This window comes from Xiphophorus hellerii, chromosome 20, assembly GCF_003331165.1.
Source record: "Xiphophorus hellerii strain 12219 chromosome 20, Xiphophorus_hellerii-4.1, whole genome shotgun sequence".
NCBI lineage: Eukaryota > Metazoa > Chordata > Actinopteri > Cyprinodontiformes > Poeciliidae > Xiphophorus > Xiphophorus hellerii.
This window is the reverse complement of record NC_045691.1, coordinates 24,318,211-24,389,032: the sequence shown is the minus strand read 5'-3', so window position 1 is coordinate 24,389,032 and position 70,822 is coordinate 24,318,211. Positions and strand designations below refer to the sequence as shown.

Here is a 70,822-nt window from a genome sequence, read left to right as displayed (position 1 = left end):
CCACCTACGATTCTTTTTCTCTCGCAGTTCAAATTAAAGGCTGGAGGTGAGGAAGAGGAGGAGGGGAAGGGTTGGTGACGAGAAAAAAGAGAAGAAAGGTGTTAATTGCTTGCCAATCGATAATTCTATAATTACTTTGTGACAAATGGCTGGCTTGTGGTGCTGGGGTAGCTTCAGAGGAGGGTGGTCAGCAGGTGTGGATGCTAAAAGGGATTGGGAACGGAAATATTTGCTTTTGTGCCTTCAAGCCCACCTGCCCCCAGGGATTTGTGACGGGGAATTTATGTCAGGTTTTAAACGTGAGGCCGAATCTGCCTGGAGTTGTGCCTTGTCGTGGTTAAAAAAAAAAAAATAGAGGGCGCAAGCACACGTGCCATACGTCTCAAACGACATTTTTCCTCCTGTTGCGTAAGTAAATCCCCTTATTTTACAGTACACAACAAAGTCTAAAGAGAATATTCCTCCAGATGATCGCGTTTGAGCCATTAAACTGTCAGAGCAATTCATGAGAGAAGCGGCGCTGTCAAAGCAATCCTGAAGCAAGAGGTTTGAATTTGGCTTGAAGACTTTGAGTCTACTACTGCCTGTCACAGTTCACTATCTTCCAATCACAGTTTCATTATGCCAGCCGGGCGTGAAGAGATGGGAGTCTCTCCTTGCCGTAGGGGGAGCTTTAGGCAGACAGCAGGTGGGCTATCTGGAGACCTGCACAGGTCAGAGCGCCCTGACTCCTAGCGCCCCCTAGCTGCTGCAGACGGGCGGGGGAGGGTCAGATAGGCCAACGGGAGATTGATGGCCCACCTTTGTTCATGTCAAATCACCTGTCAGCGCGTCCCTGGCACTGAATCCATTTTGTTCCAAGCCACCATTAACCTTGCACCACTTGGATTCATTCCTTCTCTCCATGGACCAGACCCCTCGCAACCTTTGTCCACCACACCCGCCAAGCTAGTTGCTGGGCTCAACTTTTATCTCTGAACTTCCATCGGCGTGGCTTACTTTTAAACGGCGAGCAGCTGAACGGGTTGTGCCCAGTAGATCTTAACTGGGCCAGGTCCAAAACGTGAGTGTTTGCGGAGCGCTAAGCAGCACTGATTCATTCTGAGATCTTTCTCAGAGGCTTTTGTGCTCACCAATCTACATGCATTTGAATAAAAATGCATTGTACTGACTATGTGCCGTCGCAGGATTTCATATTGTACGTGTGATCCGTCTGTATATGAAGCATGGTTGTGAGCAGATGTTTGATCATTTCAGAGGCCTATAAAAGGGTGATTGGGCTGCCAGTGGCCGCTGTAATATTGATTGATGGCGGGCAGGTGGGGGCCACAGTTTCTGCCCTCAGACAGACTCTGTTTATTTATACAGTCTGCCGTCTGCCCACCTTACCCACAATGAGGCTACATTCACTGAATTTACAGTCGTCAGGAGAGAAGAGGTATGGTAATGATGCTGGGTAGCCCGGAGGAGCAAAAAAAAAAAAAAGAAACATTTTTACTTCATGCTCTCCACACTCTGATATAAGTTATAGCAGGCTGGATCTAATGTATGTTTTGCTGCTGTAAAATACACAGGTAGTCAGCTGTCTAGGATCTGCTGGGCATATATGATCTAAATCCTAAAAGGTTGTAATATTAGAATAGAATAGAAAAACATTAATTGCATTTGTTAGCTTAATTAAGCCCAAGCAGTGAAAGCGCTGCTGCAAAAGTCTGATTACCCTGACGTTTTCTGGTTAGCAGCTGGCACAAGCTAGCAGCTATGTTTAGCATTCACCTTTTGCGTAAAATATTGGTCAAAATATCTATATATACTTTGACCAAATGTATTAATTCTCTTTTGGATTAAGATGCAAAATATGTATATTTTTAATTTGATCAGTTCGCTTCTTCTAACTGGTGGTAATATAAAAGATTCAAGTCCTGACTTGAATCTGTGGCGGAGGCTGAAAATGTATAGTTTTATATTCAGTGTAAATATTATCTAAATTTAGCTGATCGTCAATAATAGTCTAATGTTTACATAATGAAGTCCTTGCTGTTTATTAATGCTACCAAAGAAGGGGAGATAAAGAAAAGTTCAGAACCTCGGTTAGTAAATTTTCCACTCATCCATGTTCTGGAGCTTCTCCTTATCTTCAACAGTCTTTTCGGGGTGACTGTGGTTAGAGTTCGTCCCATAATTGGTGGGACGAACCACCATATAAAAACAGCACAGCATGTTTTTATATGGTGGCAGGGAACTGGACTACCTAGAGACAAAACAATGAATTGAACAGCCCTGCCCAAGATTCAGATCTGGGACCTTCTTGCTAGGATAGTTTAATTCTGCATTAAAATGGTCTCATTAATGTTAGAAATAAGTTATGTTAATGAAATGGATGGCGATGCCAAGTCAAACCCATAAGACAAACCTGCCAAGTTAAATCCAAAAAAGGACTGGACAAGTCCAGAATTACCCAAGCTGTGCTTTTAGAGTGTATTGAACATAAACAGAGCATTTGTTAACTAGGCCAGAAACTGACAGACGGTGAAAAAAGTTTCTGATAAAATAGTATGCCAAATACTGCCAAGCTATGAGCATCCTTCTTAAACGTGACAGATGAACACGGACGGAGAGGTAGTCCTCTCTATGCTAAACAATGAAGCCTCCTTTCCAGTATTCAGAGCTTAGAAGGAGTCAGTGGTTGGACGCAGGCTGCCTCTCAGAGCATGTCTTCTGTTCCACAGCAGCTCAGGGATCAGCTCATGTCCCTGACAGGACACCGTGCCACAGAGTGTTGGCCTGTCCGCTGAGCATGGCCGCGAGCCTCAGATCAGTGGTGATGCCTGGCCTGCGGGTTGTTCTTTATGGCTGTTCTGCTGAGTAGCTGGCTCTCCGCTGTGCACACGGCAGCTCTCCAGATGGATGCTGGGACAGCGGAGGCCACAGGGCTGAAAATCCCATCAAGCAACAGTTCCAGGCCCGTGCACTGAGAAGATGAAGCACGCCAGCGCAGCAGGGGACACAGGCCAAACCTTCCTACACCTCCATCACGCTCCCACCTTATGTACCCCTCATTCCTCCCTCTCTTCATTCCTCTCTTCCTCCACCCCCTTCTCCCCCTTTCTTCTTACAAGGCAAAACTGCATGGCCAACCAGCCAGAATATGAAGTGTGGCCCTCGGGGTCTGTGGCCCTCGCTTGTTAAATAAAGGAACTGACTGGCTGATTGATAGACCCTCAGCAGTCCCTGCACCTAACATGTTTCCCAGTTATCCGAATCCTTTGTTGGCCAGGCCTACGTTAGCATTTGTTAAACGCAATGTTTGATGGATAGCACCAATTTTCCTCCTAAAACCCAGATGAGCCGCCCAAGCACCTTTTCCACTCCCCAGGTTTGTCCCCAGGTAAACCCCACGAGGACGAGAGGACAGGAATATTCTAAAACAGTATCCATCAAACAGCCTTGTGCGCGGCTGCAGCGGCGACGCCGTGTTTCAATTATGCATCTGCTCTCAGGTGGCTAAAATTTTGCTCAACCTCTTACCTTTTCCGGGCCACATAGGGAGCATCCTGCATGCTGCCTTCACAAAGTCTGCACTTGTACTTTCTGGGAATGAATTCTCTTCTGTTGCCGTTTCCTCAGATTTCATTACATTATAATATACTACAACACATTACTGTAAACTGTAGATCTTGGACATTTTTATTGCTGCTGTTTCCAACAACAGTAAAGCAGAATTACCACCCTATGTTTGTGTGCCTTCACCAGCCTCTCAAGATCACAGCAGTCTCACCTTCTGGTCCTTAGTTATGGCGCTGACTGATGGCCAGGATCGTATTATAATATTTATGAAATGGACCGTTGATTTTATAAATCAAAGAAATTGGAGTTTCTCTTATAGCCAGAAATGTATTAACAATGCTTTTCAAGAATATTGTTTCTCTTGCAAATTTCTTCTGTTTTTGCTCTTTTGTCACGTTAAAGGTTTCATCTCATCAGACAAATTGTATTTTTGGACAAGTATACCCATAGTAAATATAAAAAGCAGTTTTCAGATGCTGATTTTGTTTATCAAGAAAAAAATCTAATGGTTCAAAAGCAACATGAACTAATGTGCCTCTTTAACAGTCCCCTCTTTAATCATGAGTTTACTGTGATTGACCATGTTTCTTTTTTTTTTCCTCGAAAGCTTAATTGAGTTTTTCTTGCAACCCCCGACCCGATTATTTCCAGAGATAAAATCACCTAAATAGAGCTTATCTGGCCTATCAGGCAACATGTCCTAGGCTATAAGGTCTCAAAGAGCTAAGGAAATTTGAGAACCAAAGACAAACAGTCATCAAACATTAAAAGTTTGAAAAGGGCCATAAAGTCTAAGGTTAAGGCTTTGGGATGCCAGTGAACTACAGAGAAAGCCGTTATCCACAAACGGAAAAAAACATGAAACCGTCTCAGAGAACTGCAGCGGAGTGACACCCTAGAGCCACTAAGTATTTATAACAAGCTTTAGACAGTATATTTATACCTAGCAGTTGTTTGAGAGGCATGCCAGGAAACAGGCTTCTTTTTCACCCCACTTCAAACACAGATTTCTACGAAGACTACTACTGGAGCTTTCTGCTTTAGTCGGATGAGAACACAGCGAGGCTGTTTGACCACAAACACTCCAAGCATGTTTGCTTATTTCCATTGTTAAGTATGGTGGACGACGTGTAATGCTGCGAACCTGGTTCATAAGTTTCTTAAAAAATAAAATTTAAAAGAATAAATAAAAAGTTGGTCTAATGTGAATACTTAACTAGTAATGATTAATGTTATCGTTGGCCTCATCACCTAAAACTTATGGCCAAACTAAGACTGAAATATCTTCCATGACCATCTCAGTCCTTAGAGAAGATCTGTGATGAGTTTAATAATCTATAGATGATGACTGTAATTTTTCTTTCTCAAAGTGTTAGATAATGCCACAGCAATAAAAGAAGGATTTATTTTTAAGATCTTTTATATTCCAGAAGTTCAGGTAATTGTAGAGGAATCTGCAAACCCCAGTCTAAAAGTTAGAAAATTCTCCTCCGAGGACGCCGCCCTAATGGCAGGGCCGTGTGCTCGGCAATCCACAAAGGCTGCGCAGGAGTGTCAGCGTGATGCAGTGCACCGAACAGACAGGTGAAAAAGATAAACAGTTGTGAGACGAGTCTCTGGAGTGCTGGGTTCATTTGTTACCTACCGAGGACAGACGCACTCCTGTCAGACAAGCCATGGCAACGCCAGATGCGAGGTCATTCCAGTTACGGAGGGAAAATCTTGGGTTAAGGACAAAGATTCTTTCTTCTCACAAGATGGTGCAGAGAGGTTTTATTTCCCCTGTGGTGTTCCATGGTAAATGCCCTGTCTGCACTTAATTTGAAGAAGCTGGATTCACCCCCCTCCACCTCCCACCCTTAAAAGTAAAGTCCTACTAATAGATAAATAATTAGCTCATTTTTGATTGTGTTTTTGCTCAACTCCAGATCAATTTAGCTACACCTCAGACACAGACCCCAAAAGGCTTTTTCTTGGATTTCTTATTTACATTACAGCTATTCAGTGACCCTAAGCACATAAATACACCAGCCATTTTCTTCTTGTGACTCTGCAACGTTAAGTTTACCTTTTCGACAACCCGTTTCTCTGTGCGACATGCCTGCTTCATCATGCATGTCAGACTGAAGATGCTCTCAGACAGAAGTCTTTTATTGAGGATGTGGACAGGTACTTGAGACACAGTGGCTCCTAACCAGAACAACTGGCATCTCTGCTTTGCAGATGGACATGCAGGTGGGCTCACAGGTGGAGAGGGAAGAGGGGAAGGGCTCTGCCAGTTATGTGTCCTGTTTGGCGAAAGCATCTGTGTGTGTGCAAGTGTGTGTGGACAACATCTGGGCTGCGGTCCACTGACTTGTCAGCCAAGGAATTAAAGAGTGAAGCTACACTGCACCCTGCTGGACAACTGCAGCTCTGCAAGGTCTGGTCACATAAACAGTTCTTTTCTTTTTTACTTCATATCTTTGGTTAGTTTTGGAAATTCAAAAAGCTGGAGCGATAAATCTTTAAAGGTTTAATAATTCCCCCAAAATACGTCTACGTCTAAACAAAAATAACTTATTCATCATGTTTTGCATTGAATCTGTGAGATATTTAGAAAAGATTAGCGGACATCCCGATGTTTAATTAGTGAAGGCAAAAACCTTTGTCTCTCTCTCTCTCTCTCTCTGAGCAATGGTCGTGGTTCGCACAGAAACTTTGATCCTACATAAATTATTTGCTCTGCCTGTGAAAAGATGGACAGAAGCAAACAATGTGACTGCAGAAAGCACACCAACAAATAATATCGATCCCAGCAGCACACGGACAGCTAATCAATGAATGTATGTCCTCCCCACACAGGCTGCAAGTCAAGATCAATTCTGAAGACAGATGAGGCATCTGCAGATAAAGTGAACTAGTTCTAAACCATATCCCAGCGCTGCGAAACTGAATAAATTCCCCAAACATATGAAAGATTGACTGCAGCTTTGAGAAATGGAGATGCCAGACTGTTTGAACCGACTTTTGAACAACCAAGTTTAATGACGTAACTAAGAAATATTGTTTCCGCAGCCTCTGAGTTTATCCCCCACCGCTTTTTTTTTTTCTTCTTCTAAATTCTTGGTGTCTGGTCATGCACTTTTATATCATCATGAACCACCAGATGATTTATTGATCTCAACAAAGTCTCCAAATAACCTGCATTATTGTTTCATCACCTTGTCATTATTGCCCCATGATGAGTCTGGTATAAAAAAAGTTGGAGATGTCCCTCAAGGGCATCTCTCTCAATATGGGACCAACTGGCTCATTATTTTTCATGTCTTGCAGACACAGGAGAGGCTATAGGTGGTTATTGTCTCAGTGATTGCAAGGACAGCTGGCTGATTTAACCACTGATCGGTTTTTGTATTTACGTTCTTATGTGATGGTAATTTAAAGCAGCGTCACAATTTAGAACGTGCCTTGTGAGGTCCATCAGGGGTCAATGTTTGGACCTGGATGATGTCTTTTGTTAGTGACTATGTATGTACAAGCTGCGAAGTTTGCAGGTGGATCTCTGTAAATTACGTCATCATCATCAGAAGGTAAATTTATTTCTGTAATTCAAATCAAATAGTGGGTCTTTACAGGTAAGTGGATGTATTTCAAGCGTTCGTCTTTCGTGACTTTTTAAAATTATGGCTGGCAGCAAAGGAAAACTCAAAATACAGTTTGTTGTAAGGTACTACACAAATTTAAGATTATATATTAGAGAAGCGTGACCATGTTCTTCACAATTATGTTTGTAAAAGAACAAGTCGCTCTTGGGAGCTCAGTCAATTCCAGCATGGCACCATCATATGATGCAATAAATCTGCAGTAAATATTCGTCCTTTGTATTACAAAGCAAAGTTGTAGGCCATGTAAAATGACAACGCTGGGTCAAAAAACGCTGGATAATACTAAGACAATACATTTAACCATAAAGCATAAATCAGTTTCAGCATGTATGACTGTATATAACACGGAAATACATTCTTTTAAATAATATTCAAATTTGTTAAAATGCAACATGTATGAGGACATAATTTTCATTAAAACATTTAATCTAATTTTCCGATATGCAGAATTTAAGTTTTCTTCTGCCGTTATCCATAATCCTAAAAATCATCTGAACAAAAACCAAAATATATAACTTTAGTATTAAATCATTTACATACATTAACATTGTTTTCTCTAGTATTTCTTTACAATGCACCTGTGAAACAATGTACTTCTAGTAAAAGAAAAATAATTAGGGATTAAATGCAAACAAAAACGATGGTCTCATAATTCTTTTAATACATTGATACAAAATTGCATTAGAATGAATGCAGCCTTTTAGTCACATCCAAACATATATTTAAAAAAAATTAAACATCAAAGGCACACACTGAGCTCAAAGAATCAAAAGCAAAAATAGCCAGACCAGTCAGTCTAGCCATAAGACAGAAATGGTGTCAAAGATGAGCCTGGCACAGATGCTAAGTGAGAGCTGCTATAAATACGATGTTTTCTTGACAAGATGTCAAAGGACATAAACAAAGCACACTGAGGTCAGTGCCGAAGCAGCAAGCTGAAGGCTCAAGTCAGATTAGCACCACTTTATGGGTCAAAGGCACAAAGCATTAATATACAATATTTCAAAAAGGGTCAATTCACACATTAATAGAGAGAGGAGTGGGCCGGGCCTTGGTCTTAAATTTCAATGTCATATTTTATTTCAGCTTCAAAAAGGATCAAGAATTCACAAACATTTTTTAAAAGACTAACACAAAAAGAAAGTATACTAAAACTCCCGTCATTAGGGAGTCCTTGAATTGTGTCATTTTATATATGCCTGAATATGTGAAGCACAAATGAAGTTGGCACTTGTTCACAGTATTTGTCTCATTTTATTTTGGGGTGGGGGAAACACAGGAGGTATTCTTGGGTATCCATTGGAGATGTCAGACGAACGGATTCGTCTGAAGATCCGATCCTGAATCAGATGATTGATATCTGTTTCATCTTTAGTTACCAAAAGACCCTATTAAAAAAGCTTATATTGCAACAACTGATGTTCCACGATCTAAAAAGGAACGGGGTAAATGAGCAGCTTGTAGCAACAAAGTGAAAAACATACAGAAACATTACATTAAAGAAATATGACAAGAAAATATTGTACCATTTAGGCTGGGAATCCAGGTCAGCTAAGTTATTGACTTACAAAATTCTAATTATTTATCATTTAATTGATAAAAAGCTGAATAAACATTTAGGATTCCAGTTACAGCCATCCACAAATACATTACATTATAATGTTTCTAGCTGTTTGAAAGCATTAATAGGGGTTACACACCTTAAACACAACAAAGCCGTTACCTGAGTAAAAGCGTTAAATATTTAAAACATCTTCTACTTGTCTAAAACGTCTTGCAAGGCACCATGTTACACAGTGAGAGCAATGTAATGATTAAACCTGCAGCTTCTTGTCCTGATAACTGAAGCGTTAAACCTGGCTTCCTGATAAGAATCAACAAACGACGAGAAGAGCAGTCAGAGTCACGGGAGAACAGGATATCATCATGTAGCGTGCAATCTGCCTAATGGCACTGATAAAACAGCTTTATGGCAAACAATTCTTGGCTTATATATTCCCTCTTTACCAAATGTTCAATATAAGACTTGAAGCGGCGCTAAATATGATAAATATCTAAAATCTGGATTCTGATTGCTTATTCAATAAGCTTGAGATTATACAGCGATTTAAATGTGTGCTTAGTTCTGTTGCTGCTCTTGGTAAGGCAGAATGGCATAAAGTGGCCAGTGCTGGCTAAAGGTAACAGATTTCTGTTTTTAAAAAGTGGCAAATGCTAAAGAATATGGCAACAATAAGCAATTTTAAAAAAACAGAATTCAAATAAAGACCAAACTTTTTATATCTGCTGCAATTTCACAAGTTAAATTCCTGTTCGCAGCTGTTTTAGGGAAGGTGAACTTTCTTACATTTCACATCATGTCACCTGCTATACTTGTACAGTGGCAAACTATCCAAACCCCTTAAACGGTTTCACATTTTGTCACATTACAATCACAAACCACAATAAATTTATTGGGATCTTTGTGGCATAACACAAAGTAATTGTGAAAAGGTAGGCGAGAGATGCATGGCTTTCAAGATATTTTACAACTCTGAAACGTTTTTCTTGCAGCCCCCCTTTACTCTGATGTTCCTTAAGAAAATCCAGGGCCACCAATTGCCTTGAGAAACCACTGTGTCAATTTTTATGAATAAATCTAGGTGTTTTTTGAAGACAATTTGTTGAAGAGCATAAGGGAACAAACAGCAACATAAAGACCAAAGAACATATCAATAAACTTGCTGATAAGCTTACAGCAGATTTGGCTTACAAAACTGTCTGTAGCAGTGAGGATCTCACAGAGGGCTGTTCAATCTGTGATCTAAAAATAGAAAATGTCACAAAACTGCAAACCTGCCAAGACATGACTATCCTAAAGTCAAGCAAGTGGAGCATTAATCTGAAAAGTAGTCATGAAATTTTGAGCTGTAAATGAAGGAGCTGCATAGATCAAAAACTCAGTTCTGGAAGATTTTTATAAAAATTGTTATGCCCTCTACTAATCTGGACTTTACAGGGCAGCAACAGCAACAAAGTCATTGCTGAAGGAAAGAAACATGATGTAATTTTGGAAGTTTCTCAAGTCATTTAGGATACCCTAAACCAAAACAGACACAGGTACATTGGAATGGGTTAGACAATCCAGACCTAAATGGAAATGAGAATCTGTGCCAGGATGCTCTACTTCAAATCTGATTAAGTTGTGCTATTTTGCAAAGACCAATGGAGAAACATTTCAGTCTCTAGATGTGAAAAACAAGAAGAAAAAAACCAAATTACATTTCCAGCTGCAGAATTCTTTTTAAAACCATGCATCCTTTTACTTCACGTTAGGTTACATAACACTTTGTGGGAAATTAACACATAAAAAGTTCATGAAAATACGTTGACTTTTATGCTTGTAGAGTGACAAAATATGAAAGGTGTTTGAATCTCTTTGAAAGGCACAAAAGGAGGGAAATAGGAGCATAAGATGATCAAGTCTTTCATTTTCTTTCTTGCTAAACCCAAAGAAAGAAGGCAATTTCATCCAGGTCTACCGGATAATCTGTGAGGTGCAGCGGCTCCTTGATGTCGAATCTTTCCCCCTTGTAGCTTCTCCAGTGCCCAGCGGGTAGATATATGTCTCGTTCTTGCTTTCCTGGCTCTAAAACTGGAGCTACCATTAGGTCGTCCCCAATCAGGAACTGGGAATCAATTTTATAGGCCGTCTCATCCCCAGTGGCAATCCACCACAGTGGCCGTATGATCGGGTCCCCGGTGTCCAAAACCTCCCCTGCCAGCTCGAGGACCCGCGGTGCCACAAGACTTTTGTGAATGGCTGTGTATTTCCGAGCAATTTCTACCACTTCATTATCGTATTCCCATGGAGGTATAGAAAACTGCATAGAAGGCATGAAGGCAGACAGCTCCAGCCAGCGGATGTACAGCTCTCGATCAGGTAATGCCCGATCTCCACTTGTGTGGTTCAGGTAGGCGTTGCCCCCGATCATGTCTGGCAGGATGAACTGATACCCAAGGATGCTGATGGTGAGCACTGTGGGGATGAGAGATTTGAGGCCCAGCTCATAACCCCAGACAGAATCTCTATCAGTCGGTCTGAAGAAGCAGGATATGTTCTGGGATTGGTAACCACTGCGCAGCTCAGCTCGATCATTGTAGTGAACAGCCATCTCTGTGTAGCGCCTTGTGAAAAAACTGGGGTCGCGAATGTGATTCTTTGTGCTAAATTTCCAAGGTAAGTAGTTCGTCTCCCCTGCATCAAATTTAAAAGAGGACACCCCATACTTTGAGCGCAGTGAACGTAGCTGGGAGGCAAACCATTCCCGGGCCTCTGGGTTGGTGAAGTCCAAGATGCCGCCAATGCCATTCCACCAATGAACCAACGCAGGCAGCCGTCCTGTTGGCTCTCGGACAAACAACCCTCGCTCTACCAGAGGATGAAAGTTTTCAGAGTCATAGTTAACGAAAGGATGAATCCATAGAGACACCAGAAATCCATCCGATTTTAACTTTTGGAACATTTCAGATGCATTAGGGAACTTGACTGGGTCAAACTCGAAATCTCCATAACGTTTTGTGTAGCGGTCGTCGAGTTCCAGATGACTACAGTTAAAATTGTACTTGCGAATGTTGGCAGCGTACGTCAAAAGTTTTTCTTGATCAATGTCACGCTTATATAAAGCCCAAGTCGACCAAATAGGATGCTCAAACATGACTTTGGCAGGCACTTTGTATGGTTTGTTGAAGTATCTCCGAACCATGTACTTGTGTATGGATGTCACATCCAAACCTACGCAGACTCTGTAGCTCAGTTCAGCACAAGGAGCCTCACCGGGGTTTGGCTTGAAAGGAGTATCATGATACCTTGCTTGGAAGTACATGGTTTTTTCCGTGTCATTCCAGCCAAGGTGAAAAGGCACAGAGTTGTTGATCTTGATGGCAGTGGCGTTGGATGACAACCAGTAACTTTCTAAGATTCCTCCAAATTCTTCCCGGTTTGAGTAAATGTCGCTCGTGACAAAGGGCTTGGGAGCCTGTTGGCCTGAAATAGAAATAGGCCAGTGCTGAATTGCTGACACTGCTCCCCCATACCAGTGCGCGAACTTGTAAGTCATGGCATGCTCAACAGGAATGTTGGGGACCAGTTCTTCCCAGCGCACACGATAGCACTGCACAGTGTCCTTGGGCCGCACTGTCTTTATGAAAAACTTAAGCTTCCTGTCAGTGGTCCGAACACAACGAAGGATTTCCTCCTCTTTGGAGCAGGAGTCCAAGTCCAGAGTCCCGGATCTGTCAAGATTAAAAAGTCATTTGATTTTCATTCTTTTGTTGATAACAAAAACACTAATAATATTGCAAAAAATAGGAAGATCATTAAAGTTAACTTCTATCGGTAATTAATTTCAAATTGTGATACTTGTCTTTTAAGCACTGAAAACACAACATTCAGTTCAGCCAAATACTCTTGTCATATCTTGTACAGTACATGGAAATACATTTCTGGCTATTCTGTGTTAAAAAATGTTCATTGTTAATCTAATTTGTGAGTTTAGGATTTTTGTAGCTGTTTTAGGACAGTCATCAAAAACACTAATCCCCCGTCCTCATACAGGGTGTCAATGAATGTCTGCTGCACTACAGACAAGTTAACAACCTCTCCCCAGGTTGTGTAGGTAATAATCTGTGTATTAAACGGTCTTATGTTGGTCTTTTGTGATATTAGACTTTACCGAGGAACTGGATCAATTATTCTCTTTAGCTGTAAGCCATAACATCAAATTAAACAAAAGTAATTTCTTTATCACTTTGTGTGTCTCCAGAAAATATAAGTAATCTCTTTTTACTGTTGTTTCATCTCCCGTACATGTTTGGAAGAAATGAATCAATAAAATTTTGAGATTATGCTATGTCAGGAAAAGATAAGCGTCACAATCATTTCACAAGAAAAGGTAAAAATCATTTTTATTTTAACATTTTGGGCAAAGGAGTGGATCATTTCGAAGTTTTGCTTTTTGAATCTAATAAAACAGAGTTTCAGATAATATTCTAACTTACTGAGGTACATAAGCTGTACCTCAGTAAGTTAGAATATTATCTCATATAAATATATACACACAGATGCATTTTAAAAAATTACCAACCTGAAATCCATTCTGAAGACAATGGACCCTCCCTGGTTGCGGATAATGTAGCCGTCCTTATTGAGATCCAGCAGCTGAGTCTTCAGCAGCTCAGCTTTGCGCAGGGAGGCTATGTAATAACACCAGGCAGTCACTGCTGCGATGACCAGAAACAGGCCGATAACTCCAGCTCCAACCAAGGGTCGAGAATCCTTGGTGTGCTTCTGCTTGGGGATAACATCTGTAATCGTGCCCCCGGCGCCGCCGGGCACCACTTGGTACATGGCTTGTGTTTTTCAGAGGCCAAATCCCTGAGGTGATGTTGTGCAGATCATCAAAAATGTTGAGCAGGGAGCCTCCGGTTGGACTTTAGGCGTGTCGTCACGTCTGTTTGCAGTTTGTCGGGGAAACAAGATAACAGAGGGGTTTAAAAAAATTTTTTTTTTTTTAAAACTCAACCATCAGAAAATTCTAGGAAAAATGTGAAGCACAAAAAAAAGACAAAAAACATGCTCTACGTTTTTTTTTAATACCGACTCAAAGCCTGTAATACACTTCAAGCTCTGGCTTTTACATGCTCTGCATTGCTGAACAAAGTGATTTCACAGCTCTTGAAGGTATTAGGCTATCAGGTTGTAAACTTTACTGATGTATTTGAGATTTAAGAAAACAAATCTTTGTCAAATTGGCCCTAGAGAGACAAAGTGGATGCTGCTGAAAGTAATTCTAACACATGGGTTCAATTGACAACAACTCATTTGTATGGAATGAAGGGTAAAGAAGCAGAAAAGAGGGATTTTAGCCTTAAAGCCCTGCAAAGGCCAATGAGGCAAGAGAGAAATACTAAACGCTGTGTTGTATCACTCCTGATTAGGCAAACTGGACACAACCTGGATCACTGCAGTCAAATGTGACAACACAGGCTGACACTTAAGAGAATAAAGAAAAAGCTACGTTACCAGTTTTATGCAAATGTTACTGTTCCTCACAGCAACTCAAACAGCAACATCTATTGAGTAACTTGGTTTGACACGCAGTTAATCAGAACAGACTGAATATGAAAACACAGAGGAATGAAGGTGGTTAAGTTCTCTCTGACTGAATGTTCTGTACTGCCAGCAGAACATAAAAAAGTCTAGGGAATACGGTGAAACAGCAAAACTCAGTGAGATTTATTGGAATTTTATGACCCACACATAGTTTAATGTATAATTAAAGTGGGAGGGAAGCAATTTGTGTTTTTAAAAAGGCAAATTAAGGCGGTTTAGAAGCAGCAGCAAAGAGGCCCACGTAAACTCAAGATGTGCTGCAGACACTCAAACACACGGCGGTTACAGGAAGATGCTGAGGCGACACTTCTCTACAGCAAGGACGATGAAGGAGAAATGGATGGAGATAAATAAAGGTCACACACCTAGAGGAAAACTTGTTAGAAATTGCAAAAGATTTGAGATAGGGGTGGAGGCTCCTGATTCGAAAAATGCAAGATAAAACATACTTTCCTGATTTGAATCTGCAAATGGTATAACTTTCCTTCCACTTTACAATCATGCACACTACTTTGTGTCAGTCTATCACAGACAATCCAAACAAGCCTTTAGATGCGCCCCTTCTCAAACACACCTGAATCAAATGAATTACTTGCTGCCTGGTCTCTGCAGAACTTCATGAAGTGGTAAGGACAGGATCTGGAGACCCTGAGTTTTAATTCAGTCTGACAATAATACGTTTTTCCTTAGCTTCCAGAGAATTGCGGACTTTAGAGTTCAACACAAACGCAAAATGAAAACAAAAACATTCTCGAACCGAATCCTTTCTAGCTTTAAGTGGAAAAAATAAAAATAAAGGCTATGCTGGAACAAAACACATGACGACCTAGACAAGGTTAATTCGAAAACTTCTTGGAACTTTGATCAACCATCATTGGAAGTCATACATCTTTTAATATTTAAGAAATAGGCCCTTTATTGGCTAATTTAAATCAATTCTATGAAGCAGAACCCTTTTTTTAAAACAATAACCCCATTTATACATTAGCTAACCAAGCACCAATCAAAATGAGTAATTCAAAATCTTTTACTCAGATGATTTTACTGTACTGTAGAGAAGTGCTTTCCCATACAGTCCCTTTTAGTCTCATTTGTTTGTTTACAGTGACCTTATATCTGTCATTTCAGCTGATTCATTATCAGACATGGGGGGGAAACATAAAGAAGTGCTGATCTAGTCGGTGCAGCTGCTCCAGTCAGACTACTTCTTCCAGCGTTTGTGCCAGAGAGAGAGAGAGAGAGAGAGAGAGCGAGCTGAGGGCTCGGTGTTCTCAGCGTGTTCCTGCATGCTAATTATGGACGCAGTCAATAACACTGAACATGAACATGCAGAGCTGAATATTATAGACTTAATACACAGATTAAGCAAGCAAGAAATAAATAAAACAACGATCTTCACTTTTGATGTGGCTTTTTTCCCCCCTCCCCACATATAATTATGTTTACGGATAACAATAACGCATTGATTAAGAAAATGCCTCCTTTAAAGACACCAAAATATGAGTTATGGATTAACACCATAAACTATTTATTTAGCAGCCAATGTGGGGAGAACGACCCGTTGTTTTATTTATCGACTTAATGGGCGGTGTAAGAAAGTTAAGTAAAGAAAAACAACACAGGATCTGTGCAAAAATGCTCGTATCTCTCATAAGAGTTCAGATTTTCGTTACCGTTCGTTCAACAACAAAAAAAAGAAGAAGAAAAAAGTTGTTTTTTCCCTCCCTACCGATCTGCAGCGATCTCCTCAGCGGTTTGGAGTCTGCTTGCTACAATCCTCAGCAAAAAAAAAAAAAGTCCGAGAGAAGAACCCAAACGCGCTGGGTTGACCCCGCCTTCATCTACGCCCACACTGACAAGGGAAATGTAGTCCAGGTGGAGAACTAATCTTTATTTCATACTTAAATTTAGCAACCCACCATTGTTTAATTACCACACAGAATTCACAGTTTTCAACATACAAAGTGTAAAATAAACATTGAGCATGTTTAATGTTTTCTAATTGTTATTTTCAGATTTTAACAACACTTGCTGTTGTTAAAATTTTGTGTGACTCAGAAATATTTAAACTAAGAAAAACGTTGATACTTTGCTTACCTGTTGCATGCTGAATGAACAATGTTAGAAAATTGTTTTTTTTTTAAATGTCAATATCTATATTTTAAGATTCATTCAAGTTGAGTGGATTGAACAAATGTTTCCCATAAAAAAGCAGACTGACATTTATTTAAGACTTGGACTGCTTAAACATGCTTCACCTGCAGATAAACAAGTTATCTTAGCTTTCTATGTCTTTTTTCACCTCAGTTTTTTTAGGTGTTTAATACTCAATCACATATTATTACCAACTACTTCAATTATGAGCTCAACTGTCTCGATGTCTTTGTATGTGTAGAGAAATTTTATGCCAATAGTCCCATTAAAAAATGTATTTACTTAAAAAAGAAAAAGTGAACATTTCCAAAAATAATTTTCTCTGCTGAACATACATTGGAAGAAATTTTTCACATAGGCTATGTGAAAAAAGTATAAATGCAATATAATATTCAGATGCACTGGTAGCACAAGAGAGTGACTGCTCTTCATCCAACTTGATCATGACAAGCCAACCCTTTGAAAGACATTGCCGTTTATTTAAAAAAGTCTGCATGCTGCTCTGCAAGGAGTGGTGTGGTTAATTAGCAGAGCATAGGGAAGTAGCTGAACAGACTCTCGTTCTGAATCTCCCCGGCTTGGAAGACGGGAAACCTCCGGTGTTCCTAATAAAGGCTTTCAGAGACAAACTCTGGGTGTATGACGTAGTGAGCAGCCTGGCAGGGCCTCACTACATGAAAGCAGCTGTAGCAGTCGCTGTTGGCAAAGCACAGGATCAAAGTCAGACTTCAGGAACAATATTAAAGTCCTCCTCCTCCAAACCCCCCCCCCCCCCCCCCCAAAAAAACTAAATATGATACATGCAAGAGAATGTGCACCTAAAATCCTGAGTTCTGGTCGAGCAACATTTCCTGTAAGGCGTCCGTGCAAAGCAGAGAGGAGCTGCAGCTGCAGGAGGGTTGCTCGTTTGTGGTCTGGTCTGAAACTGAACTCCTGCTTGTGGTCTGCTGTAAGGCAGAGAGCTTACTGTCATTTTTAAAAAAAAAATACAACTGCAATATTGCTTTGCAAAAGTATTTATGCTACTTGATTTGCTACAAAATAACGTCATTGTTTATTGCATTTGGGTGTGTGTGTGTGTGTGTGTGTGTTGGGGTTTTTTATCGTCCAAAACAAAATAGTTGACACTTGCAAAGTGGAAGGGACATTCGACATGATTTTCTCTAAATTTTAGAGCAGAACAATATGAGCAGTGTGGTGTGTGTTTGTATTTACACTTTTACAAAAATCCAATGCAATAAATTGTCCACAGAAGTCACAGGATTGGTAAACAGACTCTAATTGTGTAATTTAATCACATAGTGTGAAGACCTGAGAGACCATTATAGCGAACAAACAGGCAGAGTTCTAATGATTTAGTTTAGATTTTTATTTGTAACAAAATTTATTTTCACTTCACGATTATACTCTACTTTGTGTTGGTAATCCCATCATAATACTCTGCTGTTTGTGGAAGCAATGTAATGAAAAAGTACAAATATGCAAGGAACTCTATGTCTTAAATGGTATCACTTCAGTTCAAAGGTTGTTTACTTGCCTGAGTTGTCGTGCTGAGAGTGGATTGACATTCCTCTGATAATCTGCTGTCCTGCAGAGCAGATCCATCAATGTCAGAATGTGTTTATAGTTACCTTTAAGCGAAACGGGGAGCTGATTAATAATTACTTATTAGGGCTCCTCAGAGTGGTGGGAACTTGACCGTCACTCGCAGCAGGAGTCTCTATCTGCTGGAGTTTGTGGGCCTTGATAGGAGGCATGTGATGTGGGCTGTCTGAATTTGTTTTGCCTAAAGGGTTTTCAGGAAAAGCTGAGACAGGATTGTGAGCTGAGAAATGGTTCACAGGGGGGAAAAGGGGCCGGCCGGTGTCCACAGGGGGCGAAGGGTGGAGTAGCGTGCGCGTTGGTCTGTAGCTTGACCGAACACTGCGGGGAAACAAGAAGTCCTGGGGAGGCAAGGAAATAAAAATGGGAAACAAAGAAATCTAAAGAAGGAAAACTGCGAACTAAAGTTAGCAAACTCTCATTTTAACACAAACTTTGTTTGGACACTGGTGTTCAGTTTTTATACACCTCGCAAAAATATTGATTGACAGTGGACTCGATGCATTTTGTCATATCACAACCACAAAACGTTTTTAAATTTTTGGGGGGATTTTGTTTTTTCTAAAAGGAGAGCATTAATCAAAGAAGCAACCAAAAGGCCACTTTAGCTCTGGAGGAGCCACAAAGGTCAAGAACTCAGCTAGCAGAATCTGTTGAAAGGACGGCTATTAGTTGTGCACGACACAAATCTGACCCTTACGGAAGGCAAGAAGAAAGACGTTACTAGCAAAAAATACACGAGGATTCCAGTGTAAACCTATTGGCCTCTAAATAAATTTTGTTTGTGGCATGAAAGTACGACTGCTGCTGCTGCCAATACAGATCTCAATCTCCACATCAAAATATGGTGGTGGCAGCATCATGTTGTGGGGATGATTTTCTTCAGAAAGGACATGGAAGCTGGTTAGACTTGACAAAGCACCTGAAAACAGGATCATCCAGGGAGGAAACCTGTTGGAGGTTGCAAAAGAGTTGATGCTGGTTCACCTTCCTGCAGGACAATGACGGTAAACAGACAGCCGGAGCAAATCCTTGTGTCCAAACAACCCAGACAGAGTCCAGACCTAAATCCAATTAAGGTTCATTAGGAATGTTTTTTTTTAAATGTTACTCACCGAAGAGAAAATGACCCGTCTTTAGATGTACATTTTGAAGTTTGTGGTTTTAATGCAACAAAACAGGAACAGTTTCAATAAATAATAATGTTTTTTATTTATACAAAGAAACCGTGTTTTGTTTCTTTATATTAACAAAATGCATGCAAATCAGTCAGCATTATGACTGATTTCATGTTTACAGCTCAATTTGGTGTGTCATAAAAGAAGAAAAACTTTTCCTAAATCACTGTTAGACATCTGTCATGTCCTTATTCTTAAACATTATTTAACATGTTACAATTTTAAAAAGAGAATAAGTGTTGGGGGAGCAAAAATCTTTGCATGATCTGTACTCCTACATTTCTTTTATTTTCAGTCACATAACATATTGTAAGTACATAATGTCCCAGAGTCGACTTCACCTTCTGTTTATTTCTTCAAAATAAACAGACGTCATATCACATCAAACGATGCCTATTAGCTTTTTATTCCTATCAGAGTCAACAAATCATTGTATGACCACAAAAAAAAAGCTCATGCATGCAAAAGCGGAGGGGTGTCCATCTTACCGGCCGTGGCTGAGGGTTGTTCCTGCGGTGGGCTGAGGTGGGTCGAAGTTCAGCTCTTTTTGCTCTGCCTGGAGATCTGAAATGCGCCTTGTACATTGTGAGGTAGAGCTGGGGACCCATCTTCAGAAACCGTCTCACTGTTTATCCACACCTTACCTCCAGTTTTCCTGAAAGTCATGCAGTATCCTGTAAGCTCCGCCCCTTACCTATATCGGTTCCCCAACACCTCCCCTGCTTCTATTTTTTTACTTCTGGGAAGATTACATAAGTGCTGTAGCAGTATGCATTTAATCTTTTTTCACTGCTGTATGTCACTTACTCTGAATCTAAGGTGCCACAACACCTGTTTATTTTTTTTTATTTTGCATCAATACACCATCTATCCTCTGCAGATTTAAAACAGATCAAACGACTGCTTTGGCCTGTTGCTGTTGTGAAGAATCTCGTCCGTTTTGGACAGGTTAAGATCATCCCTGCTGAAGCAGAACAACTCTCTGTGTGCCACCTGAGCACTCACTAATCTCCCTGAGCTTTAAGCCCCCTGCAGAGACTCGCATACCTGGGGTCAATGCCCTTGACCTGCTTCCATAGCTCTGAGGGCCCCAATCAACAACACAGCCCTCATTTCGTACACCGACAGCCGTTCCGCTGCTTTTAAGTTTCACAGGTCTGAACAGAACTGCAGAACTAAAAAGAAGGAAAAAAAAAACCCTGCAGAATTCATAGACTCTACCACAATCAATGACTGTCAGCACGTCACACAAGCATTAATAATTCGTGGAGCGCTGCGGGGGCCATTGTGTCTGTGGCAATCTTACTGAGTTATCTGTGACAGGAACTGGCTGAGCGTCCATTGCAGTGGCTGAACCTCGCCTGGGAGCTGCGTCGAAGCTCAGCCACACACACACGTCGTGTCGAGTGATCATAGTAATGTGAGAGAAAATGCATTTCATCGATTGGGCAACAGGTCCCAGTTATTCACACCGTCGGCAGGATTGACAACAGAACACTTTTATTTCTTGATTTGCGTCTTTTTTACGACTCTCCTTTCTAAGGAACGTACACATCTTTGAACATCTGACAGAGCACAAAGCAAATGCACACTTCCTGTCTTACTGTGGGAAACTTAGCGCTGGATTGCTTTAATGTTCTGTGAAGCAGACGTCTGTCATGAGCTTAGGAAGCCGTAAAGCCTGGATCCTGGAAGCTGTCACTGATGCTTGGTTTTCACTGCAGCTTTGAGTCTAGCGTACAGATGCCCGAAATTCTGCAAGAGAAAACAGGTGGAAAACGTTACGCATTGAGATTATTTTAATCCTCCTGAATGGCAAGGATTTTAAAACAAAAAATCCCCAACATCTTGCAAAAATATTGAAACCCCTTTTTACACTTTGTCACATTACAACACTGTGATAGACCAACAGAACCGCATAGTTGTGAACTGGATAAAAAAAAATCTGGAAAGGGAGTATTCAGCTCTCATTACTCTGACACCTTTAAAAAAAACATGAAACCAACCAGACGTCTCCTTGGATAATGCAAGGAACATGGTATATAACTACCATGTATGTACAGCTTCATCATGATGAATGATTTGAAGTATTTATGTAAACGTGCAGTAGTTGTATCGGCTGAGATTAACCTAATTTTAGGTTAATATTGAACAACTGCAAGCAATTTCGTTTTTCCACTCAGAATATAAACTGAAAATGCAAAAGATGTAGCTATAAATTCTAATCTGTAAAGTAGTCAATTACTGAAGATGTGATAAAATGTAGTTAGATAAAGAGATTTAATTCCTTCCGGTATGTAGTATGCATTTCTGGGGTGATTTCATAAAGGTGGACATACAGTAGACTAACACAGATCAGAGGGAGAGTCTGAGCAGGGGAACTGAGTGAATGGGACAAACTGGGAAGGGAACAAAACCAAACACACAAAAAATTAGGAATCCAAGGAGAAAGAGGCCAACACTGAAAATTTAAAACAAAATGCAAAAAAAAGAACAAAAGCAACTAAGAAAGTTAACGCAGAGGAATGAACTGATGTGGCAAGACCTAAAGTATTTAGATATCCTGCCCTTGCTGAAGAAACTCATGCCCACAGCATGATGCCGTCTTCTGGTGGGGGTCGGGTTTTCTGGTATTTATTGTTAGTTTTCAGCTCCACAGTGAAGAAACAGTATAAAGGAAAGGTTCTATTTTGGCTCTCATCTGCCCAGATTCCTTTTTTCACATGCTTGCTCTACAGAGTACTTTTGACAGGCCTCAAATATATACTAATGGACTCCTAGCCTGGCCATTGCCTTGCTGTGCAATTCCTCTCAAGAACGTTCTGGGTTTTCTCCATTTGACTTGGATTCTCTGGTCGTTTTTTTGACTGGGCCAATCAGTGAACAGAAGGAGAAGTTGTGAACAATGACGTCGATTTTCTGGGCTGTTTTAGGATTGTAGTCTTCCTGGAGATTTAGCAATAGCAGCGGAGGAAGTGAACAAAACTGTTCAGTCCGTGTTGACCGTGCTTCCAAATATTGTGCTAACATTAACATTCACCCCATCCTGCTCTGCAGCTCTCTCTTCACAGTGAAGGATGGTTGTTTACAGCGCAGGCGATTTCCGGTAAGCTTCTTAGGGGCAAACGTAAGCAATTGGGTAAAATTTAAAACCTCAACACAAACCGAGCTTCCAGGACACAATCGTTTCTCACTAGCCAAGAAGCCAGACTCTCTGTATGAAGCAAAGTGTAGCACAGAGGGACCGGTTTTCATCAGGCTATTGGAATCCAATTTCTTTTGTGTATGTATGTCACAGAACTGTTGAGATTGCTGCAGAAACGCTTTGTGAAATGTACATCAACTCACCTGGATTGAATAGTAAACAATCCCCAAATATGCAGTGATGCATCCTCCTAGGAACAGATCAAACGCTGCTGGCTTCACCCTGAAAAAGGTTTGCTTTAGTTTCCGAACCTTTAACCTTTTTCCACACACACACAAAAGTCACTTTGGCACAGATGTTTACCTGTACATGACAATTGGTTGGTTCATTTGATCAAAAAAGGTGATCTCAGGGTCCCTGCATGAAAAGGTAATGTTAATCATGAGGTTGCTGTGTTGCTTTTGAGTCTTTGAATGAAACGCAAAGACTACTGCATGTTTCACCTCTTGTCCTGTCGAAAGGTGTGTCTATGGACCTGCTGCAGGTAGTGCTTGAACTCGTACTCCAGTGAGTTGACCAGTAGGATCTGACCGGGTTCCTTGTGCAGCAGCTGGGCAGCCCGGGGCACAGAGGTCAAAAAGGACATCATACTGGACATGCGGCTGTCCTGAAAGTCCTGTATTGAAGACAAATATGTGGGTTCACAACGGAGGTATTGTGATAAAGACTAACGTCATTTAAGTCTAAAAAGATTTTTAAAAGCTAATACATTTATGTCAGGGTTAGTTTAGAGATGTTTTTCATCTTACTTTTTATAAAGCTGCTTCTTGATAAAACTTTTCTATTTGCACTTTATTGGCGACAAATAGTTGAAATCGACATGGCATTTTATTGATACTGCAGAAGTGCTTTTTGAAAATTCAAGCACGCTGTAATGTCTATGCATGAACACCAGAGGGCAGCACATAGAGCAAGAGAACAAGGAACTCACCAGCTGACCCTTAAAAACTTGAATATCCTTTGGTGAACCCTTAAAACAAAAATAGTCACAGATCAATGTGCTTTTACAACAAATTAAAATATAAATATGATTTTTTAATTTTATTTACATATACATAATCAAAATGGACTGTCTTTATTCACCTTGTCTGAGAGATTGTACATGTACCGGGCCAGAGCTTCAGCTATGATAATGCCGTTTCGCTTAAGTTTCCTAAAATCGACTTGGGACCTAGAAGATGATATGCAGAAGATAGAATTATATTTCAATGCTTATTTCTGTGTTAGTTTATCTTTAACGTATTATTTAACCAACTAAATAAGACAAATAAAATAATGTCAACCATACATTGTATCTAGCATAGACCCACGAAGTTCAGACTTGGGATCTTCCACGTGAGACAGAGTGAAGCCCTGGATCCTCCGTAGGCTGTAGCGCTCGTGCTCCCAGGCCACCGTTGACTCAACAAGATTGATCTTCTTGTGCACCAATCCCACCTTCACCCAGGGGAACCTGGAGGAAACCACCTAGGGGGTAAACAACACAACACCATTAATACCGACAAGACATGTTTACGCTTTCTCGTACCGTCACAATAAGAGCGGTTACCTCCTCCAGCTGCTCAATGAAGGAGTACAGAGGAGCGTCGGGCTTCGGTGGGCGAGAAACGTGCATGTATAGTTCATCACCTTTGGCCAGCGAGTCCAAGCACAGGACAAATGCCACGTTGTCGTGAAGCAGGCTGGACTCTGGAGGAGAATGGCTGGGCTTTGTTAAAACCTTAATGGTGATTTCTTTGGGTCAATTTCCGGCTCACAATCTGCACAATCACAGGCTGTAATCTCACCGGCGTGATCAAGATTCTCCTCAATCCATCTCTTCGTGCCGAGGAAGTTGTATTTTCCTCCTCCGGTCAAGGAAAACATTAAATTATATCTAAAATATAAATTAGAATCTTCTTAATGATTTTTGTTGAGTACTTCCACCGATAATATTAATTAAAAAACGTAACAGTTTCCTTCAAAAAGAATTCCTGAAGCTCACATTATGCCTCACGGGAAAGCTGAGAATAAATGACAATGGGTCGTATTGTGTTTCAACTGGACTCAAGAAAAACAGGCCAAAACCAGACATCCTCTTCCTACTTATAAATTATTTTGTTCCATCCATTATAATGTGAATTAAAAAAAAAATACAATAAAGTGACAAAATGTAGGTGTAAATACTTTGTTTTTAAGGTTGTGTACTTGTTTTTTCCATTGAGGAATTTAGCATCCTGGTTTGAGGCATTCAATTTGACCAATTGAGGCCATATTAAAACGCACATTCCTAATATTTTCTAGTTTGGCGTTATTTGCAGTCGCAGGTGCTTCGTCATGTCGTGACTGGTGAATAAACTCAAACTCACTGTGGTCTGGTACCGGAGGTGCCGTAAAGTTTCTGGAAAAGACGTGCCAGCTCCAGCAGAATGGTGACTCCGCTGCCATTAGAGTCTGCTCCATATGACAGCCACTGTTTTACACAAACACATCCAAGCTTAAGTGCCGGGTTGAACTGAAAGACCTGCGCTTTTAAGCGGGATGGAAGTTTCAAACCAAGGTTGAAACCATTTCACAGGTCAACGCTCTGAACCTGTAAACTTGTTAATGGCCAACCCACCGGAGCGAGTCCGTATGAGTCATAGTGGGCGGTGATGATGATGGTGGGAGCATCCTCTCCGGTTCCAGGGAGCACACCCTGCACAGATCAGACAGGAGCAGGACTTTAGGGAAAAGATACTTTTAAGGAAAGTGTAAAAAAATCCATGTGAAACTTCCAATAGCCAGTATGTTATTTCAAGTTGAGCTCCTACCTCCAGTGTGGTTATGGTGTTGTCAGTGATGGCCTTAATGGCGTTGTTGTTGCTCACTAAGATCTGGAAGGCTGTAGCAGTGACCATACTTCGAAGAACTGCGAACAGTAAAAACATTTTCAGTAAAAAGTTTCTGAAAATGAAAAAGAAACTCTTTCTCTCTGACTACAATCGATTTATTACAAATTTCCCATCCGTCCTGTGGCTTCCACACACTGGGCCCGACTTTAGAAAGGGTTTAGATGTAGTTGGACCAGCGCCCCATTTTTTGGAGGGTGAGTTTTTTCTCTCTTTCTTTTAATGAATGTGTGTTTAGCAAATATTGTACTTTGTATAAAAAAACTTTTAAAAACTACAAAGTTTTTGTTGATTTCTTTGGGAACAACATGGAGTTTTGGCTACAGAACATAATAATTCTACCATGCCTTAATACCATACTTTTTTACATAAGCTGTACATAATATTTAATTATTTATTTTCTTCTTCTTTTTTCATGGACTACTTTTTTTGTCTCAAAATAAAAGGTTTTCTTCTTTCTTTTACTGATTTGTGTCCTGTAATTTGTAAAGGAATTTCTCCTTGGTGGATTGGCTCCAATCAAGTGGCCCACATCCTTATAAATCCGTCCTTGTCCACACATATCTACCCGTCCATCACTGCAGCACACACCTTTATAATAAACATCACTGTCTGTTTTACCTCTGACAAACATGGATGAGGTCCGTGAAGCTGCAGCCTGCCTCACCTCCTCATACATGTAAAGCAACTGTTCATCCTCAGGAACAACGTAGACTGGAGTAAGAGTTTCTTTCTGCAAGGCCTCGTTCTCACTCACCATGAAGGACTGAGACGTAAAGCGAGTGTTTTAACCAATTAGGATCTCGTTTAATCTGCTTTTAGAGCACAAACAACCTTCCGGGTTTTACCTTTATTGTCTCGTGCGGAAGGCCGGAGATATTTTGAGGCAGTAGGATCAGCACAGCAGCAGCATTCTGTCTCAGGGCTTCAAAGTATTTCTCCACAGTGAAGTCCTGAACCTTCATGATGACACAACGGCGGGTCAGCGACGGTTCGTCGGCAGAGCGCGCCTCTGCCACAACTATGGCTCCGCGGCAACCTCAGACAACAAGATAAAGCAAGGCAAATTCAACACAGTGACGCGTGGTGCAGGCAGCATTATGCTGTGGGAATGGGGTTTTTTTTGTTTGCAAGATGCATGACGTCCTTAACTTGATCCTACCATATTTTTGTTGCGCCAGGTTGTACTGCTGCATCCTGTAGGCGGTGAACTCATAGGAGGACATGGCAGGGAGGGCAGAGCCATGCAGGCACTGAACACAGAGCAGCAGCCAAACAGCAGCACTGCTCAGCAACATCACGTCTGATGTGATCCCAGTCTGTAAGATGAGGTGGTTGATTAACACAAGTCTACCAGGAGGAAGCTAAAACCAAACGTGTGTTTGCTGGAGAACTTCAGCAGAACAGAGAAGATAAGACACCAATGAATTGATCACTCTCTGAAATATTCTACTGATTTGAAGAAAAGATGAGAAACTATATGGTCTTGTCTAAAGCTACCAAATGTAGCTACCACTATTAAGTAAACTTATGTATGTTCTACTTAAATATGGGAACATTGCTTACCTTTCTTCTTTCATGAGACACGGTCCTCAGACTTCTTTAAAGCCTAGCATTGTATCTTCCAATGTGACTGCAGACTCCTGTTAACTCTTGGGACTCAGAGCATGTAGGTAAGCCACCATTCACCATCTGCTCCCAGGGGATCAACTCCAGGCTAATCGCATGTGCGCCACCCCCAACCCCTCACACTCTCTACACCTCCATAATGCTAACTGCAGGTTTACATATAATCACCATCGGCATGAGTAAGTTTGGCACTTTTATCAAAATTATTTACTTTGCAGAAACAGGATCTAGAGTTTAATTTATTGTGAATTTTCTCTACTCCACTTATGGTCAGAATTATACGTACAGGTTCAAATATTTACATACACCCCCTATAATAATTGCTTCATAGGGTTTGGATTGTCTTTGAGTTAAGCTGCGAATTTCAATGGAGCTCGAAGGCATCAGTTTTCGAGTAGGGATCTTTTTTTCTTTTTTTTTATCGTGTCTTGTTTCTCAGTTCATAGTGAAATGAAACTTTCATGTGAAGCATAAAAAATGCCATTTCAGCATCTTCCAGTTTGTCACAGGCTTGAATCCTGGTGGTTCCTAATTTGCTTTGTTTCTGTTTTATGATTAGACAATAAACAGGACATTCGCACTGATGATAAGTGGAAGTAAACTTTTGGAAGCACTATCTGTCATCTCTCTGACAGAGCATCGGTTCACTTGGCTTCATCTCCTGAAGAGAAATTTCTCAAAACGCTCTGAAGAGGCATTAAAAAAAAACGACTGCGCGTTTGTTTGGGAATAACGATGCAATACAAGGAAAAGCTGGAGAATACACAGAGCACTGAGATATCCATTATTTATTTTTGATATGTTGCACTATACACAGAACTGTAACACTGTTCAAATCTAAATGGAGCCAGTTCACAATCATGTCATGACAAGCATCTGACAGATGAAAAAGCGCCTGTTTCTATAGAAATTAATTCCCACAAGTGAAAATAAAGGAAAAAAAGAAACACACAACTCATTATTCTGGACTCAAGGAGTAAGTGAAGCTGTGCCTTAACCAGCACAGGACTGGCTTTGAGCATTCAAGGGGACGGCAATTATGACATGTATGCACATACAGTGAAACAACGATCTAGATGGAAAAGTAGCATATAGGACCCCCTCTCCTTTTTATTAGTTAAAAGCCTTAAAATCAACTCATCTTTTATTGCAGGAGTAAAATTTCCAACTAAACGTGTCCTAAATGTACTATTTTTAATTTGAAAACTTTTATTCAGTGGGGAAAAACATTGCATGATAAGAAGTACTTAATGCACATTTTGCTTTCTTCAGTTAATCAGTTGTCTTGTAACTTTTGTGAGTGATGAATGACTTCCTGTTTCCCTGCTGTATAAAATGTGTAGCAGGCGGCCGTTTCCCTCATTAAACTGGAAAGATAAGAAAGCTCGCAATTTCGGAAAGACAAATATGTGTTAATCGACACAAGTCAGGAAATTACTACAAGAATATAGCTTCTCGTCCATATCTCCGGTCAGAACAGCTATTAAAGCTTTGAGAAAAAAAAGAATATAGGAAAACTAAAGTCGAAACGGTTGTACAGGAAAGCAAGTTTACCTTGTCACAATGTCCAGTGAGCAGAAAGAAAGTAAAACAAATTGTGCATGCACTGATATGACCGATTGCTGTTAAGGTCAATAACTGATATTTACTGATACGCAATATATTTCCCCAATCTTTCTACATCGTGAAGCTGACACTGTTTCTCCGTTACAATTAGCCTCCAGTCCTGCGCTGCATCCCTGTTATCGGATCAATCAAATGGTAATATGCTAAATGATAACACATTCGCTAATAGCACATACAATGTGCTTCACTAAAAGAAAACTATAAGGCTTTTAAAAGAAGTACTGCAGTAATTTTCTGTGGGAGAATATACTATTGCAATAAAAACAAAATCATTTTAAGGCTTTTTAAAAAATTTTAACCAGAGAAGGCGCCATAGTCAAAGAAACAATTTGTCTTTCCTGTCATCTTTTGTTATTAGTAGCTAACAGTCCTTTAGATTATCTCTACCCGTAACACCTGATAATGTCATTAGGATGGCTTACTCAAACAAAGATCTGCAAATGAAAAAAAGGTGCAATAAAAAACAAAATACAATTTTCTCTATTTTTACACTATACAGTACCATAACTTAATGTATTTGTATATGTACAGTACACAGCATCTCCATTCAGTGAGTCAACGACTATCCTGTTGCTTTTGTTCCTGCTGCTTCGTAGATTTTTTTGTATTAAAGTGTAAAAACCCTAAAAATAACAGGATTCGTTTGGACCAATATGTCCAACCTAAAACATACCAACTGAATAGTTGGAATAACTAAAGAAGGTGTAAACAAGTTTAGACTTTCCAAAGTTTAAACAAATAAAAAAAAATTTGTTTGCACTGCAGTGTTGACACATACTCTGGTTTGTTTCCATCTACTTTTTTTTTTTTTTTTTTTAATGTGACCGGGACATGACGATCATTATTTTCTTTTTTTTGTATCGAACCGCAAGGGGTCTTTTTGTGGGCTCTAGTGTCCCTTTTTCAAAGTAGGCTGACAGGAAAGGGGGAAGGAGAAGGGGAAGACATGCGGTAAACGTCGTCGGGTCCGAGAGTCGAACCCGCGACAGCCGCGTCGAGGCCACGTTGCCTCTGAATGTGGGTCGCGCTAACCCCTCCGCCACCACGGCACGCCCCAGGATCATTATTTTCAAAGGTGTAATATCAGGGAGATTGTTCAGTCTAAGACTGAGGTGTGTGAGTGGTTCAGATATTAAGTAAAAAGTGTACATTAATTCTTAAGAAAAAAAATTAAGAAGTCCTTTTTGAGATACTTAACTACAAGAAGAATGGCATAAAGTATGAAATGACAACTGTTTCTGGTGCTACAGGTACAGCCTGTTGTCCATAAGATGCACCCTACACAAGTATTGGCATGCCTGGTAAAGATGTGGACAAATAAAATACATTTTTAGGACCCTAATATAACACGTTTTACTACTGCTCTCAAATTACTCTTATTAAATATGAATGCATCTGTCTCAGTGGAGTGGCTTCTTTTCTTGTATTTTACATTTTAAAGAGTCCCAAATGACAGTTTTTGAGTCTTTCCGCAAGGAGTTTTTGTCCGGATACCCTGGCTTCCTTTCGCAGTTCAAAAGCATTCCTGTCAGGGTAATTAGTCTTACTAAACTGACCTCAGGACGGTGTGTGTGTGTAGGGGTGCGCATGCATGTGTGTTGCACCACTGTGCCACCTGCCAAATAACCACTAGAAAAGCTCCAGCCCCGCTGCAAACAGACAAGTGTAAGGGATGGATGCATGATATTCACACGTCGAAGAAACCTAAAGTCAGGGATTAGTAAAGAAACATTCCTAGAAAGTGTTTAACTTAAAATACATGTATATATTAGGAAATTCTTCAGCTACATTTATTTTATATGCATTATTTCAGGTGGTGTCAGCTGTGATTATTTCCTTCATTATGAAATTTGAAAGATTAATTTATTTTTTTAGCACATCTTTACCAGGGGCATTATTATTATTTGGCCACAGTTCAAACATCAGTAAATAAAACTAAAAACATACAATTCTAAGCCACTGTCTTCATTCATTTCCCTCATTCATGTATACAATCTATGTGTGTGAGAATGCTGTGACATGGATTTATGCACGATGTGTGCTGCGATGCTTTTCTCCCCCTACATCTACTAAAATGGCAGTAGGTGAACCTCAATATGACGGACGATGTTCCATTTTACAAAGCACACAATGTTTCTTCAATACACGGAGTTGGCTGTGGGTCAGTAGATTAAAATAAATATCTGCACATCTGGCATCAGGACGTAGTGTAAACAGGCAACATGCATTTTTCTGCTTCTTATAACTAAATATAAAACAGATATAAGCAGGACAAGATCTCAGTATAACAGACTGACTGGTAGCTTAGTGTTGAGAGGGTGAGCACTAGTGTTTCATTCACGCTGCTTTTTTTTTCTGGGCATGACCAAACTCACACACGTCTGGTTCTCACATACAGGGGAAGACGAAGCAGACCAGGTGAAAGAAATGAGAGAATTGGAAATAAAATGGCCTCGTTCAAACTTCTAATGTCCTATACTCCATCATATTGGATCGCAAATTATACACCAGGAGAGGAAGTGGAGTGCCTGGAAAAGCCCACTGACACAGTAATGACAAAAAAAAAAGCAATTTGGCCAATTCTTTCTTGTCCCTTCTTGTCGTTTCTCCTCTTCTGCAATGTTGCACAATCTTTTTATGCAAAAAACAAAAACTCCCCAAGCAAGAGCCACAACTCGAACAAAGGGGAAACAAAAGTAGCATTGTTTTCTTCGAGGTAAGGTCTTTGCCATGAGTTGAATCCATCCCCGCTGAACCAACATCGCAGACGTAAGACACACAGATCCTGCCATAGGAGGAACATGCACAGCTACTGTACATATTCAGTTTCCTCCGCCCCCAATCTATTAGTTTTGCCTTTGCCTGGTTTTCAAGTCGACAGTTTGGTTTTTTTTCCTCCTCGATGCCATTCTGTTCAGCAGCTGGCAAAAAAGAATATTTAGGGATGAAGGAGGAGTGGGGCAGCTACTGGATCTGACAGGCTGTGGAGGGGGCGGCCTGGCAGCACATGCAGGTGGGGTTCACTGCTTTAGGGGGGATCAGATCCAGGTCCTCGTCGTCTGGGATCTCGTCAAGCCGGTACCCGTCCTTCAGGAGCTGGATGTTCAGGTCCTGGTTAATTTGCTGCAAAAAAATCATAGAAAAAAAAAATACATATAATCGGCAAAACTTTAAGACAGTTTTGCCGAATATACTCTGTTGGCCCTAAGCTAAACTTTCAACATTTATAAACAGCAAAAACAACAACTTAACAGCAAACAGATCAACAGCAAAGACTCTAATTCAACTGACTCAAGATATTGAATCTGCATTTAAAAACAAAGTGTATAATGGGGAGTTTACAGTTTATTAAAGAACTTCTGATACCACAGATAAAAATAAAAAAAATCGCACTGGAAAAAAGGAAATACAATAATTTTAAGGAGTAGCAAACACTTCAGAAACTACCTCGATGAGAAAACACCACAAATGAGATCTCACTGGGTTCTACACGCGTGCCAAACTTGTTTTGTTTGCAGATGACACAAATGTCTGTCGTGCAAAATTCGGGTGCGCCTATTTAGAATCTGCTCTCTTACATATACACGCAAATATACATACTGTAATTTCCGGACTATTGGAGTATTGCACGTGATGTCACGCTCTCCAGAACTCTGCCCACTCCGCTATGATGGACATCATCATATTTCCAACTTTTGTAAATGCCGCCGCCAACCAGGTGTGTAAGGTTCACAGACAAATTAGCTCGACTCGAACAAGTAAAGGCCATGAATAAACTGGCAAAAACAACTTAGGGAAACAATTTCATTTGCTCTGTTCAATACTCCCGTATTGACGTAGTTGCTAATGGTCAATTGAACACACCTGAATATAAGTCACACCCACTAACTTTAAGAAAAAAAAAAGTATGTATTGTACTTGTCTTTAAGCCCTGGGTGTCCACGTTGCAACTTGAGATATTTACACAGATGTATTTTTTTACTCTTTAATGAAATATGTATGCTTTTTCTGAACGGTGTTTGCAACACGGCTGCTTAAAGAGAAAAAAAAATACAGTAGCCTACAATGAAAAGTCATTGATCGCTATCTTCATCTTGCTCCTATGCACTAAAACCACTAAAGTCGTCCTCTTCATTGTCAGAATGGAACAGCATCACACACACTTCCTCAATCCCTCTTTCACTTTCATCTTGATGCAAATTTGCTCGAGGCTCACGCAGCAGTGCAGCTTTTCGAAACACGCTGGAGAAAATTCATAGATGAGCCACATTCCAGTGTTAAAAGCACATAAAATAAAGTAGTGGCATGTAGTCCAGACATGACGGTACGTATATGTTTTAAAAGCCACTACTGAAAGGTTTATATATTTCAGTAACACAATTCATAGTGTAAAACAAAACCTGTGCAAAATTTCAATTGCTACTAAAATGAACAATATGTATTGAACAAATAAAGTACTTACTGCTCATAAAGTAAGTATTGTTTATAGATGTTAAATGATGAATCTGCTCATTTTAAACTGACAAATTAGATTTTTTTTTTTCCGAACGTTTATGTTTGATGAATGGGTCGTTTCTTTGGTCTTTAAGTAAACAAATGACTGGAGCATACAAAACGAAATAAAACATAAAAGCAACAACATACAATCAAATTATTACGGCGATGAGTGGACGCCACAGGCTAAAACCAGAAGATGTGCTACATACTAAAGAACAAAATGGGACAAGATTTAAAGGGATGAAAATCATGAAGCAGGACTGACATGAGCGCTGTGTGGAAACAGACAAAGTATTGTATTTAAATGAGTGCACATTTGTGACCCAGTGTGACAGAGGAGGAAGAAGGTGATGTAAAACATGGCGATGGTTGTGGTTTTGCCAGATGGTGCTGTGAAACAATATAATATTTGTATAAATACCTGGTCCCTCAGACATCTCACCTCGGCTGAGGAGTATCCTGATGAAGAGTATCTGGACATGTCGAAGTCATCGTCACTGAAAGACAGGTAACATCTTATGTGAGACCCCAAAAAGATACAAACCAGAGAGGAATTACTACATAATAAGAATTTTTTAAGTTGGGGTTCCTAAGAAGGCTTACACAGAAAGGGAAAAAAATAAATAAATTTTTACGGTAACATTTTGTGCTCTAATCTTAAACTCTCACTGTCTGCTCTAATTGCTCTGTCGTGGTTATTTTCCCTGTAGGTAGCCCTGATGGGATTATTTCCAACAATAAAGTTCCATATTCACTCCATGGCTGCATTAACAAGATGAGCAGAAAAACATTGTTCACTGTTAGAAACAGAAACTGCAGCAGATACAAACTGTATCATGTTTGTAAAAATATTGTATTTAATTGCTTAAACATATAGTGAGATCAGAAACATTTTCAATATTAGACTGATTAAGCAAAGATGTTTGTGAGGAAAGAATAAAGAAAAAAGGTAGTTTATATAATTTTTTTTGAAGTAAACAGTACACATATGACTATTCAGCATTACTTTATGAAATTTTCCGTCACCTATGCACCTCCGTACACAACAAACTACAATCTACTGTTTGTTCTGACACCTTTCTGTCAGAACCAACATTTTTTTCTTCAGAGGTCAGAGCTACAGTAGCTCGTCTGTTGGATTGGATCATGCGGGTAAACCACTTGTGAGTCAGTAAGCCTTGGTGGTCCAGGATCCTGTCGTTCACCAAAGCTCCTTCCCAGGATTTTATTATTGACCATTTGATACTGGAAACGTCTCACATTATTTTCGGTTTTGCTCTAACTCAGTCATCTAGTCAGCAGTTTGGTAACTAGCAGACTCGCTCAAATCCTTATGCTTCTCCATTTTTCCTGCTAATAAGACATCAACTTTTAACAATGAAATGTTCACCTGCTGCCTAATACAGCAGACAGCACATATTTACATAGACTGTATAATCAATCAATCAATCAATCAAATTTTATTTGTATAGCACATTTCAGCAGCAAGGCATTTCAAAGTGCTTTACATCATAACAAACACAGAATCACAATGCAATATAGAATCAATCATTAAGTCAAGTTACATCAATAAATTTGTAATTGATTACATTTCAAATACAATTCTAAACAGGTGGGTTTTCAGTTGAGATTTAAAAGAAGTCAGTGTTTCAGCTGTTTTACAGTTTTCTGGAAGTTTGTTCCAAATTCGTGGTGCATAGATGCTGAAAGCTGCTTCTCCTCGTTTGGTTCTGGTTCTGGGGATGCAGAGCAGACCAGAACCGGAAGACCTGAGAGGTCTGGAAGGTTGATACAATAAAAGCAGATCTTTAATGTATTGTGGTGCTAAGCCGTTCAGTGATTTATAAACTAACAACAGTATTTTAAAGTCTATTCTTTGAGCTACAGGGAGCCAGTGGAGGGACTTTAGAACTGGTGTTATGTGCTCTATCTTCCTGGTTTTAGTGAGAACGCGAGCAGCAGCATTCTGGATCAGCTGCAGCTGTTTGATTAATTTGTTGGACAGACCTGTGAAGACGCTGTTGCAATAATCAATACGACTGAAGATGAACGCATGGACGAGTTTCTCTAGATCTGGCTGAGACATTAGTCCTTTAATCCTGGAAATGTTCTTCAGGTGATAGAAGGCCGACTTTGTAACTGTCTTTATGTGGCTCTGGAGGTTCAGGTCAGAGTCCATCACTACTCCCAGGTTCCGGGAGTAGGGTTATAAATAGACACAATCTTTCTGTCTTACTATCAGATATCAAATCAAATACAAGATCCTGAAAAAAAAGAAAACATGGTTTTTGAGAAGTAGAAAACCTTCAGAAACTACCCTGATGAAAGAACATCACAAATGGGATCCCACAAGGCTCTACACCCGGGCGAAACGTTTGTTTGCTGATGGTACAAATATGGCCACATATGTTCATGACTTTGCAGTTTCTTGCAATCTAAAGGTTGCATACCGATCTGTGTGTTAGTCTATGAATGTGTATGCAGTTGTTAATTTGAATGAGTGAATGTGGCTAGCGTATATTGTTTTGAGTTGTCAGTATGACTAGAAAAGCACTATAAATTTAGACAATTTCAGTCCATACAGTGAACTGAAATATTCATACCTCATACCATGAGGTAAAAGGAAGAACACCTGTGGATGTATTTTAACAGAATACCTGAAACAAGCCAAGTTCTTGTGAGGCTTCTTGGGAAATACATGAAAAAAGCCAAGGTATTTAGAGGAGAACTCTACAAGTCTGGTTCATCCTTCAGTTCAAGGATGAACCAAACTTTTAGATGTTTAAACAATTGTTGTGAAGATGGTACATGAAGATGGTATTATGAACATTTAAGTGGGAAAAAGTTATTGCTCCAACAGAAACTCGAAAAGGTCAAATTACAGTTTGCAAATGGACTCAAACACAAATTCCTTCATATTTGGACACATGTCCTGTGGTTTGACATAGCTAATACAGTTTAAGGGTTTGTCTATAATGACTATCATCAAATTTTGAAAAAAAAGAAAGAAAACCTGAAAGCCTGTAAACACGGTGGTATTGTAGTACATTTCACAAAACAGACAGCATCATGAAAAAACATTATGTACCAAGCCATGTATGTGGGCCAAGGTAATAAACAGCATTTAAAAACAAAGTGTTCATGCAATTCACATTTTTATCTCTCTGTAGAATCTTATATTAGCGATTAGAGAGGCTAGCATTGCGAAAACCACTATTCACTAGAGAATATACTGTAGATTCTCACCGAAACTTGATATTTGCTAAAGGGATCTCACATTTCCAAATAAACTTCCATAATAGAAAGAAATTGAGAGTTTAAAAAGCTTGAAACACCAACCCTCCTTTTTGTACTTTAGTAGTATATTTTTAAAGAGTTTCTTACATTTTTATGGCTTTTAAACACTCGACAGACAGACATCCAAGACGCAGTCATTGAGTCTCCTTGAAGCAGTAACTTGGTAGTGGTGTGTTAACTGTCAAAAAAAAATCTAACTGAAAATAACCCAATTCTGGTGAACTGCTGATTTCTCAAAGCATCTTTGATCTTAGCACGCTAGGATAAGCAGAAGAATACAAGAAGAAAAGCATGAAAGTCAAGAGTAAACAAGGTTTTAGAGCCTACAAAAGATACTCTACTGGGCTCAGACATGCAGAAAGAAATTCAAGGCAGCTAAATTTGGTCAGAATGATGAAAATCTGAGAAAAAATACAACAACATCACAGAAATGCAGCCAGTTAATCTTTTTTTTCCACAAACAAATATGTCTATCTTGCAAAAAATGGGTTAAGTTGTGAACAAGCCAGCTAGTCAGCGAGTGAATGACGTAAACTCTTTGGATCAATACAGTTTTAAAGGGTTTGGCATACACAAATGAAAGAAGGGGTCCACAAGTGTTGGGACTCATCTGGTAAATATACAGACCTGGTGATACATGGGGGGTGGAGGAAGGGCTCTGATAGAGCTGCTTCTGCCTGTCCAAATCCTCACCCTGCTGTGCTCTAATCCCGAGCCCTGGGAGAAGCTTTGCCCCCTTTTTTAGGACAATTTCTGTTAAGAATACTGTCAAGTCGCTCCATGGATTAGCCCCATATACACAGAAGGAGGTCTGCAAAGTTTAGCCAGATTCTCTTAAGGGCACCACCCTATAGTTTATAAAGTGACTTGTCCGGCTATAGGTTATTGTAGGAGTGGAGTGCTTACCTGTCAGTGTCCAACGCAACCAGAGGCTTCTCATCCGGGCTCTGGTCTAAAGAGGAGTAACCTTTGTTTGGCACGACCAACCTATAAAAGAGCACAGCCATGTTCTGCATTAGAAATGAAAATTTGAAAACACATAAAAAAAGCCATCTTAAAACAATCATTGCAAATATTTACGTCATATAACTGAGAAAAACAAAAAAGCACCGTAGTTCGAACCATGAGATTGTCTCTTCCCAAAATTAATCGGTAGCATTCAGACAGCAGAAAGGGCAAAATTATCTTTTAGCCTCAGACATTTTGGGTTCACACCAGTGGGCAGCGTTTCTCATATTCCCACTAATCCACAAGAGAGTGGGATTAGGTGCATGAGCCACTTGTCAACGCCGCAGGCTGCGCTGGGTTTATGCTCAGTGGTTGTGACTCCTTCATCACCCTTCATGGATTTCTTTTTCTTTGAGGAAGCCTTGCTGTGTCCTGATTGAATAGGTTGTAACATTAGAAAATCTAATGGCGTCTCCGGCTGACGTGAAGCAATTAATGCCTTACGGTCATTAATACAAAGCAGGATGCACTGATGTCATGATTTGCATTTCAGTTGTTTTGCAGTATTTTGCTGCGTTACTCAGCATGCTAATAACCTGCTCAAAAATTAGAGCGGAACAAAGATGCAAAGGAAGGTGCTACCTTGTCCTGGCGTTTTTCTTGGGTTGCTGATTGACAGGACTTCCCACGGTGCCATTCTTCACCGAAGCCTTCCTGGCAAGGTCCCTCTGTTTCTCTAGGCAACAAAGGATGTGAAGTCATCAGTAAACAAATTTGCACAGCAGGACACATTTTCTAGAGTTGTATCATTTGGAAGGGGGAAAAAGTGTTAAATAAGTGAGTGCTTCAGTATTCAACTTGGTACAGAGCACTTGGAACCACTGTTACCTGCTGCTTTTGGGCTACAATACATTTTCGCTTCTGTTAAAATATGGGGTTAAATTAGGGTAATGTAATTTTTAATCTTACTCGGATATAATACAAGAAAACTAAGATAATCTGTGGATGGTAATCAATGCAAATTATAAAGTTTCTCAAAAAAGTTTTACATTTTTTAACATTTCTTGATTTGTAGTAAAATTAAACCAAAACATCTGAAATTGCTGTAGTTGAGTTTAATTTAATCTAAGAATAAATCCATATTTCCTATTCTCAGAAGTTTGTTAGAGAACATTAGTGGATTAACAGCATAATGAAGACCCATGAATGAACACAGGAGAGAAAGTCTGAGAGAAAGATGCAGGAAGCTTAAAATCTGGATTTGGTTGTTAAACAACATCCCAAATATCTGCAAACCTACAAAAACATGGCTGTCTACTAAAACTGACTGGCTGGGAAAGGAGAGCGTCAATCAGAGTAGCAGCTCTGAGAATGACAGCTCAGGTAGGGAGAATCTGTTGACATGATAATTATTATTATTAGTAAAATCAGCCTTTGTGAAAAAGTGGTAAGAAGAAAGTCTCTGTTTAAAGAAACGCATAAGAAGTCTCATTTGAATTGTGCCACAGCCTACTTAGGGGACACAGCTGAAATGTGCATTAGTTTGGTGTCCATTATAGCCCATTTTTCTTTAAGATGCAAAAAAATGGGAGCCAACATCTAAAGACTAATCTTTTACACCTCTTGAATTCAATGCTTTTAAAAATAAATTCACTAATACCATCTAAGAAATACTATGTGACCCCAGTTCCTTCACTTTTACAGACCATATGTATAGAAGTAAAGCACTCCTCACACTGTGGTATCCCATTTCCTTTTTATAGCTCATCACTCACCAATTTGTTAAAAGCCTTCCATTTATTATGGCTGCTTATTGGTGACCCCTGTGATATAAAATGTGTGATGATTTCCAAGGAGGGCAGCAATACCTATCTGGACTTGCAGTGGGGAGGGCTTGTAGTTCATGGCCACGCTCTCTCCTTTAGTGTCCGATGCCGCCTCCAAAGTAGAGGACGCTGCTGGGTCCTAGGAAAAGAAGAAACAACCACTCAATGCAGAAAGTTAGCTAGTAACACTAACACCCACGTCAACAGTTGGTGTTACCTCAATTTATCAGTACAGAACCCTGTTTTTAAAAAGTGTTAGGTAAAACATCAGTACATTTTGAAAGTATAAACACAGACAGTTATAATGGTTGTTGTTGTTAATGAACATGCATTTCACCAGAAAGTAATGGCAGACACAAATCCAGTGTGTTCTAATGTTAACACTTAATTTTGCATATGCAAGATTCCTAACAGGGCAGTCCTGATAACCAGCTGGACTGCTCCAGTCTTACTTAGAACAGAGGAAGCAGCGTACATAAATCCCACTGACATATTAACATCTTGCTGAGTCAAAACACATGGGCGTGTTTCTAATTAAGTCAATCTTTATAGAACTTCTGAATCCTATTTGGCCAAGATTTATTCCCTTTCAGAGGCGTCTCCAAACAGTTTTGATGATAGAAGGCCACTGATAATTTGGACTTGGTACAGCAAGACCAAAAGCCACATTAAAATATCAGGGGAAATATTATGGTAGGGTTATTTTAATAAAAAGAATTTTAACAAAAAAACCTTTAATAAACATGAAATAAATGTCATTAACCGATTATTTGTTGTTGATTGAGTCGTTTCGGCTCCTCTGACTCCCATCTGATCGAGCTGTTGTGTTTCGAATGCTGAGCAACTAAATATCGTTTTTTCATCAATTGTGTGAAGTGACAATACGCTCAAAACGTGTTTCAGAGGATACTGCGTTTTCCACTAAAGCCACAAATGATATTTCCCAGTAGTGTTTGCTGAACATCTAAAGGCCAGAGAGATTCAGCAGTGAACATCGAAGTCAGACTCAAAAATGTTAAATCTGATTTATCACAAACCTAAACAGCTGGGACAAACAGTCTTCTTCGGGGCCTGTTTGTGTCTCTACTTGAGCCGTGCGCAGCAGCCTCGGCTGAAGCATCAATAGGCATGAATGTTCAGCCTGTGCTGGTGGCTCGGTCTCTTTTGTGCATAAACGAGTGGTGATGACGTGGCGAAGCGGCCATGTAAAGGAACAGAGGGGGCTGCTGTTACAGCCATGGCTTCCCCAGACTGGGAATGGGGGGAGCCAAGATGTATTTGGCCTGCTTCAGTCACAGAGGGCGCATTATGTTGATTCTATAGGCGTCTCCTTGTTGCACTCCGAAGGAACTTCGCAAGTCACATGAGTGCTGACTGTCAGGCAGTTTCAATAACTTCAGCGATCTTCTCCTTTATTCCAAAGATGTTCCTCTGAGCACACATAATGTGTGGAAGATACTCATTTTAATAAAACCTACAACTTAGGATTTATAAAATAAAAGAATTATAAACCCAGGCATGTCTTTGTTTCATAAAAAAGACATCGAGCTACAAGCATCCCTGAAATTAAGTCAACAAACCGTTGCTTTAACTGTAATGAGAAATGCTACCCCTATTTGGGCCAGTATCACAAACCGACGGAGCTCATCGAGTCTCACGAGGGCCTGATGAAAAATTCATGAGAAATTAAGCAGGGATAGTGAAGAGCTTATTTTGCATATAAATTTTTATGTTACACAATTTTTAAAAAATGGTCAAGAACAAACTGGCTTCACAGCTGATTTTAGGTGCAGCAACAAAATAGAAGACTTCACAATACATTATTATAAGTGTCAATATAACATTACAGAGAAATCTGGAATGTTTCACAAGTAGTGGATGGAGGTTGATAGACATTTACTGTGCCTAGCATAAGCACTGGCTATATCTTAGTACTTCCCAACACAAAACTCTTTACGTAAATTTTATGTTAAGGCAAAAAACAACAACATTACATCACTGTAAAATGAAAGGAAAATGGTAGGTTTAAACAATTAATAATTAAAATATTTTGTTTAAACATTTGTCATGACAATAAGAGCTAAAACCTTTTTGGGGTATGTCATTATCAAATTTGCTCATGTATAGACTGACATTTGTACCCATTCTTCAATAAATTACTCACCCTTTATCAGATTGGATGGAAGTGCTTATAGACATTACTTATTAGAATCTTTAACTCGTGTTCTAAACTGGATCTAAGTCTGGACTTTGACTGGGCCACTCTGATACATGAATACAGTATGTTTTGTTGTAAGCCTATGATAGCAAGGAGAGTTTGCTAAAGATCATGTAGAGGAATCAGGCACTAACTCTGCATATAATCCTGTTATAGGAGCCTTTTCTTCTATACTGCATTGTGTTTGTTCCCCACAACCAAACCTCACAATCAACAGAAAAAATATATTTAAACATCTTATTTATTCATATTTAAAGAATTAAGTGAGAGTGCCCTGCAAAGAGATTTTTTGATAGATTTGAGACTGATATGTTGAATGAGATATGATTCATGACTGATAAGATCTGGATGCTTATAAGCATGGCCTTATCAGTTGCTCTTGGCCAACTGAGAGTCTTTATTAAGGCCTACTCTGATGATTCAAACGCGTTTCCATACCAAGCAGTCTGTCATCTCTATGAATCTAGACCTGGAAAACAAAAATAAAGGCAAACTCTATACTTCTCCAGACTGTATAGAAACCCTATTGTGAATGCATTTTTAAGGTTCAGCGTTGGACAGCAGTCTGTATGTCTCTTCTACCTGGCGATGGGATGAGTAACCCATGTCAACTTCATTAATAGCCTCATCTTTATCCGTCAGTGATGCTTTTTTTTTTTCCTTACATGGGAGACTTAACGAAAGCTGCAGCTCTGAACATGATGCCCACAGACAGGTAGAAAAAAAAGAAATCTCAACACAAAAATTAATCCCACTGCATGAAGCACGATTATTTCCTTTCAGATGGCAGGCCCTTTGCTTTAGATGATGAGGCTTACCGCTGTGTTGTTGTTTGTTTGGTTTTTTTTTTTCATTATTATTCCTTTAGTGCTTTCCACCAGAAAGATATAATAATGTTGGAGGATGAAAAAAGGAATCCCTTGATTTTTTTTTCTCTCCAAAAGAAACTGGTGTGAAGTAAAACATATTTTGTATTAAACCATCTGTGCCTGATATTAATTTATTCTATTCTATTTCATTACTAGAAAGCAGGCACACAACGTAAAATGAATTTAGAAGTCTTTGTCCAAAAATATTTTTGATAATGATAACTTGGAATTCCTCAAAAGAATGATTGGCATGAAAATTGAGTCCTTTGAGGAATTGCGGCGTGGAATAAAAAATACTCAAAGGGGATCTAAAATAGCTTATTAAGCACAGAAGGGGCTCGGGTTTCCTCCGTTAGCATATGCGGTGCAAGAATATAACCTGAACTATGGATAGGGCTATGGCACCTGGGGCAGCTCATCTTATTTATGTACATTAAAACATGATATATAGCCCTGACCTACAGCATAAATTTACATACAAATACTCTCCCTCATGACATTTGTGCACCCATGCAGTGCTTTGCAAAAGTATTCATACCCTTTTAATGATTTCACATTTTGTCACATTGCAACCACAAACGTCAGTGTTTACAATAATTTAATTTAAAAATCCGAAATGTGGGTAATTTAATCTCAGCCTAAATTCAGCGGTTCACTTGAACAATACAACCTTGATTATAAAGCCAGATAAAATATAATTGTTTACATTAAAGCATATTCACAAGACCCAGTCAAAGCCCAATCCTAATTCCAGCTGGGAATTTGAAGCAAAATATATGTTCATAGAAAATCTCCATCCATTCTGATTGATCTTAGGTTTTTTAGCAAAGGAGAATTTCCAGAACAGACAAGAGTGCTGAATACAAGCCACACTATTCAGATTTTCATTTGTGAAATAAAAAGTACGCCATGTATCTTTTCATCCCTTATTATAATTATGCAAACGCCCAATGAAATATAGTTGGAGCTTATAAAGTGGAAGAATGTTAAAACGGGAGCGAGAATACTTTCACAATGCACTGTATACCCCTTCGTGTGTCACATTTATCTGTTTGTCCTCCTGTTCACATGTTGAAAAGCTACATGGCTGCTGACACAGCATGAACTCTAAGCAATTGGTAGGATTACACATTGCAGCCACCCACTGACCAATCCTAGTGAAGGATGATATATCATGTGACTACTGAAACAAACGAATGCTATAACAATCTTCTAACAATTGCAACAACAAATAGTACAATATGATTATGAAAAGCAGGGGCACATGAGCATAAACCATGAACCATTCCAGGATTTGGTAGCTGTACTGAAAGTTTTTCATGCTCTATAATGTGTGGTTGCTTATAAAAAATTTATATATATATATATATATATATATATATATATATATATATATATATATATATATATATATATATATAGTTTGTTTTTGCAATTTTGTTTTTCAGAGAAAAGCAACATAAAAAGGGGGCAGGCGATGATTACTTCACTCAATGTTTTATGTAAGAACTATTTCTGTGTGAATTTGCCAGGTGCCAAGTGCATTCATGCAGCCTGGGAAGCACAATGGGGTTATTAGCATCAAAATGCATGACCATGTGTGCCACAGCACCTGCGATCTTGTTATGGTTAGTGTGGAAGCGTAACCGGAGCAATTCTTTGAGAGGTTTGAATAAGACAATACTAAAAAGGATCCGGTGTTATTTGAGTGTGACGTGATTATTAAAACAATGCTAAGTGAGAAACTGCAGCTGCAATCAAAAAAAATCTGATTCTGGATATCTAAAGTAATCTGAGAGGATGAAATGTTCACCATGTTGGATGGTGGGATGCATCTGATTGCTTTGCTAGAGCAGTACAGAATAAGAACAGGATGAGCACATCAAAATTATTTATAAAATATAACTATAATAGCTAGAATTTATAGAGTAACTCTGTTAGGTGTTCAGACTGAAGTGCAAATTAATCAATCCCGTTTAAGTTTATTTAATTATGTAACAGCAGACGCAAACTTTTTATTTGCAAAACGAACTGTGAAAACAGTTAGCTATTATTATTTCACCAATTTGGAGATTAACCAATTGGTGTAAAAATTTGGAAATATCATTCTGCATTGCATCGCCTAACGAGTCCAGCTCACGGCGAGGACCCACTTCACGCGATCTTTTGGTCTGGTACCCATCCCGGCCAAAATAACACGTCAGTCGATGACGAAATGTGAAAACACTAAGCTATGACAGCATTGATGTAAACAAGCGAATATGACGTGGGCTTTAAAGACTCACGATTTTGACTAAGTGCGTAGTTAAATTACTCAGATACAGAAGGTTGGACGTGCGCTTGCTCATTAAATACTACGCGGACATTTTTTATTATTATTAAATAGGAAAGGTGGTAATCGGCATCCTTTTTTTATCTATAGTTGGTCGCTACATCCACCCATCCCAGGTTCCACTGTATCCCAAAGCTGCAAATTACTATACGTTGGCTCACCAATATGATATCGTAACACATCTGTTACAATCAGCCATAGAAGAGAGAAGAATCTCTTCATTTGAATTCAGTAAAGATTAATTTGCATAATACGATGGGTTTTGTCTTTCCTCTCTTACCAAAGGCTGTGTCTCTCCGTTGACAGGAGGCACTTGGAACCTGTCGATTTCTTCCATCATTTTGGCAAACTGTGACAAGACAAATTCGGTAATTTAAAGATAAATGATCAGTTTAAACTGAACCAGTGTCGGTTATTGATGCTCAGTCCGTCGGGATCCTGCGTTTATCAGCATAATAGCGGCTCCTTTTCCTCCATCCCGCTTGACAGAGGTGACTCGACAGCAAAGCGCCAGTAGTACCGCCCTACTTCCGGGTGCATGGAATATTCATGAAAATCTTGTCCAATCACAGAGGAAAGCACACGGAAATACGCAGCTCTGTTATTTACTCCGTTATAATCTAAATATCAACCTGGGATGTTTTAAAACTCACATATTATTTTTCAAACAATGTGATGATATTACATTTTAACTTGACATTGAAATGTAACGCTTTTAAAAAAAAAAAAAAAAAATGATGTTAAAGAAACTATCAAATAAAAGGCATGGAAACTATATGACATGTTAAACTTTTATACCTTATTATAGGATCTATGTAATCGTAACTGTTAAATCCTAACAACCGCCAGTAACGGAAAGACTGGCGGTTGTCATGGTAACCAGAACACACTAGCCAGGCAGCGTCCTTTAAGCGCGTTCTCCTTTTGCTTGTGACCGTTTGAAGAGTTTTCTAGTCTGATTTTTATTGACAAAAACAGACATAGACATATTTTCCCAAGCTTTTGAAACAGGGGTCCTACCTCAATTCCCGCGAACATGGCTGCTAGAAGGGTATTTGTTACCAAATCTTACTTAGTCTAGCTGTGCTACTAGCAAAATCGCAAGACTACTGTACACGTACTCGTTGACTTTACATTTTTATTCTCGTCTTGATTTGTTTTCCAACAGGCCTCCAGTGTTCACAAATTGCCCGGCCAGAAGTTATCCAGAGCTCTATTAAAGGTGCGTTTATTTCCCAAATATTAGAAGTAAACAACTGAAAGCGAGTAAATCTAAATATCCATTTGGATAAATAAATGATTTACTTTATCATGAAAGTGTCTTGTTTTCACGGCCTTTGAATTTAAACTTTTTGTTTCTTGCCACGAACTGCAATATATTTAATTGTAATGGTATGTGTAGACCAACAAAACACGGGGCATGGTTGTAAAGTGGAAGGAATAACATTTCAACTACCAAGACTGAAATTTGTTGTTGGACCATGACAAACTATCGAATAGTCCGAGGGATATGATTACTTTTGCGATGCATTTGTACACCAAAATATAAATTTCTGTTTTCTACAGACATGGATCTATTATTTGCTTGACATTCTAGGATGACGATGACACATGGGATGCGACTGATGGCTTGGACGACTCTTTCCATTCCAAATCCAATGCGGATCATCATCATCATCACCATCATCACCACCATCATCATCATCATCATCATCTGGACCTCTCAGAGGCTGTAAGAGAAGAATATAACTGGATGAATGATGAAACAGGCCTGTAAACAGGACACAAGTCCTACTTAAGACAGAAACAGATCACATATAATAATTTTTAAATGAAACTCTAATGTATACTTTGTGGTTGCTTGTTTTCAGCAGTGAATGATGGATAACTGGTGTCTGTACAAGAGATGGATGATATTGTCATGCGGAAATGTCTCCCTCTCTCTCTCTCTTTCTTTCTGATCTTCTGGCTTATCAAATTATCTGCCCTGGGTGATATTTATTTTACATTACATTCATGTAATTTTGTTTTTTTTTTTGACCTGTACTGATTTATTTATGTAGGAGCTGAAAGAGGAAATTACAAGAGTTCTAAATGCAAACAACCCACATGCTCCCAAAAATCTTGTTCGCTACAGCTTCAAGGTAGGGAAGTCATAACTCAGCATATAAAATTACATAATATAATGTACATGCTACCATTATTGCAAAATTATAGCCACTGTCAATCCAAATAAGGCATTTTAACATCGTCGTATGAAAACAATTACGCTTGTTGGCTCTTTATAAAGACACAAAATTAAATTGGTATATTGCCTGAAGTCTTTACTGTGATATTTACTTATCTTATGTCTTCTGAGCAGATAACTAAGGTATTTTGGGGAAATCACTCAGTTGTATTGAAATTAATTTATTTTACTAATATTCATCATTTTTATTTGTCTATTTTAGGAACGTTTCTATAAGCCAGTGACTGCTGTGGATCACTTGGCTGTCCACTTTGCTTTGGATGGGAACCTATTGCATAAAGACTCTGAGGAAGCTCGAAGACTTAGCCTCTTTCAGCTTCCTACAGGTATGGCAGCTGTAAAGAATCCTGGAATTTTGATCTGGACAGTTAAAGGACATATAAAAAATAAGAAATTCTACTTCTTCTGATGTCCAGGCTTTTATTGTCTTTTCCCCCTATCTGAAAAGTGGCAAAAAAACATGAAAGAAAAAAACTTGAGTGATCATTTTAATTAAGGAATATAGAAGTGAGTTATCAATGCACAACAGAATAACCACCCAAGATAAAAGTAGTGATAATGTCTTCAACTTCAGTTCATCAGCATGTTTTTATATTATATGGATAACAAGAGATCAAGAAAAATCTTGTGCGAGGTTGGTAGCTTTAGGAGTTAGCAAGCCTTGTCCGCCTGTATTTCAACTAACTAAACTAACACTGCACACATGGTAGATGGGAAAGTTATAAATGCATAGAGGGCAGTCAAAGGTCCTCTCAAAGAAAAAAAACAACAGCTAAATTATAACACGGAAAAATGCTTGAATAATGTTTGGGCATTTGTTGATTTATTTAATGCCTCTATCTGCAGGCATTTTGTACTCATAAAGGACATGTACTGTATACACAAAAAACAAACATTGACTGACTCTATGTGGCAGTCATGGGATGATCTTAGGTAGGTTCTTATACCACAGATTGGGTTGTTCTAGTGCTGGGCGATAAATGTATTTTTATCAATAAATCGAATTTGCCCATTACAAAAATTTAATTTTTGGAAAATCTGGATTTATTGTCATCATTTCATTCCTTGGGTTTTCGTAGTTAAGACTGATGTCAGCCTACCCAGGGCCTATTTTCTTATTTGAACACAAGAAGTTTTGCATCCTGTCAATTCGCAGAAGGGATGATTAAAATAGAAGTGAGTTTTTGAAAATAATCTCTGTCATTTGTAATTTCCTTTTAAGAGTCGAAAGAGAGAAAAATAAATAAATAAAAAATTGGAAATTGAATTTGGTACTTCAGTCAATTTACAAGCCCCCCCACCCAAAAAAAATGTGTTAAATTGATCTGCTTTAAAAAACTATAGAGATTATGTGTTGTTTTTGGGGAACTTTTGGCTTGTCTGGGCTTAGCAATGTTTGTCCTTTTAAGAATGATAAGGTTTTTTTTTTACTTTAAGAGGGTTTTTGTAGCTTATGTTGTGTCTTTATTCTCTGGTGTAGTGAATATTTGGAGCCACTAGATGCCACTATTAAGCTAACAAACAGTTTGCAGAATTACACAATGTACAGAGTGTATTTTGTTTGCTTTATGAACTATAAATTTAAGAATAAATATGTCATATTTGCCCAGGGCTTGTACCAGTGGAGAGTAAAGTAGAATCATCTGAGGCGCACGCTGAAACCCCGGTAAAAAGAAGAAAAAGTCTGTATATAGGCACTTAAAATGATTTAAGACATTGTGGAAAAAAATACTGTAAATACTTGAGTAAATACTCAAGTTTGACTTGTGTATTTTGAACTTGAACCTCCCTCTGCTGATTTTCCACAACAGACTACACCTGTGGAGGATGGAGGCGACAGTGAAGAAACTGGAGATGAGGACAAACCACGTAGTGCTTCCTCAAAACGTCGCAAGAGGGAGGCAAAAATTACAAATCAATTCAACTTCAGTGAAAGAGCAGGACAGACTCGCAATAATCCTTCAAGGGTATGAAAAAGCAGTAACTACTGTGTGTAGTTAACATATGCAATGTTTACAAAGTAGGCACTATAATATTGGTATTAACACACTTTGTCGTTGCTTATGTATTGATGTACTATGTATTAAGATAAAGAGGTTTTCCTTTTTCCTCAGGAAAGAAGCTGCCAGACTGAACCTCCTCCCCGCGTCACCTTTTCTGGCTCTGTTAATCAGGTATGTTGCACACTTGTGTTCTGGTGTGTTGTGAGAGAGAGTGTTTCTCTTTGTGTGAAACACTGATTGGTTGACTTTAATAACTGATTGCTTGCAGTGGGAGATCTACGATGCATACTTTCAGAAAATGCAGAAGCAAGACACAGTTGAAAAGAGAAAGAAATCCACAGTAGAGAGAAAAGATGATTTTGATGTCAAGAAAAAGATGATGATGGCGGTAAAGTTTTTTTTTAAGCTTTCCTTCATTAATATATCATTGTGTACATTCAATATATACAATTAAATTATGCAGTCTACACATTACCAAACCAAAACTAATATATTCAACCTAATTGGTTGAAATAGTATTTCCGGAGACCCCAAAACTTTGCTGTGTTTCTATTACAGAATGAGGATCTCGCTAAAGTGGGCGAGGTAGCCATGATCATTGAACGAATGGTCATCCAAAATACAATGGATGACATAGCACAAGGCATGACCGTTTATATGTAAAACACATTTTTAACAACACACTTTGCTCTATGTTGTTCTCTAACTGCAGTCCTTTTGTAACCTTCAGATTTTAAGTACTTTGAGGATGCCTCAGATGAGTTCAGAGACCAGGAGGGAACTCTTCTGCCTTTGTGGACGTTTCAGTATGAAAAAGCCAGACATTTGTCTGTCACTGCCCTCTGCTGGTGTGTTGATTTATCAAATCTGTGAAACATGAAATCTGAATAATGGATTTGTAAAGTTCCGATTCCCTGTGAACTCTATCACATTTTATCAGTATGCAACTTCTCCTGAGCCACCATGAGTCTTTGTGCTGCTTTTCTGATTAATGCCAGACTGAACCTCCTCCCCGCTAATTTAGTGGATGCCAATGTCTGATAGGTGCAGTTGGTTCAACATTTTGAATTTTCATTTCAAAAGGTTGAAGTCTGGATTTTATTCATTAGTAAAGAGGACCATTAATACATTTTCAGTTTTGTATCTCATTACTGTCACAAAAGAGAAGGATGATTGATAATTCATTATTATTCGATAGGAATAACAAATATCAGGACCTGTTTGCTGTGGGATTAGGATCATGTGAGTATTAATTGAAGTTGTTATAACATTATTATTGAATAATTTTTAAAAACTGATCCTTTCCAAATCACCTTTCTTCTCTGTTGTGGCTAGATGACTTTGGTAAACAGGAGGGCGGCATGCTGCTCTTCTTCTCATTGAAGAACTCGGCTTTTCCGGAGCACATCTACTCCACAGCCTCTGGGATCCTCTGCCTGGACATCCATCCACAACTCTCGTATTTGGTGGCAGTGGGTTTCTACGATGGCTGTGTGGCTGTTTACAACTTGAAGGAGAAACAAGAAGACCCTGTTTACAAGAGTACCGCAAGCACCGGAAAGCACACAGATCCTGTCTGGCAGGTAACATTAGGTTGGGGAGTTCACTGTTTGTGTGTTCAGTTAAATGTTGAAGTACTCAGCTTGCTTTTTTCATGCTCAGGTTAGTTTTTCAGTAGATAAAAAAAAAAAGAAATTTAGTTTCAAACAAGTCAGGGTTTCCCCCAGTGTATTTTTAGCCTGGCGGGCCACCAGGGTTTACTTGTGCTCCCACCAGGCTAAACATTGCTTATTTTTTTAAGTCTCTTTAAAATTGCTGCATTTTTTCAGTTTCATTTTTTCAGTGTTCAGGTATTAATCTCCCAATCTTTCAATAACAGATAATTATCAAGTGATATTTTCAAATTTCCTGTCAACTTTAAACACTTTTTAACTCAAAAACACGACGGGCCATTGGATGAATGACTGCCCTAGCACCCAACCACCGGGCTTCGCAAGTTTTCTTGTGGGAAACTTTGTATAGTTATTTAGGTTTGGGATACATTTAAATAGAGACATATTTTTGTCAGTTTGAATGCTGAAGATAATCCAAAATCTTCAATCTGTTTATGTGTTTAGTCTTCTCACACAGACATCTTGTATTCAGGTGCGCTGGCAAAACGATGATATGGACAGCAACCATATGTTTTGTTCAGTGTCATCTGATGGCAGAGTTGTGACCTGGACACTTGTCAAGGTTTGTACAGTCAGTACATACTGCAAGTGCAACTTGATTATTTGAATGATTATTTCTCGCTTTTGTGTATTCACATTTTGCGATCATAAATTCATGTGTTTGTTCTTTTTTTTAACTATTAAAGTATTTGTTATGTATCTGTATGTTGCTTTCTAACTGTATATTTGTATGATGGCAGAATGAGCTCATGTCATCGGACATCATCAGACTGTCTGTGAAAGGTGCTCCATCTGATGGGTCAGATGGTTCACAGCTGCCTGTCATCTGTAAGACTCCCTCACAGACCTTTATGAGAGTCTCTCTATGATAATGTTTTCACTTTGATTTATACAATTAGTTTATTAAATGAGACTCAGATATGTGACAGTGTATATCTTTATGCTTCTTATGTGCAGCTCATGGTACATCACTCGACTTCCACAAACAGATTGATTATCTGTTCTTAGTTGGCACAGAAGAGGGGAAAATATATAAGGTATGTGTGAAGGATTTCAAAAGCTGATGTGTCTGAATGACACTTCTAAAATTACATTACAGATTTTGTTGATGTGATCCACTTCGACAGGCAGACCTCCAGGGAAAAAAGAAGTCACATCTTAATTTGACGTACAGTAATAAGGCTATCTGAACTTGTTCTCAAGCCAAAAGAAGTTTATGTGTAAAACGTGAATGAAAGTGAATTCATTTTAAATGAGAATAAAGCATCATTCTCTAAATGTCACAAAGCCAGGGGTGGGCAGTATTTATCCAAAGTGCCACATGTGTGTTATGGTTGTAGAATCATTAACACTAAACTCTAACTCTAATTATTTTTTTTTATTAACTCCTCTTAACAGTAGTCCTTGGAGATGAGTGATGAAATGAAACATGCCATACTGACCCACTTTAACCTTTTGGTATCTGTGGCAGTGGGCTGCATCTTAAAATTTTGTATAGAAATTAATTTCAACTCAGACACTATAAAACACACATTTGAAATATGTTTGATACCTTACAGTTCTACTAAGAAAGCGAAAAGACTCAGGATCACCTTTGCTTCACTCGGCTGTTCTTGCTAACTTGTTGACAGACACTTCCCCGATATGTGTGGAATTAGATCCTCCTTCTGTCACGTTGGCACGGACACCATAGAGAGGACTGATTAACAATCTTTCACAGAGCTGCAGGACAGCAGTCATTTTGACTGTGTTTGAAAATGCAGCAGCTGTGTCTACAACCTATCAAGTGTTTACCTAAGATTGTCTTGTTAATTTATCCCTGCAATCTAACTCTTCTATTTTGTTGCTTTCACAATCCCTAAATCAAATTTAGAATAAGACTGTGAGGTACAGTATATATTTCACTTTAAGTTTCAGTGCAGCAACGTTTTTACCAAACCACTTTAGGCTAACACCACAGTGGAAGCATATACACAATAATAAATAACAAGAAAATCATTATATAGTTATCTGCATAGAATAACAAATAAGGTTCACATGTCCCTGAAAAAATACTACAATTTTGTTAAGTAAAAAAGAATTATAAATCATTTCAACACTCTTTCTTAATCTCTACACACATTCTGTAGAGGTTAACTAGAAAACAAGAATTAAAAAATATGGAAAAAAATAAATAAATTAAAGTATAATGTAAAATCCTAGTTGAACTCTGTTTTCTTTTCAGTCTATATACAGTATATGCCATATCTTGATTTGGTAATATTTGCGTGAAGACATTTCCATTTTTTTTTTGTTAGTGTTGTAGATGTTATAAACCTTATTTTAAGGTCTAATATGCAGACACCGAATGAGCTGAGTAACTTATGAACTGTCTTGAGAATATGGACTTCTTTTCACTTTGATTTGTAGGTAATAATCAACTTTTTCCTTTTATTCCCTAGTGCTCCAAGACTTACTCCAGCCAGTTCCTGGAGACATATGATGCCCATCGTATGCCAGTGGATACTGTTAAGTGGAACCACTTCCATCCCAAAATTTTTATTTCTTGCAGTTCAGACTGGAATGTCAAAATCTGGGACCACACCGTCAAGTAAGAAACAGAAATCGAGTCATTTGACTTTTCTTATAGCTATTAACCATAAAATAATAAACTCTACCCTAATCAGTAATCAGTACACGTAACAGTCAAATGAACAGCAGGAGGAACTGTATGTTTTTTTTCCATTTGTGATAAGTATGAGTCTGTTCCCTCAAACTCTTGTGAATTTAATCTAAATTTATCCTAACTTATCATACAAACTACTTCTCAGTCCAACTCCCCTAAGAACCATTATAAAGGGCATAACAGAGAAGCATTGTTGTGATGATGAAGACAGAGTGTTGAATAGAGAAGGCGCTCTTCAAGAGACAGAGGCCAATTTCACGTAATCAAATTGTGAAGTCAAATTCTCCTAAGTCATGTTTGATATGTACAGCATTTTTATAACAACTGACGTTAATATAGTTACTTGATTATGCTATAAAGTAGCACATTGTGCTCGGACAGCATAATATCCCCTAAAGCTTCCACCTTACTAATATAATCTGCTGAAAGTTTGGTGCAAGGTATAACGGATGACCTTTAGTGGTCTAATAGTGTCCATGCCTCAATGGCTAGTAGCTCTGTACCCTTAGGTGACAGTATGAGCACCTACGAGGCATGGTTTGATCTGTAAATAGAGACCTTTTATCTTGTATAATATTTTACTTTAAATTTAATTTAAATAAGTATTCAGTCCTTTGTAGTCTACTTCCTTTTAATCCTACCATTCCAGAATTACTGGGACTAAAGCCTGCTGCAGCAATCAACTGGACAGTTGGCGGGCTTTTCCACTGGACTAATCACCAGACTATCAGAGACGCCATTTATCAACACATATATCATCACTTGTCTGTGACACTGTTGTTTATGTGGTGCTAAGACACTTGCCCACCATCACAAGAGCCAGCGTACCATCTGTGTCTGCTGGCTTAGCTGAACTTTCCATTGACTAAAATAGGCAGCGCTGAACCTGTTGAAAGACTGTGTAGGTGTTGTTCTGTGAAGTATTCGTGTTTGTTGGAAGAGGTTCATTTTCACAGGAGATTGAAAGCTCTGGGAAGTAACATGACTGCTATAATGACTAGTGTTACAGTCTTTCTTTGAAACTCAGGGTTGGGTTGAAAGGAGTTGATTGATGTCAGCACTGCATCCATGTTTAACATCCAACGGACAAACCTGTTTTTATTGTCATTTTGATTAGTTGAATAATATAAAACTTAATATATATATATGCATTTTCTTTTCATTTTGCCAATGAAAAAAATCACACAAAAAATGTGTTCTTGTTAAATAATGCTTCAACAATAACCTTAACACTTTTAATGGTTTGTTTGCAAATAGTCAGACACTCAGTGATATGTAATAGTAATTCCTCTGATCTTTCCATGGTTTTGCAATGTGTTAGTCTTTATGAGCTTCTTAGACTCATCGTGGATCAAACATAATTTTCTTGGCTCATTTGATTAACCCACACATCCGCCCACATTTTGACTGCACAAGCAGCTTGACTGAATAATGATAGTAATCATTTGCTCATCATGAGAGACACTATTTCAAAGTGTGATCCTTAACATCCTAAAAATACAAAACTTAAGATTTCTGAATTCAAACACTTTCACTTCTCAGCTCACCGTGGAATTAAATACTGCCAGGCCTTGTAAATAAATGAATGAAGGAATGAATGTGGATCTCCCTGATGATTAGACTTCAATGCAAAACAATGCAGTGTTTGTGGGCCACAAGGGTTACAACAACATATGTCTTCCAAAAATCAGTGAAAGTAGAATACATTATGATTAAGATCAGTGGGTAAGTGGTGCATGTGCATTTGCCTTATGCAGAGAAAAAACAATAGGTATACTGAAAATTGCTCCATCTTCTGACAGCTATATGTGAGTAGGTTTCTGTTTTATACTGTGGAGAGACTAGACTTTAGTTAATTTGCCCTGAATTCCTCACACACAAATATAAAGTAGTTTTAAATATCATAAATAGTTTTTTTTCAGGGGGTATTTTATCTTTCAATTAAAAAAATTCCACCTGAAGGCGCAGAGGAAAGACAAGGAAATATGTTGGGGGTCTTTTTTCAGGATCCACTTAATTTATAAATAAAGTTAAGCTGTGTGCTGTTTATTTCTAGTACAGGTAAAGCTGTTTTGTGAAGGTCTCAGAAGTTTCTCAGAGAATGCTATGAAATAAACAGCAATAAACGCTGTAAGCAGGTCAAGGATGAAGATGTGTAGAAGGTTGAGAGCACAACCTTCTGGCACTCCTGTGCATCCTATATTTCTATCATATAAGGCTGACAAAACGTGAGATGGTTGAAGGAGTAACAATACACTTTGGCACTGTACATGTTAGCGTGGTGGATAATATATATATACAGTACAGACCAAAAGTTTGGACACAACTTTTAATTCAATGAGTTTCCTTTATTTTCATGACTATTGACATTGTAGATTCACACTGAAGGCATCAAAACTATGAATAACACATGTGGAAATATGCACTAAACAAAAAAGTGTAAAACAACTGAAAATACCCCTTATATTCTAGTTTCTTCAAAGTAGCAACCTTTTGCTATGATTACTGCTTTGCACACACTCTGCATTTTCTTGATGAGCTTCAAGAGGTAGTCACCTGAAATGGTTTTCACTTCATAGGTGAGCCCTGTCAGGTTAATAAGTGGGATTTATTGCCTTATAGATAGTCATGAAAATAAAGAAAACCCATTGAATTAGAAGGTGTGTCCAAACTTTTGGTCTGTACTATATATATATATATATATATATATATATATATATATATATATATATATATATATAAATTGTCCCAGTAATTGTGATAGAAAAAATATTGCTTTAAGACCATTTTCAAGTTATATATTAATGGCACCAACAAACTTTAATTTTGTAAAGAACACCTAAAACTGAATGATATTTTAAATATAAAAAAACACAGCCAAAAGCAATTTAAAAAGGAATATAAAAACCATACAAAGCCAAAACTATAAATAAAATGAAATATGAATTCCATGTTTGAATTCAGAAATTTTAAGTTTTGTATTTTTACTATGCACTATTTCAAAGTGCGATCTTTAACACTTTGACATAGTGCCTCTCATGTCTCTAAAAACAAAATTGCCCCTCGAAAATACTGGCTATTGATTCATTGATTTATTGCCTTTTGCGACGGGCTTAGACATGTAAAAACTAACGAGTCAAAGTAATCAAAACTAGCGTTTTGTTAGTGTAGCTATTTCTTTTTTATCTTTATTCTGGTCAGTTATATTCCAAGTTTTTAAGCTTTGAATTTTTCAACGGATTCAAACATAGCACACTGACCTGAATGTGCAAATGAAATGTGTGCCAAGAAGCATTGATTGCACAAGGTGATATGCATTCTTCAGGCAATGCATTTTGAGTCTTTCACTCTTTTATACATGTTTCTGGATTCTATTCAGGAACAAGAATTCGGTCATGTGACAGGGCCTCCGTTTTCACTTGGTGTTAGACTTGCTCCTGAGTGCATTCCCAAAGGGATTATCAAATATATCAGCTCTCAGAAAATTAAATGCGTAATTAAATGTATGTTTAAGGTGAGCAACTTTGCCTGTATTTTACTTTAGCTTTACTTTTGTAATTATTTCAGCACTCCAATGTTCACCTTCGACCTTAACTCACCCGTTGGAGATGTTTGCTGGGCTCCTTACTCCTCCACTATATTCGCTGCTGTGACAATGGACAGAAAGGTAAGGGCCTTTTTCAGTTCTCTCCTTTTCCTTTTTCAAAATGCAGCATGGTAAAATAAGCAGAACTTCTAATCATTTTCTACCTTTAGAATTTAGAACATACAAAACATTCTTCTTTTAAACATGATCCCGTGTTTAAAAGAAGCATGTCACCAGTTTTAGACTTTCATCAGAGCCTGAAGCGTGCTTGCCTCCGAGATTGCACAGATGCGGCAACACGTATCTGCTGGGTGTCAACGATAACTTGACATTTATTTGACTGAACATGTGAAGCACCACAGCTATACCATCTACCATCTGCCACTCACTTTTTAATCTTCTTTATATATTGGATGAGTCTCAAATCAAAGTTAAGTAGCCTCAGGAAATCGAGTTGGTTCAGACTCTGATTTCACGTAACAAAGAAGCTTCCTAGTTATTGATTCCAGGCAAAAGTAATTTCAGTGGGTGTCATGTTGCTTATCGTCACATATTTTTTCTGTATGGCTTCAAGCTGTCCCCATCTGTTGGTCCTCTCAGTCTGCGCAACACTATAAAAGTCAAGGTTGTTATGTCTGACACGTTTCCTTTGCAGTGCACCAAGTGAAGTCTAGTGAGAACGACAGAGAGGAAATGTGAGCTGAGTAATTTGAGAGACACCTTATGTGATCCTTGGTGTGTTTATATCATGTCCTCTCAATTGCCAGGATTTGGTCACCACAGGCACCAGCTGTGGCATAGGATAACTCATTATGCCACACAACCAACCTTTTGCCCTCCCTGAGACGTGGAACCAGGGCTGCTTTCGGGACAATTGTTCCCGCTCTGCGTTTCTAGTATATGTGGTAGAAATTTACCAGAAAATGAACCAGAATAGCAGGATGCTTTTCCATTTATTAGAAGCTTTGGCAAGGAGGTTTTTGGATCAACATTTCAAACTGCAAAGAGGTATGGTTGAATTTTTGCAACCATACCTCTGTCTCATATTTTATGTTAGCTTTAATTGTGATAGATTACTTTAAAATTTGTTGCAGTTCCACCTTATTGTAGACTCTGGGGTGTGGCAAAAGAATGAATAAAGCATACATTTTAATAGCCATTTGAAATGGCAATGTTTTTGTGTGTTTTAAGTTTGTGATGTTAGTAGTTTGACAGGAAGAAAGGTGAGGAGAGAAGGGGAAGACATGCAGCACAGGGTTGAAGGTTGATCCCTGTGTTCAGTTGTATTTTCTCAATTTCATCAAGACTGAGTACTTTATTTTATTTTGGTCAGATTAAAAGGAATGATGTAAGACACACAGAACTCTCACATTTATTGACTGGCATTAACCTCCATGTTCTCTCTCAGTACAGCGGTTTTGTTGCAGCACATTAATCAATTTCTGTGGCAACTCTCGAGTAGAGCTTTGAGTGACTCATTTAAGTCGTGTGCTCCTTGATGCATGTATACCAATAATGACAACCTGGCTTTCAGTTACTTCTGCCGCGCCACAAAATGTCAGAGGAACAATGGTGTGAGTGTGTGGGTTTGTGTGAGCTTGTGCACATGTGTTCATGAGGATAATGCATTGACTGGAGGCTGAGGTGCAAGAATGACACGCAGTTGTGTGGCGCAAACAAATTCTCTCTGTCCCTGATCCTCCATCTGAGCTGCCTGTTTAGAAAAGTGTCTGGATGACATAATGAGAAAGTCTGGTCATCTCTGCTGGTGATTAGTCTTCAAGCTCTGTGTGTATACTGTTTCTGGTGGATGTCCTCTCAACCTTCTCTGTAGGAACTGTCACACACATTTTTCAGTCTTTGTAGTTTCCTAGAAATTAAATGAGCAAATCCCAAAAGACAAGACGATGTACAAAGGGTATTATTTTTGGAAAGTCTGTTTTTATTTACATTTTAACAAAAATGACAGGTTGAAAATTATTTATATCCTTCTCCAGTCTTGCTTTGCGTTGCAACAAACTAACATTTGTACTTAGAGGCAGCCTTTTTGCATTTTTAACCATTCGTCTTTTTAATAAGGTCCAAGTCATTGAGGTTAGAACGTCTCCTTGCCATTAAATTTAGCTCCTTCCAAAACTTCATTATCATAGTTAAGTGGGGACTCTGGCTAGATCAATCAAAACATTAGTATTACATTCAGTCTTTAGAGGCCTACCTAAACCTACAAGGAGTATAGATCATTTTGACCCTACCTCTAAGAATTCAACTTTTTCAACTCGTCATTTTCAAAATGAAAATATTTCCAAATGGCAACACTTTTGTCTCAAAGAAAATAGCAGTGCAAGCAATCAAAGGTTAGTTAAAAATATTATGTCAACCCAACTCTACATTGTACTTATATTTTTAATATATTTGTTTACATTCTTGGTGACTTCACATAATTGTGAACCTGAAGAGGAACATCTGTGATGTTACTGTACTATTTACACTGTCTATAAAGTCTTTCTGTTTTAGTCAGATTTTATAACTTGTAAAAAAAGATGACTTAGAAAAGGAGTCCTCATTACATAGGATGATAGCGTAAATTAAATTCAGCCATTTTCTCTGTTGAAAATGTGCATCACTATTGGGCTGGTCACTGCGTGGGTACAGCAGTTTTCTGAAAAGCAGATGAGTTTCTACAGATTGGTTTCATAGACGTCCAGGTCCAGCTTTTGGGTCAATTCATAGCCCCGTTTCTCCTCTGTTTCCCTGCAACACAGTACAACAACGGACGCACCGATTGGTGGCTTGCTTGGATGCTTTCACCTACATTTTTAATGGGGTCAAAACACCCCAAAACATTATTTTAATGCCAGACCAAGAAAAAAGATGCAGTGTTAAGTGGTTAATCTAATCATTACTCCTCTTTACAGAATTCAAAGAAATTGACTTTTTTGATCAACCAGCAAGTTAGTATTCTGCAGTGTCATGCCATGCATTAATGCAGAGAGCCAAGTTAAACTTCAAAAAAAGAAAGATTACACTACAATTTGCCAAAGTTAAAATTTAACACACTCATATATCTCTGTTAATAAAAGGCATTATCTCTTTGTGAGATTAGATTCGAGCTTTATTACATTTTGCTTAGTTATAAAAGTTTGTACTTAAATATCGTTGGTTATACAATGCAAATTACATAAAAATAAGTCATTTCAAAACAGCTGTTCTTAGCCATGGGACTCTACCACAGTATAATTACGAGTCTAGGCTTTTTGTTAGTCAGAAAGAAGAGTGCTCAACAGTTAAATTTGAAACATTTGTTAAATAGAAAATGTATTAGAAGCAGAAAACCAACAAAAATAGGTTTCAATGATAGCAGTGTATGTCCACATTTTCACAGATTAAATATCTCAACATTTCAGAAATAATTTGCTCTATCTGAATGCTTCACACATCTGAGGTAGAGCCCCAGAACGCTTCGCAGTAAGGTAACAATCCGAATTTTCTGACCAGAGTAAAGACTTGTCTTTACAAACATCCTTCTAACATCAGAACATGATTTTTTAAAAGTCTCAAAGAAACTGAATACAGAGCAACACCATCAGCGTTTGAGAAAAAATAACTGTGATTTACACACCTTTTTATACTTAGTAGTTTTTTTCCGATCAGGAGAATAAAGACAATGACCAGGAAGCCAACGGCAGCTGACACACCAATCAACCAAGGCTGAAGAGTCCTTTTTGTTGATCTTACAGCTGATGACACAAATCCATATAAATGCATTTGTAAAATCATGAAGAAAATATAATATTTTACTCAACTTTACGTTTTAGTAAAGTTCATAATCTACACCAACTGACTTATTAAATGTTTTATTTGAAAGACAACTATCACAGCACAATTCGTTCTTGATCCCCAAGCAGTGCTGAAATAATCTCCAAGACGACGAAATGTTTACTTATGTGTCAAGATTCCAAGTTAATTGTAAAAAAATAGTCTTACTGTTTTCAGCTGAGCAGCTGGTAGCACACAGGAGCACACAAAACGCAAGCAAGTTCATCCCAAACATGGTCGATCGGTTGTTTTAACCCAAGTGACCAACACAGAACGTTCAGCTCAACTCAGCTGCCGAGAACATGCACACGATGTATGTCATCTCTCTATTGCTGCATAACTGTGTTGTAGTCACAGGTCAGAGTCTACAGCAGAATTATCTTAGGAATCTGGGTGTGTTATCAGTTTTAATAGTCATAAACACTTTTTAATCACCTCTTTCATCTAATTACGACATGTGGGGACCCCAGAAATGCAGTACCTAAAGTCTACCAGAGTATAAGATAGATACAGTACATTTTATTTTAAAATTGATGTCTTAATTACTTGTTTTAGTGATGTAATTTGTTTTATTAGGTGTGCGGGGCTGGACCATAGAAGGACAATAATTGATGATACAGTCATGTGGAGTAATGCTATTGCATTATCATTTCCCGTGACTCAGCATTTTCCTTCCTTCTCAAATGTACCAGCCTACCAAGTATTGCATCCATGCAGCACTCTGTGATTGTGTTGCAGATTCTGAGAGTGTTTATTTACTCCAGTTTGGCTCTGTTGAGTTGTAGTGCACCAGATGTGATCTCAGCATGTGCTTTTTCTGATAGTACCAGACTCTAGTAGGATGTTTTCAATATTCATGGCTAAAATTCAGGTTGTTTTGCTTTACAACATTCCAAAACTGTTATCCAGTAGACGCAAAAAGTATTTACACCACCAGGTAAAATGCCAGAGTTTTGTTATCTATGAAAATGAGACTGGATAAATTGAAACTATCACTTTTACTTGCCTGCAGTCAGAATGCAGAATTCTGATGAACTCCAACCAAAGAGAGTGAATTCTGAATTTTTATTAACATTCATTTTACTAAAGTAAACTTTTACGAGTGTACACACTTATGTAACCCAATTGCTGCAGCGTTGTTATTTTTCTACATTTCCATTGTGAAAGGTACGTTTGTTTATTAGCTGGAATGTAAAACAGAAATTTTACCTTTAGGTTACAAGTTTTGAAATGACTTATAGCCTCATTTTTGAATTTCAGTGACTTTTAGTTGACTGTAGTTTTTATTTCCACTGCATGTTACTGGATGGGTTGGCTGGAATAATAAGGTTGTACTTGTATATTACTCAAGAGCATACTTTTGATAGCACTGTGACATACAGTTCTGATGCAGTATGTGGCTTGTTGGATGGTTTGACTTGTTGGCTTGACCATGTTCTGAAAGTTAAGTGGGCAAGAATTTGTCCTTGTGTGGACTGGTTCTTGGATCCATTTCTGATCCCTTTTTCAAGGGAGGCATTTTTGATTATCTCCACTTGAAAGATCAGCCTAAACAATAAATTGTTGTACCCCACTTCGCTCTCCCAAAGATTTAGTTCTGGATGGCCATCCCTTCAAATGAAGAGAATCCAGGCAACATGAATTTGGTTGATACTATTGTATCTCATGATTAAGTTGTTGTCATTTGAGGCCTTTTCCTGTCTGTAAAAAAACATAATAAATAAATGCAGCCAAATGTCCAAATAAAATTACTTTCTGCTGTCCTCATAATGTGCCACACAGTAATCCATGCATCTATGTAATTACTGAGAATTACAGAAAAAATACACTGCGGACAAAGAGCTGCTTGGCATGGTTCTAATCTGCTGGCAACTTTCCCCAGATAAAATTCAAATAGCAGACAGGAAGTTAAGTTTTATGGCCGTAGGACATTGCAGGTGACCTGTCCAGAGTGTTCTTCGCCCTCGCCTAATAAAGAGCTGCAGAAAGGCGCCATTCAGCGAGGATTAGCAGGGAAAGATGGATAACGGTGTGATAGTTGCATAAACAAGGAATTTCCTTTGTTAGAAATAAATACAGTGCAGTGCTTCATTGTCTTTGAATATTGAGCAAGTCTCAAAAAGATATATCTTTTCTTAGAGCTACAAGACTCTGGCACAAAGCTTCTCTTTAAGATTCTTGGGAGGGAACATTTTAAGAGCTGTAATTTGTAGTTTTATGCTAATGTGAGCCAAGGTAATTATAAATTCAGTGAAGTAAACTGACTGCTCCAAGTGGCTTTGTGAATTACAAATGCAGTCATATTGCCCTGCAATTACTCATGACTAATGTCGCATTAGTCTTTAGATTTGAACATCAAAAACACTGTTGTTAATAGCTGCACTGATAAGAGTTTAGAGAAAGTCATACCTCGTTGGAGCTTGATGATTAGTTACAAACGAGGGTTCTTTGCATGAACACTTCACTAGCACAGTAATCTTTCTGATAAAAAATTGTAGGATCTGCTTTGTAATAGTAGTATTGTAATTTGATGTCATCAGATTATCAAAATAAATTAAAGGTGACAGTTATGACATGATGTCCAGTAGATGAGGAAATGTAGGAACATGGAAAACATCAACAGCACCAACATGCTCACAAATATGGAGAGTAAAGACTCAGAATTACGAGTCCCATGCACTTTGAACTTTTATAGGTTTTGTCAGTTCACAAAAACAAATGTCTGTGTGTTTTCTAATGTCATTTTATGTAGCAAACTAACAAAAAGTGGTTTGTAATTTTTTAGTAAAGGTTGCATGGTTTATGAAATTTTCTACCAATAATAACCTGAAAAGTATAATGGTAGACATGGTAGGGGAATATTTCCACAAGGCACAAGTAAGCTGGTCAGGAATTGATGGGAAGAAGATACAGACTAATCCTGCTGAAGAACTATTTTTGAAAGGCAGTGTGCTCTTCTTGTCACCACATTAGCAAAATACAAGTTTTTCTGTGCTTTAAGATATTTCTTTTATACATTGTTATCGCTAAATGCCAATACATTTGATGAGATAAAAAAGTGAAACGAGTTATAATGACTCATCTTTCTCAGGTTCACGTCTTTGACCTGAGTATCAACAAATTCGAAGGGATCTGCCATCAGATAGTGGTTGCCAAAAAGACCAGGCTGACTCACATTGAATTTAATCCCATCCATCCTATCATCATTGTGGGGGATGACCGGGGGACTGTGACCAGCCTCAAGCTCTCTCCAAACCTCCGCAAGAAGCCCAAGGTGAGTAAAATCAATAAATCTCATTTGCTCCACCACTCGTAAGCAGTGCAATGGTAACAGTGTGGCTGGATATCCAGAGAAGCGTTGCGACATAGGTTTTTATGATTATTTATTGTTGGAAAATGCAAAAGATACTCATATTAGTTTTGCATAGCTTGTGGAATTCTGCACACATTAGTTTTTCCTTTTATCTCAGAAACCGTCATGTCATATATGGAAACAGTCTGGATTTCTTTATGTATATTTAATATAGTCTAAGAGGACAACTTGATTCAGCTCAGCAAATAATAAGATTAACCCTAATTTAATCTTTTTGTAGCATGCTGATTAAAAAAAAATTCAATTATTCATAAGTTATCAATATTCCAATGGTTTTGTCAAATGTTGTCGAAAGTGTGCAAATAGCATCATCACCTGCCAATTTAATTATCTTAAAAATATGTTACTTGCTGTCATGAACAGAGAGTAAATCGTCTTGGCTCATACGCCAAATGTTTGCAAGAAGTTGTGTCTCATTTCACCTGCTGTGTTGACGCTCAGAACAAAAGATGTTCATCAAACTTGCATAATTATATCGACCGTGCTGCCAAGTACAATCGGCTACAGCAGCGATTGATAAATCTGAAAAGTTATTAACAAGTCAAACCGATTAACCGGACCGTCCTACCAGCTGCTGAAAACGGGTTTACTTAAACGGTCATGGAAACCAATAAAAGCTGCAGTTGTCTTCAACCTAATTCTGATTTAATCTCACTATGGAATAATCTCCCTATCGCGTTACAAAGTTATCTGAATCGCTGTTTCTCTTGTTGACAGAAAGAATGCCAATTTGAATAAATTAAAGAAAAACAATTTGGTCAGCGGTGTATAATAGCATAGCAAAATGTAGCTGGGCTAAAAAACAGAGTGCCACTTTAATCTTCCTCTGCTAGATGAGTCCCTGCAGCCTCTCTTAAGCTGAGAAGTAATCACATCAGTCCTTCTGAACACAGGAGGAAAGCAAATGGCACACTGAGTCACAACACTTTAATCAGAGCCCATTAACAGTTAGCTCTGCCGCGCTTCCACTTTTCCTTTGTGTTGTTTGCATCAGTGCGTGTAAACCAGACAGAACTTTAATGACTAGAGAGAAGCATTCATTGCATTCATTTTCACAACACACTTCACTGCACATTGTATTACGCAGACTCCTCCAAACATCCGGTCTTAACCACAGAATTATAGGAACACAACTTAACACGCGGCGCGCGTGCGCACAGACGCAGTTCTCCTTCTCCTGCAATTTCTGACTTTACGCCTCACAAGTCCATTAGTGATATAATTGCACAGTTCAGCATCACTGACAGTGCTTAGAGGATTTTAAAGGCCAGTGTGGCAAAAATAAATTAATAAATAAGCCGCAAAAACGCATTTAGCAAATAGTCTTGATAGGATCGCCTGTCCAGACCAAGATGGCGAGCACAAAACGACATTAAGGCTTGAAAATTGGCACAGTTCTCAGTTCTTATTATAACCATTCATGTATCTGTCATATTTTTTATACTCAATCTGAAATAAGTTCTAATTATTGGTATCAGTAAGTTTAAAATATAGAGTATTGTGATCACAGCTGCGTTGTCACGTTTTGGTTCACGCTGTTGTTTTGCACATGTAGTCGCCTTGGCCTCAAGGTCTGTAATGTTTTTATGAGGGATTAAATTAATCATTCTAAAATATATTATACCTCATACATTTTAACCTTATTTCTTGAAAAAATGAAGAGGCCACGTAAAATGATCAGTTTCTCTGATTTAACTTTTTATATGTTTGAGTAACATGAACGCATGTTGAACTATCGACAACATGTCTCCGAAACTGCAAGCAAAAGTTTTGAATTTATTTGCAGAAAATGAGAAATGGTCAAAATAAGGAAAAAGATGCAAATGATGCAAAGAAAAGAAGTTCATATTCATTTAGAAACAGCAATACTAATGTTTTAACTCAGGAAGAGTTCAGAGATCAATATTTGGTGGAAAAACCAGAAGGTTTTCAGTGGGGTTCAGTGCAGTGGGCTCTTCATTTTTCCAGAGCTGTACATGTTTCATTCTGTCTTTGTGTCCACCACTGTATTTCCTTTACTTCCTGGTAAGAAGAAGAATTTAATTGTTGGTTCTTTGTTTTTGTGTGTTTAGAGCAAGAAGGGCCAGGAGCTGCCCAAGGGGTCAGAAGCAGAGGTATTAAAGATGGACAGGCTGCTCAGCCTGCTGAGAGAACCAGAGCTGGACTGAAGTCACACCAACTCCACTTCAATTCAGACAATGCGGCTTCTCATATGGTGGCTTTTTTTAAATGTTTGCAGCAAATAAAATGAACATGTTGCAATCTGTGTATTTGATCAAATGTTCTCTTAGAGTCTTACTTGATGAAATTCAAATGAGAGCTGGGCGGCTTTCTGAATGCCCCAAATTCTTTTTGATTTTTTTTTTTTTTTTTTGCCGTTTTGCTGTTTCTTTTTATACTTTTGATATATTGAGTAGACACAAGTACCCTCAGTGAAAGTTGTAAGAGGAATGCTTGTCACTGTGTTATATTGTGTTCAGTTATATCACCTTAATTTTCTGGGAACTGAGGACGGTTGTTGCTGTTCTGCAAAAGGATCCCTGTCTCATTTGGACTAAAAGCGTGATTTCAGATGCGTAACGGTCCTCAATAAGAAGACCAATTTGCATCAGAGTCGTCTGGGAAACAACCTTGTTGTAAAAGTCATTTAGAGTAATGCAAATGTCCATGCAATCTTTACTCCCCAAGGAAACACTGACATGTCGGAAATGTCATTGTGTGCTTCTTTATTACTTGTCTTTTCAAAAGTTATGTAAGCAATATTGACACTGATGCGTCTCCATAAAATCACAGAATGTGTTTTTTGTTTTTTTGCCATAAAAAGCTGAGACATGTTTTTGTTTCATTCAGAAAACGCCAAGAAAAGCAGAGTTCAACTGATTTGAGTCACTTGTTGTTTTTCTTGATATTTGTTTAATTGAGACTTCAGTCTGTCTTACCTGAAAATGCTGCATGTCTTTTCATGTAATTTGTCGACAATAAACATATTAAAACTGTTTAACACAGAGAACTGTAGCAGACTGGATTCAGCAGATTTCAGAGGACAATTCAGAGTTGATCTCTAATTGGGTTGGGATTTGTTTGGGAGTTGTTAAAAAAAAAACCTAACTGTAGCTTTCCAGCTCATTTTAGCTCTTCCGTACAAATTTCTCAGACTCTTTGGGTGGGATTTTTACATTGACAAAAAGTTTTCACTCCTTTTCCACTGCTTTTTGATTTGCATTTTACAGGCTTTGCTTCATTCTGCTGCTTCTGGCTGTTACTTAAATTTCAGAGACCTATGGCTGACGACTGTAGCTGTATGACAGTCTCATGACTGTCTTAACATCTTGCTGCTCCTCACTGCTGCTACTCTGGGCAGCAGTGATGATACTCCACAGTAACATGTCCTGACCTGGATAACACCATCGGTTGTTGGCAAGCTCTGCTAATCCACCTCATTTGTTTTTTGCTGCTTCTTTATAAACCGCTGTGTGGTTAGAAAGCCGGCCATAAAGACATTGGACTCTGGGATATGAACATGGCCCATTATGATCAATGAAAGAGATGGTTTGAACTTCCTCCTTCTCTCTCTGCTCTTTGGTTCTGCTCGTCATCCATGAAGCCTCCTTTTCAATTCCTCTGAGTTTCGGGGTCGTAGTTCAGGTATTATTTCAGCTTTTGAGATGCTAATCAGCTGCTCCCAGTTGTTTAAAAAAGAAAAAAAAACTCTTGTTGCCTCGGTTACATGTGATAATTGTCTGAAAGTATAAAAGTAAGAACAAAATCCTTCCAGCAGCACAGCATCAAAAATCAGAGGATGCTCCAATCATTCAATGCCAACCCCCCCCAAAAATTATGAACTAAAGTCTACAAAAACAACAGATCAGAACTAGTGTAACAAAGTTACTCGAACATGCTGCCACAATCAGCGCTGCTATTCTAGAATCTCCTCTAAGAATATCTTTTCTTGAGCACGAGAAAAGAGAGTTTTCTGTTCTCTGGTCCAACAGAGCACCTTGGATGTACACAAATCTGCAGCAGTTGATACTGACATGTACTAAAATCAGCCAAAATCTCCTGACACCGTGTTCGCTCATATCACTTATACATGTTGGAAACAGTACAACCAGGCTGCAGGGGATTCATTGTTTCATACAATAATAATCCACTAAGCGAGGGAAGGTGGAGTGTTGCAAGACATAAATCGACGTAGAAGATTGCGTACTTGTGGAGCACAGCCAGACAGCTTATCTTGGCTCGTACACGCTGTCTTGGGCACCGGTCCAGCGATGATCTGGAAGCCGTTTTATTCTCCAATCTGCAGGGAGGACTTTGCTTTGAAACATCTTTATTTTGTCTGTCTCTTAATTCTTCCCCGTCTTTATAACCAGATCATTCGGTAAAATTGCACCCAGGAGCTCTAATGTTTCCAAGGTGGTCTGAACTCCCTCAGTTTTTCTCGGCCACCGGGAGCCTTTCTGCCCTTCATGTCCTCCACCACCATTCATTCATTAACAGATCCACAAGTTAAGAATAAGATGCTTGCAATGTCTTCTACTTCCTGCAGATACAAAGCTGCTTTTATTAATTCACGCTAGTTTTATCAATGAGAAACATGTGCTGTATTATTTAAAGAACTAAAACTGCATGAATCACATTACAGAGATTGTTCAAATCGTTGAAGCGAGGGTCTGTGTAAATGTTACAGTCACTTAAAATCTCTTATTTGCACTCTTAACTCTGTCAAGTTTGCATTGGGCGATTATTTTACTGGCGCCAATGATTATTTACATTGGGAATAGGAGCTGGTGCACTACCAGAAATCTTCCTATGCTGAGAACAGAACATGTGAAGCATTTCCAGTCAGAGAATGTGTTTGATATAAAAATAGTTTGTTGTTTTTTTGTGCTATCAGGCGGTTACTGAGTGGAAATGCTTTCCACAAGGAGTGCCCAAAGTGCGATTCAAGAGCCACTGGTGGTTCTCTGGATGATTTTGTGTTGCCCCCAGCTGCTAGTTCAAGTATGACATAAATTTGGCCTGCCAGCACAGGAGGTTTATGCAAATTGACTTTTTTTTTGTGTGTGTGTGTCGTTATTCTTTGGGGAGATATTTTCACTGATGTGAATCCTTTCAAAAAACAGAGGAAAGTAAAAACAGGGAAACTAATACTCTCTCGAAGTGGAAACACAAACTACAAATTTTATATCGACCTTTTGACACGATTTTCACAATAAAGAGGACTATGAATATTTACTGGGTAGAGCGAAGCCGTTTATTAAACCTGGTGGAACTATCTTAAAATTTATCACTGACCCACAACAAATACATTCAAAAAATGCTTAACTATCTGTTTATTTTGGGGAATGCTTCAATTTTAGAAAAAAATAAGAAAGTCAGAAAGTGTTTCAATCGGTTTATTTTTAATACGTTCAGCCTTGATATCAGGAAAGACTCCAGAGGATTGTGAACTGTAAGGTTCATATTATAGTCTTTTAACAGTGCCACATGCTTTGTTACATGGAAAGTTACAGGATACAGGATAAAGTGTGTACGTGCTGCGGGATGAATATATTCGCCGCAGTGCAAGAAACATCGACCGAGTCCCTCTGGTCTCTTCCAATCATTTCCTCCGTGACTCAGTCCAGGATGAGTGGCCCATCGTCACAGCCAGAAGCAGATGTCAGAGCGAAGGACGCGTTGAAGTAAATCTCTCCTGTTCTGATCGAATTTTACCCGGGATTGTTTGGATGATAATGACATGCACACATTGCACATAATCTCCCATGTCTTGTTGTTCACCAGAGACTATCTTTCTACTTCTTTCCTGCCACACTTTGAGATTAGAGAACATGTTTCGAAAACTAACCTTTCCCCACCACCTCTTGTGGTTGTGGCAATGGTAATTCTGTACGTTCACATTGTCGTTCTGTGATGAGCTCTGTCACACCAAAGACCAGATTTGTTGAGGGATAGCCGGGTGAAGGCATCAGTCAGGGAAGACAGTCTGTCTTTTCCCTCTCACACTCAGTCCTCGTATGTCTTCAAGCAGTCTCTCACTTGTGGCTACATTTGACTCATCGTTCTGCAGTCAAGAGGTCAACAGGTACTTGTGCTTGTTCATCTGCTGGGTTTCTGCTTCGCTCGGCGCTAACACGGGCAGCCTCTCTGGGCTGGAAGGGACGCCGCAGGCTCGGTAAACAATCAGGCAGAGCAGGAGGAGGAGGACGGCAACCAGCGTGTTGCAGGCGATGGCCACCAAGGCGGCTGTGGATAAGCCTGTAGAGTTTTCCACGGCTTCCATGACGAACGCTCAACTGCTGAGATTCGGTTAGAAAAAGTTTAATCTGCAGGATCGTATATTAGGTCCAACATGAATAAGGTATGCAGCATACCTATTTATCATCATTAATATTACTTTATACGCATTTATCATACGTATAAAAAACCTGATGTTTAGTCTTTATGCATACATAAAGAGAGTTATTTAAAAAAAAAAAAAACACAAACAGTCTCGTGATTAGCTCTGCAGACTTGGCACAACATTTAGACAAAGCCACATTTGAGAGAGTTTGTCTGCATGTTTCCCAGCAGAGGGGAACGCTTGCTCTGGTTTTCTTGGTAGCTCCTTTAAGGCGACGCTTAACAAGTCAGGAGAAATTAGCCCTGCTGCCCTCTGAGGGTTGAACAACAGGCTGCACAAAAAGCACTCCGGTGCATTTCATGAAATGCAGTCAGCATCTGCGAAAAAGAAACAAACAGAACAATGAACATAGATTATTACAATAAATATTCTAAAAACCCAGTGGACATTTTCAGTCGCGATTAATTTGTCGATATTTATACGTTCACGTCCCT

At 38.7% G+C, this 70,822-nt stretch overlaps 4 protein-coding genes and 1 long non-coding RNA gene across 8 annotated transcripts; 1 reads left to right on the top strand and 4 right to left on the bottom strand.

The window, feature by feature from the left end:
• Positions 1-7,853: 7,853 nt before the first annotated feature.
• On the bottom strand, positions 7,854-16,215 carry myorg (myogenesis regulating glycosidase). 3 transcript variants are annotated; one of them, XM_032549309.1, is made up of 3 exons: positions 16,097-16,215; positions 13,340-13,705; positions 7,854-12,488 (listed from the first exon to the last, which is right to left on the bottom strand). In XM_032549309.1, exons 2-3 carry the CDS (start codon positions 13,600-13,602, stop codon positions 10,697-10,699), a joined length of 2,055 nt encoding a protein of 684 aa, XP_032405200.1. In that variant the 5' UTR covers positions 13,603-13,705; positions 16,097-16,215; the 3' UTR covers positions 7,854-10,696. The 3 variants fall into 3 exon arrangements, with proteins under 3 accessions (XP_032405200.1, XP_032405201.1, XP_032405202.1); XM_032549310.1 differs by having other exon boundaries at positions 16,041-16,149; XM_032549311.1 differs by lacking the exon at positions 16,097-16,215 and adding an exon at positions 14,278-16,034.
• Positions 16,216-17,602: 1,387 nt separating this feature from the next.
• Positions 17,603-27,501, bottom strand: LOC116709928 (nicalin-1). The gene is made up of 17 exons (XM_032548648.1): positions 26,539-27,501; positions 26,225-26,415; positions 25,998-26,142; positions 25,299-25,396; positions 25,106-25,183; positions 24,855-24,958; positions 24,294-24,382; positions 24,056-24,195; positions 23,795-23,973; positions 23,590-23,677; positions 23,438-23,476; positions 22,950-23,122; positions 22,810-22,863; positions 22,650-22,728; positions 19,790-21,056; positions 18,187-18,464; positions 17,603-18,109 (listed from the first exon to the last, which is right to left on the bottom strand). Exons 1-15 carry the CDS (start codon positions 26,672-26,674, stop codon positions 21,000-21,002), a joined length of 1,650 nt encoding a protein of 549 aa, XP_032404539.1. The 5' UTR covers positions 26,675-27,501; the 3' UTR covers positions 17,603-18,109; positions 18,187-18,464; positions 19,790-20,999.
• Positions 27,502-31,485: 3,984 nt separating this feature from the next.
• On the bottom strand, positions 31,486-45,145 carry fam219aa (family with sequence similarity 219 member Aa). Of its 2 annotated transcripts, none has more exons than XM_032549898.1 (6): positions 44,899-45,145; positions 39,242-39,338; positions 38,016-38,109; positions 37,332-37,412; positions 33,550-33,625; positions 31,486-31,754 (listed from the first exon to the last, which is right to left on the bottom strand). In XM_032549898.1, exons 1-6 carry the CDS (start codon positions 44,956-44,958, stop codon positions 31,596-31,598), a joined length of 567 nt encoding a protein of 188 aa, XP_032405789.1. In that variant the 5' UTR covers positions 44,959-45,145; the 3' UTR covers positions 31,486-31,595. The 2 variants fall into 2 exon arrangements, with proteins under 2 accessions (XP_032405789.1, XP_032405790.1); XM_032549899.1 differs by having other exon boundaries at positions 33,571-33,625; positions 44,899-45,144.
• Positions 45,146-45,517: 372 nt separating this feature from the next.
• dnai1.2 (dynein, axonemal, intermediate chain 1, paralog 2) lies at positions 45,518-66,992 on the top strand. The gene is made up of 20 exons (XM_032550434.1): positions 45,518-45,669; positions 45,787-45,840; positions 46,216-46,350; positions 46,682-46,762; positions 47,069-47,192; positions 48,477-48,532; positions 48,678-48,833; positions 48,981-49,040; positions 49,138-49,257; positions 49,428-49,512; positions 49,600-49,717; positions 50,068-50,111; positions 50,205-50,452; positions 51,015-51,104; positions 51,283-51,370; positions 51,500-51,579; positions 52,984-53,132; positions 56,775-56,874; positions 63,701-63,883; positions 66,055-66,992. The coding sequence occupies exons 1-20, from the start codon at positions 45,655-45,657 to the stop codon at positions 66,148-66,150; spliced, it is 2,082 nt and encodes a 693-aa protein (XP_032406325.1). The 5' UTR covers positions 45,518-45,654; the 3' UTR covers positions 66,151-66,992.
• Positions 58,715-61,742, bottom strand: LOC116711064 (uncharacterized). Its single transcript, XR_004337157.1, has 3 exons — positions 60,778-61,742; positions 60,413-60,530; positions 58,715-59,544 (listed from the first exon to the last, which is right to left on the bottom strand). It is a non-coding gene; the product is annotated as an uncharacterized LOC116711064 (long non-coding RNA).
• Positions 66,993-70,822: the final 3,830 nt, after the last annotated feature.

What these genes read in the sequence shown, in the direction of transcription:
- dnai1.2 (XM_032550434.1), top strand. An exon ending in TTTCTGGCTCTGTTAATCAG is followed by an intron (nt 49,041 to 49,137) that starts GTATGTTGCACA and finishes GATTGCTTGCAG; the next exon opens with TGGGAGATCTACGATGCATA. An exon ending in TTCACAGCTGCCTGTCATCT is followed by an intron (nt 51,371 to 51,499) that starts GTAAGACTCCCT and finishes TCTTATGTGCAG; the next exon opens with CTCATGGTACATCACTCGAC.
- LOC116709928 (XM_032548648.1), bottom strand. Translation starts at nt 26,674, where the DNA reads ATGTTGCTGAGCAGTGCTGCTGTTTGGCTGCTGCTCTGTGTTCAGTGC. An exon ending in ACCTCCGGTACCAGACCACA is followed by an intron (nt 24,383 to 24,854) that starts GTGAGTTTGAGT and finishes TTTATATTTTAG; the next exon opens with ATATAATTTAATGTTTTCCT. An exon ending in TGTACAATCTCTCAGACAAG is followed by an intron (nt 23,477 to 23,589) that starts GTGAATAAAGAC and finishes TTTTGTTTTAAG; the next exon opens with GGTTCACCAAAGGATATTCA.
- fam219aa (XM_032549898.1), bottom strand. Translation starts at nt 44,958, where the DNA reads ATGATGGAAGAAATCGACAGGTTCCAAGTGCCTCCTGTCAACGGAGAG. An exon ending in ACGGAGAGACACAGCCTTTG is followed by an intron (nt 39,339 to 44,898) that starts GTAAGAGAGGAA and finishes TTCTTTTCCTAG; the next exon opens with GACCCAGCAGCGTCCTCTAC. An exon ending in GTTGCGTTGGACACTGACAG is followed by an intron (nt 33,626 to 37,331) that starts GTAAGCACTCCA and finishes CCTGTCTTTCAG; the next exon opens with TGACGATGACTTCGACATGT.
- myorg (XM_032549309.1), bottom strand. Translation starts at nt 13,602, where the DNA reads ATGTACCAAGTGGTGCCCGGCGGCGCCGGGGGCACGATTACAGATGTT. An exon ending in GTCTTCAGAATGGATTTCAG is followed by an intron (nt 12,489 to 13,339) that starts GTTGGTAATTTT and finishes TAATCTTGACAG; the next exon opens with ATCCGGGACTCTGGACTTGG.